Source organism: Xenopus laevis, chromosome 8S (genome assembly GCF_017654675.1).
Source record: "Xenopus laevis strain J_2021 chromosome 8S, Xenopus_laevis_v10.1, whole genome shotgun sequence".
Classification (NCBI taxonomy): Eukaryota; Metazoa; Chordata; class Amphibia; order Anura; family Pipidae; genus Xenopus; species Xenopus laevis.
In genome coordinates, this window is record NC_054386.1 from 7,709,636 (window position 1) to 7,781,724 (window position 72,089).

A 72,089-nucleotide genomic window follows, 5' to 3' on the forward strand; every position below is an offset into this window, starting at 1 on the left:
GATCTGTTATCCGGAAACCCGTTATCCAGAAAGCTCTGAATTACGGAAAGGCTGTCTCCCATAGACTCCATTATAATCAAATAATCCAGATGTTCAAAAATGATTTCCTTTTTCTCTGTAATAATAAAACAGTAACTTATACTTGATCCAAACTAATTTACAATTAATCCTTATTAGAGGCAAAACCAGCCTATTGGGTTTATTTAATGCTTTTCTAGTAGACATTGTGCAGAGTAAGATGGGAAATATATATATATCTAAAAACAACATTTTTTATTAATTTGTCAGCAAAATTCAGAAGCTGTACTGGCACAAAAATGCTGTATTTTCATGTTTTCAAAATGAATCGAAAACACTTCAATTATTTACTTATTTTTTGCTTTATGCAATATAAAAAACAGAGTAAAAAATGTTCCAAAAATGGTCTTAAATGTTATATTGTAGGAATATTAAATATATGCTACATTTTTTGACAAACACACAGGCAATCAATTTACAATATACGTATAACTTAAGTGTAAATGAAAAAAAATGCTACTGATAAATTCTGGTGATTTCACTTGTTCTCATTACAGTTTTTTTTGAAAAAAATCATATCAATTTCTAATCTACTATATAAAACAAGAAAAGTTCATTTAGGGGCAGATTTATCAAGGGTCGAAGTGAATTCGAGGGAATTTTCGAAGCAAAAAAATTTGAAGTTTGAAGTAATTTTTTGGATACCATCGAATAGGATACTATGACTTCGAATTTACTTAGACTTCGATTCGAAGTAAAATAGTTCAAATATTCGATCATCGAAGTACTGTCTCTTTAAAAAAATTTCGACTTCAATAATTTGCCAAATTAAACCTGCCGAAGTGCTATGTTAGCCTATGGGGACCTTAGTTTTTTGTAGTCTAAGTAATATTGTTTGATCGATCGATGAAATCGTTCAATTGAAATGATTTAATCGTTCGATCAAACGATTTTACTTCGACGGCAAACCACTCAAATTCGGTAAAAAACGTTGAAGTCGATATTTGAATTGAAAGTATTTAAATTCGATGGTCGAATTTCGAAGTATTTTTAACTTCGAAATTCGACCCTTGATAAATCTGCCCCTTAATGTTTACGACACAAAATTAACTGCATGGTAACTGCATTCAATTTTTAGAATAGAATAAATGTATAATTATAATATAGCTTTTAAAATATAAAATTAATATCGACTTTTTGAAAGCACTTAAAAAATGAATGTTGCATTGGGTTTTTTTGCTATGTAAAGGACTACATGGATTTGTCTGTTTTGTGAATGCAAAAATCACAAAAAAATCGTGATTTTTGTTTGATAAAATCGGAATAAAAAATCACGAATTTTTCGGAATTTATTAAACCGCGAGGATGGAAAAGCCCGAATCTGCAAATCTGGCAACTCCGACCTGTCGAGGTTGCATATATGTCAATGGGAGAATTCCAAATGATTTTTTGCACTGGGTTTTGGGCAATACCCCAAAGTTTTCGTACTTTTCGGGTGAAAATTACGAAAAAATCGGGAAAATCGGAGAAAAGGGTCCGAAAAATTTGTGAAAATCTGATTTTTTCCCGCAAAGCAAATTTTCAGGAAAGTGTAATAACAAATAAGCGTAGAAAAACAGAGCGGATTTGATCGGAGTTTGTTGCAGAAAATATTGAGATAAATTCTGACTTTGATAAATAACCCCCTTGAAATGGACTGAATGATTTGGATCTGTATGTGTTTCTGTAGCCTTTAAAGATGGCTGTTGTAAATTCTCTCTAAACAACTTTCTCTTCTATTGCCTTTTCTTGTTTAAGTTCTTGGTAGACACAGACATCTTGTTACAAAATGTGTGTTTTCAATGAAAATAAAAAGCACAGTTTTGAGGGGTTTTTTTTCAATATTTGCCCTTTTTCCCAGCAGGGATGTGCTTTGAGCGCCCAGGAGACAAAAAAGTGTGGCTTCAACAAGCAGAATTGAAAAAAAGAACATCATTTTCATTATGTAGTCAATCTCAATTACAAGCTAATGTTTTCTCTGTTGAGACTTTTCTCTTTTCAGAGCAATGCGCGAGGCTCTTTTGTGGGTTGAGAGAAAGGATCGGTGGTCAATAGGGAGCAGAGTGTTGTGTACGGGGAATTTTTGTATCCTTCAGGCAACTACATAATGCTTTTTGTCTGGAGAACAGTCCAACATCCTGAGCAGATTTGCTTCATTTAAAGAGCACTGCGGAAATAGGAAACTTGTTGCTAGGTGACTGACAACTGCTGCATGTCCGTGCCTCAATGCCGGAGGTTAATTTACCCTTTTCTCCCCTGTTCAATCTTGCCTTTTAATCTACATCTTTAATTAACTCTGTTAATACCATATATTCATTTATTCCTCCCCTCTAAGATTAAACTCAGTAGCAGGGCAATGTACTAACAAAAAGCTGATCCACTGAGGTTCAGACTAAACGTGTTTTAATTCTAGTGGTTTTAGGGCATTATTTAATCCGTGTAATCACTTTACTTATGAAGTGGTGGTCTATAGCCCATAGCTGAAACGTCTTATGCATTTCACAGTCCACACATAGAATACTTTGTAATTTTCTCAAAAGAGAAAACAGATTTTTTTTTTATATTTAATTTTGAAATCTGACATGGGGCTAGACATATTGTCAATTTCCCAGCTGCCCCAAGTCAATTCTGCACTGAAATGGATTTCAGTGCAGAATTCTGCTGGAGTAGCACTATTAACTCATGCGTTTTGAAAAAAACATGTTTTCCGATGACAGGATCCCTTTAAAGACTGTTACAGACGTTTTTTATCTGAATAAATATTGCTGATTGCAGTCCTGTTGGGAAATCAAATAGTCATGTCGTGTTAGAATTATGGTGAATCGTGATCCAGCAGTTTTGTAATAATGCTATTTTTAAAATAAAGGATTGTTTTCTAACCTAATGAATAGTGATGGGCGAATTTGTGCCGTTTCGCTTCGCCGGAAAATTCGCGAAACGGCGCCGGCGTCTTGTTTTTGACGCCGGCGAAATAATTTTTTTTGACGGCGGCGAATTGTTGCTGCAAATTTTCGCTTTTTTCCGTTTTTTCCGACGCTGGCGAAAATTTTTTTTTTTGACGCCGGCGAATTTTTGCCGCAAATTTTCGTGGGCGTTTCGCGAATTTATTCGCTGGTGGCGAATCGCGCAAATTCACCGCGAATTCACGCCTGGCGAATAAATTCGCCCATCACTACTAATGAAGTAGAATTCTGTTTTACATATTTAATACAGTGCATTATAGTAAACAGTTACTTATTCAGCCATTGAACTGCTGGTTTGTAAAAAAAAACAAGAAGTTTTCTGATCTAGTAAACTCTGCATTCTCTGCAGATTGAATATATAATTTACATAATTTGAGTTGTTCTGCTATAGTAGTTTTAACAAGAACATATTTTCTTTTCTTTTACCTTTTAACTCTCTTGTTTATCTACTGGCATTTGTCTAGTGTTTTTGACTGTAACTGGATAAGGCAAATCACAGAAAAAACACTTTTGATCGCATTTGGAATAGAATAATTAATCAACCAGTATCTGTACAAAAATATCTTATGTTTTTCCTTATCAAAATGATTATTTATTGGCTTAGGGAAAATCTGGTGACTGACCATATGGGGATCTCTCTTATCCAATTGGATTAGCTCTTGAATCCAACTATCCTTTATCTGGAGGACTTTAGAATCAATACTTTAACAAGGCGATGAGTGCCGAACCATAATTATTAACATTTGAGCAATTGGGTTGGTTTTTCTTGTCTGTTGCTGTGGGATAATGGATAAACTCTTGGCCGAATAAGTAGTTGGTAAAAACAAAATTGTAATATACAACAATATTATTAAATGGGGTTATACACTGTGTCCTCCAACAGATTTCTGTATACATGTGAAGTTTGTGTTTAAATGAGTGTATACATTAATCTATACATAAATATAAATGCATATATGCTGCAGGATCATTCAAATATATCTGAATCTATCTAGCTATAGAAATACATTTAAATAATCCTTAATAATCTATATCTATCAACTATCTATCTATCTATCTATCTATCTATCTATCTATCTATCTATCTATCTCTCTATCTCTTTATCTATCTATCTCTCTATCTATCTCTCTATCTATCTATCTATCAATCTATCTACTATCTATTATCTATCTATCATCTATCTATCTATCGACTATCTATCTATCTATCTATCTATCTATCTATCTATCAACTATCAACTATCTATCTATCTATCTATCTATCTACTATCAACTATCTATCTATCTATCTATCTATCTATCTATCTATCTACTATCTATCTATTATCTATCTATCATCTATCTATCTATCTATCATCTATCTATCTATCTATCTATCTATCTCTCTATCTATCGACTATCTATCTATCTATCTATCTATCTATCTATCTATCTATCTATCTATGTATCTATCTATCAACTATCTATCATCTATGTATCTATCTATCAACTATCTATCATCTATCTATCTATCTATCTATCTATAATCTATCTATCTATCTATTTATCGATCTATCTATCATCTATCTATCTATTATCTATCTATTATCTATCTATCTATCTATCTATCTATCTATCTATTAATCTATCTATCTATCATCTATCTATCTATCTATCTATCATCATCTATCTATCTATCTATATCTATCTATCAACTATCTATCATCTATCTATCTATCTATCTATCTATCTATCTATCTATCTATCTATCTATCTATCTATCTATCTATAATCTATCTATCCTATCTATCTATCTATCTATCTATCTAATCTATCTATCTATCTATCTATCTATTCTACTATCTATCCTATTATCTATCTAATCTATCTATCTATCTATCATCTATCTATCTATCTATCTATCTATCTATCTATCTATCAACTATCTATCATCTATGTATCTATCTATCAACTATCTATCATCTATCTATCTTTCTATCTATCTATCTATCATCTATCTATCTATCTATCTATCTATCTATCTATCTATCTATCTATCTATCTATCTATCTATCTATCTACTATCTATCATCTATGTATCTATCTATCATCTATCTATCTATCAATCTATCTATCTATCTATCTATCTATCTATCTATCTATCTATCTATCTATCTATCTATCTATCTATTAATCTATCTATCTATCTATCTATCTATCTATCTATCTATCATCTATCTATCTATCTATCTATCTATCTATCTATCTATCTATCTATCTATCTATCTATCTATCTATCTATTAATCTATCTATCTATCTATCTATCTATCTATCTATCTATCTATCTATCTATCTATCTATCAATCTATCTATCTATCTATCTATCTATCTATCCGCTTATTTTAGTAACTGCTCTGGCTATGCATGCTGTTGTTCTAACCTGTGGAATGTAATATGAAACCTTATAATTGTAATTGTTAATTAGTGTACTAAACACCACAACACATCAAGGGTTTTGAATGTTTTCATTATATTTTCTAATTGTACAAAAAGAGGCGTCTTACAATTCCAGAATAACAAGAAGTATTTTCAGATGTGAGAAAAACAGTTTGAGATTACTAATCCCTATTAGCAAGAGCAGATGTTGATTGTCCTATTAATCAAAGCAAATCATTAGACATTTAATTATACGTTCAAGCTGTCAGTCGCACTTTAATTGCTTAGTTTATCTCATCTGCTACAAAATATTGTTGCTGAGCAGAACACATTTTTACTATACAATATGTGAGGTAAGGGGAAAAGAGGCAAACTATACTCTAAAAAAATGGTTGTGCCTGTAATATGTACAAAACTACTATTATTGAGGCCATACAAAACATTAATTATTTTTTTCGTGTGTATGCCATAGGCTCTTTTCAGGCACTCCATCTCTCTTCTTTTCACCTGTCTGTAAGCAAAGTGTTGCCCAACTGGAGAAGTGCATCTGAGTCAAATGTTTGCCAGACAGAGGTGCAGGTCAGGTGGCTTGTAGGATATGGGAACACAAAATGAGGCAAATTATTATTAAAAAATGATTTCTCAAAGTGAGGTTTTTCAGGCTACTGTTGGCCTATCTACCCTATATGTCAATACATTGCACCTGGCTGCCTTTTTTCCAGAGAAAACAACCTCTTAGCTGTATCCTCCAGGATGACAAAAAATCTGAAATCTCGTTTCTAAAATTGAACCTAACAAATATGAGTGAATCATCTTTTCATCTAAACCTTGCCTTACTTCCCCCTTTACTATACTATTGCTGACATGCTCAGTGTGCTGACTGGGGGGTCTTCTCTCAACAACACAGTCAAAACCCAAATCATTTTACTAGACAATACTGCCCCTTTCTTACCAGGTACACACTTATTTGTTCTTTCATCTTACTCTGTCTGGACTACTGCAATCTGCTACCACCTGGCCTCCCTACCTCCCACCTCTTTCCCCTACATTTTCTTATGTCTCCATATATTCCTTGCCGAAACCTTCTTTTGTTTCAGAGCTACTGGCTGGTTACACAACCCACTTCAACTGCAGTGTTCTGACGTATACCTTCCTTTCTTGTTGCATATTACCTCTGGAATTCCATCCATTTATTCCTCAGTACAGAATCTTCTCTCGATCTTTTTAAAACTACACCCAAAGACTCTTCAAGCACTGTATAACATCTGACTTGGTAACTTGGTAATTGTTAGGCACTGTAAACTCAACCATTGTAAACACTCAGGAGTAGGCAGAAAAGGCATGTGCCTAGGCTGCAACTGTGAGATGGGCACAAACCACCTCTACCTGACTTTTCCTAGTCATTGGAGAGTCAGTGATTTAGTGCGTCAGATGTTGTCCATGGGGGAAGCTAGGTGTGCATGTGCACCCAGGAGATGAACACACAGGCAGGAGTCAGGGACACTTACCTTGGGTGTCCTGAACCTCAGGCCTGGCACTGGCAGCACTTATTACCTTCTCATTTGTTACTTCCCCACTTTGGCTGTAAAAGAGTTCTTTAACGCCGCTGTTTCTTACATCAGTTAAATTTTCCCCTCATGTTGGATTCTTTTCACAATAATGTTTTTTCAATTCATTAAAATCTTGCCACCTAAAACTTGGAAAGACTTTAAAACTTTTAAAACATGAAAATAAATACCGTATATACTCGCGTATAAGCCGAGTTTTTCAGCATCCAAAATGTGCTGAAAAAGTCTACCTCGGCTTATACTCGGGTCAGCGGGCAGTAGCTGAGATTGCAGTCACTTTTAATCATTCCTATACCAACAGTTCACTTGGGGAGAGACTGCAATATCCCACAATGCCCTCTGTTGGTTTTATGAAAGAATAACAGTGCGCCCTCTGTTGGTTGTATCAAAGAATAACAGTGACTGCAATATCACACAGCGCCATCTGTTGGTTGTATCAAAGAATAACAGTGACTGCAATATCACACAGCGCCATCTGTTGGTTATATCAAAGAATAACAGTAACTGCAATATCACACAGCGGAATCTGTTGGTTGTATCAAAGAATAACAGTGACTGCAATATCACACAGCGCCATCTGTTGGTTGTATCACAGAATAACAGTGACTGCAATATCACACAGCGCCATCTGTTGGTTATATGAAAGAATAACAGTGACTGCAATATCACACAGCGCCCTCTGTTGGTTATATGAAAGAATAACAGTGACTGCAATATCACACAGCGCCATCTGTTGGTTATATGAAAGAATAACAGTGACTGCAATATCACACAGCGCCCTCTGTTGGTTATATGAAAGAATAACAGTGACTGCAATATCACACAGCACCCTCTGTTGGTTATACGAAAGATTAACAGTGATGGCAATATCACACAGCACTCTCTGCACAATTCTCTGTCACCATCAACTTTGCAAAGAAGTCCGGTTGATCGCTGGGGGAGTCTCTTTGGCGGAAGGTGCGCTGCTGGGAGACAGGGCTGTAGTTGTGTCTAGGCTTATACTAGAGTCAATAAGTTTTCCCAGTTTTCGTAGGTAAAATTAGGTACCTCGGCTTATACTCGGATCGGCTACTCGAGTATATACGGGTATAAAAAGACAGTTTATACATACTGTATAACAGCTGGAAAAAGTCAATATAGACAAGATGACTAGTTGTAAGGCGCTAAAGGACCTACCAATCAGTTTGCAATCAGTGCAGCCAAACTTGAAAGTGTCCCTAATATTTTAAATTATCTGGTAACCATAAGAGCTTTACCCAATAAACAAATCTGAAAAGAGCTCAGCATTAGCTCCATCCTAATCACAATGCAGCATCTAGCTGTAGTCAGAAATGAGCAATTCCTTCCTAGAACTGACAAATTAAAACACTGGTCTTAATACCATGACTATTACTGGCCCACATGGGGACCAGGAACCCATTTTTAACTGCATTCCATTTCTAGACTCATATTGGGAAACAGACACAACTGTATATGTTGTCTTAATTTTAGTTTATACCTTAAAAAAAAGCTTGCCTGGCAACATTGAAACAGTAGTTGAATAAACTAAAATGTTTTAATATGAAGGAGACCCTTTAAATAAATTTGTTATAAAGGTATATCTTTATATTTCAAGAGATGAAATGGTGCATATATCGTAGCTGCAGGAGGCTCACACAACTCAAACAGGAAAGAAAGAAAGAAAGAAAGAAAGAAAGAAAGAAAGAAAGAAAGAAAGAAAGAAAGAAAGAAAGAAAGAAAGTGTAGTCTTATGAATACTTCTCCTAGTTTAAAATATTGTTCACCAGTGAAAGAAGCAATTTAATTATATGCCTTTACTTGCCTTTTACAGCATATAATATAATACAGATACAGTCTCATAACTGGGTTTTCAATAATGAATTATTAATCAAACATATCAGTGTAACATTTTGCTAGATGACATTTATTAATGTATCTTTCTACCGAATTTGGAAAAAAAGAAAAGTGTTAGTAACAATGCAGTATTTAACATATAAGGGTGAATTAGAGCATTAACCTTTTTCAATAAGAACCCTTAGAATACAAATGCCTGTTAACTATTTCTAAAGTTGAGCTTATAATGCAGTGGAATTGGCTGTTTACCCCATGCAGATGTTCTAACAAATACTTCCAATGGACTTTTTTATTCCTGTGACTAAATGTGTTGGCAGAAAAGTTGCAGCAACAAATCCTTAAAATTGGTGAATCCCTTTTTAGCAGTATCTTCTCATCAAAGAGATACGCCTTCCAAAAACAGTTATTTGTGTAATGATAGAAAAATGTAATTTGCAAATTGTAATTTGAGTTAGAAAGCACCGACGGGGCAAGGTGCAAAGTGCAGCAAAGCATTGTACTTACTAGTAGAAGGTATTACTGCATTATACTTACCTTTCAGGGAAAGGTACATATAATGCACAATTATAAAAGTATGTAATTTAAAAATGTAACTGCAATTGAATGTAGTATTTGTTAATCCCTTTCTGGTTCTGGCACTTTAAACCATGTATTAGAATTCAGTTCTCTTTCAGCTGGCTTCTGGTACATTGTTCCCTGAGAAAGAAGGCTTAGGGGGTTATTTATCAAAGTCTGAATTTATCTCAATATTTTCTGATACAAACTAAGATCAAATCCAATCGGGTTTTTTACACGTATTTTTTATTAAATTTTCCCGAAGATTTGCTTTTCGGTAAAAAAATCAATTTTTAATGTTTTTTTCAGATTTTTCACCCGAAAACTCCAAAAAGTTCGGGGTATTACACGAAACCCAGCACACATCAAAAAATCATTGGGACTTTTCCCATTGACCCATATGCAACCACGACAGGTCTGAGATGCCAAATTTTCAGATTCGGACTTTCCATCCTCAGGGTTTAATAAATTCCGAAAAATTCTTGATTTTTTAAAAGTCTAATTTTATAACAAAAAAAAATCACAAATTTTGAGTTTAGTAAATAACCCCCTTAATGTGTTATAGCCTTAGACACAAGTATGAGAGCACTAAGGGGATTATTTAATATACTCCGAATGCAAAAATCACGAAATTTTATAAAAATCTGACTTTTAAAAAAAAAAATCACAAATTTTTTGGAATTTAATAATCCCAGAGGATTGAAAAGTCCGAATCTGAAAATCCGGCATCTCAGACATATCAATATTGTTTAGTAAATATTGAGTTTAGTAAATAACCCCCTTAATGTGTTATAGCCTTAGACACAAGTATGAGAGCACTAAGGGGATTATTTAATATACTCCGAATGCAAAAATCACGAAATTTTATAAAAATCGGACTTTTAAAAAAAAAAATCACAAATTTTTTGGAATTTAATAAACCCAGAGGATTGAAAAGTCCGAATCTGAAAATCCGGCATCTCAGACATGTCAATATTGTTTAGTAAATATTGAGTTTAGTAAATAACCCCCTTAATGTGTTATAGCCTTAGACACAAGTATGAGAGCACTAAGGGGATTATTTAATATACTCCGAATGCAAAAATCATGAAATTTTATAAAAATCTGACTTTTAAAAAAAAAAATCACAAATTTTTTGGAATTTAATAAACCCAGAGGATTGAAAAGTCCGAATCTGAAAATCCGGCATCTCAGACATGTCAATATTGCATATAAGTCAATGGGAGAAATCCCAATGATTTTTTGAGGATGGAAAAGTCCGAATCTGAAAATCCGGCATCTCAGACCTGTCGATGTTGCATATAAGTCAATGGGAGAAGTCCCAATGATTTTTTGAGGATGGAAAAGTCCGAACCTGAAAATCCGGCATCTCAGACCTGTCGATGTTGCATAAAAGTCAATGATTTTTTGATATGCGCTGGGTTTCGTGCAATACAGTATTCGGGCAAAAAATATAAAAAAGCAAATTTTTGGGAAAATGTAGGGTAATAATAAATAAGCGTAAAAAAACCCCAAGCGGATTTGAGCGGAGATTGTAGCAGAAAATATTGAGATAAATTCGGACTTTGATAAATAATCCCCTATGTATTGAAAAAGAGCTATATTTGCAACACAGCAATAGCATCCAGGGCACACTGTGCACCCTAAGCCATACTGAATATTTGACATAAGGTGCAAAGCACAGCTATAGTGGGTACAAGGCAGCCCTGTACTTAGTTCTTGAATAATGGGTTGATGGTTATACTGTATGCATTCACTTTGGTTAGAACTGAACAATTTTAATTAATGTATATTGAACACATGCTTAGAATCATTGTCTTATTTTGCAAAAAAACAAAACAACAAAACGTGGAGATCCCATTTAATGTGACACTGCTCTTTAGAAACTAAACAATGTTGGTAATGACGAGTGTTAAACCTAATGGGCTTCTATGGGAATAGATTACACTGTTACTTATCAGTGTTTAAGTTATCAGCAATATAAAGTTAACTCACAACTTTAATCTGTTAAAAAAATGGCCACTAACTCACCCTGTGCTTTAAACTTAACGCATTCAAATTTTACAGAGTGCAAAGGAAAATATGTAACTAAAAGAATGTAAACTTCATTGTACTTGGAGGTGGTTCAAAGTCTGTGTTATCTTGTGATGATTTCAGGTCTTGTCCAAATGGAAATGTAAAGCCAAACTCCTCCCTTTCATCTTCAGAACTTTGCTTTGATGAAAATGGGAATGTAAACATATCATCTCCTTCCATTTTCCTTCCCATATCATCTCCTTCCATTTTTCCAAATATGCTGCCTATAAATGGTAAAAATACCTAATTTTAATAATTGTATTTAAAAAAAAACTATTTTGGTTCATTTTATGTATTGTTTTAGTTGCACTCTGTCTAACATATTAATTACACACATTTGTATTCTATACAAGTGAAAAGAGATGTGAAATTTTACTTTGACAACCTGTGGTGAGCTCACTTTCACTTACTGATAAATTATCTATCGCCCTAGAACCAACTGCAACAAAGCATAATAATGAACTCCTCACTATAAGGGCAGAGACACACGCTCAGATTTGGGGAGATTAGTCGCCCGGTGACAAATCTCCTCTTCTTCGGGGAGACTAATCTCTCCGAATTGCCATCCCCTGCCTTCCCGCCAGCTAGAATGTAAATCACCAATGGGATGGCACTTGGAGCTCTTTGTTTTCCGAAGTTGCCTCAAGAGGAAACTACGGGCGACTTTGGAAAACGAAGCATTCCGAGTGCCTTCACGCTGGTGATTTACATTCTAGCTGGTCAGGAAGGCAGGGGATGGCAGTTCGGGGAAATAACAGCAATAAAAGAACTTTAAAAATGTTGAGATACAATATTTTATTTTATTGTTAATTTAGATATCTATATATTTATCTATATTTATATTCGGTTCTCATGTGCAGGACCCTTCTATAGAGGTCCTGTTGGATGCTGAGGAAAGGCCCACCAGTGTTTTTATCTTTGCTCAAAATTAAAAAAAATCTCTGGTTCATAATTTACAAGTGGTTGTTTCCAAAACACATGAAAACATGCCTTGTGTAAAGGGGATTTTATGTTAAGGTGCAAAAAGTTTTATTTTATAGCTGGAACTGTGAAGTTATACCATTGTAGCAGTATATGGTCTCTTCTAGGAGACATTCAATGGATAGTTTCAAAAAGATCTGTATGTCTTTATAACAAGTAAGAAAAGACAAGGCTACTGGTTTGCATAAAAGGTTGAATAAATCACTGATCTGAAAGCTACATTTGAGTCAGGATGAAATGCTTTTTCCTTTCTGGGGGAGAAGAGTGAATGATGAGACTTTTTCCTTCCTATAGATTACCTAAAAGTTCGAAATTTACTGAGCAACAGGTTGACCCTGATAAATTTTTCATGTTCAATTACCATGTACATATGACCCTTACAGACTAGAAAGAAAGAGCAATAAATAGCAGAATATCAAAACCTACACTCTCAATACGATCAAGCGTAAAGGCAGATTCCTTCTATTTTAGAGTGTATAATGCAATGGCTGGAATTATTTCCCAAAACTAGTTTAATCGAACACTGAAGCAAAGTTAACACAGAAGTATAATTATGGTACTATTTTGAACTAGTCAGGTGCAAACATTGCAGTTATTATAGCATACTATACAAATACAATCATGCATATTTTTCAGTTTTAATTTTGCTGTGTTTAATGTGTATTCATTAATACTTACCAATACTTTTCAGAGGCGATGCTGAATTTGTATCCACAAGAGAAAAAATGTCATCCTAAAAAAAAGATATATTTTAAAGATTATGTCTTAACTCAATAGCATTTCGGCTCTACAAATTGATCCACATAAAGTAAAATTTTTAAAACTATTACTGGCTGCTGCTCGAAGAGTAGTATTAAGAAATTGGATTTTACCTCACCCCTTAAATGAAACTATAACTGAACTACAAGATCTATGGGGCTGATTCACTAAGGGTTGAATATCGAGGGTTAATTAACCCTCGATATTCGACTAGGAACTAAAATCCTTCGACTTCGAATATCGAAGTCGAAGGATTTAGCGCAGATAGTACGATCGGACGATCGAAGGATTATTCCTTCGATCGAACGATTAAATCCTTCGAATCGAACGATTCGAAGGATTTAAATCCAACGATCAAAGGAATATCCTTCGATCAAAAAAAGTTAGCCAAGCCTATGGGGACCAAGGCTAACATTGACTTCGGTAGCTTTTAGATGGCGAACTAGGGGGTCGAAGTTTTTTTTAAAGAGACAGTACTTTGACTATCGAATGGTCGAATGGTCGAATAGTCGAACGATTTTTAGTTCGAATCCTTCGATTCGAAGTCGTAGTCGAAGGTCGAAGTAGCCCAAAAAAAACTTCGAAATTCAAAGTTTTTTTACTTCGAATACTTCACTCGAAGTTAGTGAATCGGCCCCAATGTGTTCTGGAAGCAATTTCCTACAAACTTTATCATTCTAAAAAAATGTTCCAAATTCATGTCTAAATGGAAAACATTTCTATATAATCTAAATTGCACAGAAAGGACTAACATACAAGCCATTTTTAAAAGTTCCAATCCAACACATGACTCTACCTAATAAGGCCATAAGTCTTCTTCAAGCAAGTGAAACTCATTTATATTTTCTCTATTAAGCTTTTAAGTTTTTGTTTTGATTATACTTTTTGTTAATTAACTTTTGTTTACCTCCATCATCCTGATATGGATTTCTATGAATATTCATGTTTACTATACTGCATTTTCACTAAGAGTTGAAAAAGAGGAGAGCACTCATACGCAGATTAACCGCTTGTGATTATTTATTATTCATGCTGCTTTACACGACATGTTTCGGGCAGGTGTTGCCCTTTCTCACTTGAGAAAGGGCAACACCTGCCCGAAACATGTCGTGTAAAGCAGCATGAATAATAAATAATCACAAGCGGTTAATCTGCGTATGAGTGCTCTCCTCTTTTTCAACTTTTAGTGGATATCCTGGGATGATTGGTACATCTCTGTGAGAGGATTGATGCATACAACTGAGAAGGAAGTAAGACAGAGCGCAAATCTACACAGTTTCTATTTTATACTGCATTTTCATTAATAAAATAAAATTTAAAAAAAAAAGGAAAAAAAAAAACTCCATAGCAAATGTGCTTTTTATTGTGTTTTCTTTTAAACATTTTGATTCTAAATAATCATAAAAATACCACAGAATGTTATATATTTAGTGCAAGGTACAAGTGCTCAGTAGATGGGTCTTAAGGGCCTCAACTTAGCACTTGAGCCTGTGGGAATAACAAATGAGGCTTCTAGCATCTCAAAGCAAAAATTAACTCTTAAATCCATCAACTTTGACAAAAAAACAGACTATTTTATGATGTGCATATTATTTATAAATAAAACATGTGTCAAAGTAACCACCTGGTCTGAAACATTCTCGGAACCAAATGGAGATGAGTCAAATATTGTTCGTCTTGGAGCTTTGGGTGTAGATCTCATGAAAAAATCAAAAGGAAGGATTTTTTCTGTGTCTTGGCATCTATAAATACATACAAATATATGATAGGCATAGGATGATTTAAGCATAAAACATAATAAAAAATACCTATTTTTGCTGTCTGTAAGGCAAAATCATAGTTGGCTTTTCCTTAATATTTTATTTTATGCTTGAAAAGCAACGAAATAAAAAACATTTTTGCATGCTCTTTTATTGACTAATCTCTAGAAATTCAGCATAGTAAAAATTCATTCTGGTAGAGTCCGCTTTAAAATGTTCTGATTTTTGTTCATGCGGAATTTATTTTTAACTCACAGGGGTCAAAAATAAAGCTTGCAGCAAATGCATCAGACATATATTACATTATGTATGTAAACCAGGCAAACAGAACCTGACTAAGAATGACCAACAATTCTTACTCTAAGGGGCCGATTCACTAAGGGTCGAATATTGAGGGTTAATTAATCCTCGATATTCGACTAGGAACTAAAATCCTTCGACTTCGAATATCGAAGTCGAAGGATTTAGCGCAGATAGTTCGATCGAAGGATCGAAGGATAATTCCTTCGATCGAACGATTAAATCCTTCGAATCGAACGATTTGAAGGATTTAAATCCAACGATCGAAGGAATATCCTTCGATCAAAAAAAGTTAGCCAAGCCTATGGGGACCTTCCCCATAGGCTAACATTGACTTCGGTAGCTTTTAGATGGCGAACTAGGGGGTCGAAGTTTTTTTTAAAGAGACAATACTTCGACTATCGAATGGTCGAATAGTCGAACGATTTTTACTTCGAATCCTTCGATAGTCGTAGTCGAAGGTCGAAGTAGCCCATTCGATGGTCGAAGTAGCCCAAAAAAAAACTTCGAAATTCAACGTTTTTCAACTTCGAACCCTTCACTCGAAGTTAGTGAATCGGCCCCTAAAGATTTTACTTATGAACGTAGTGCTATCTCTGCTAGAAAAAATGGCTTTTACCCAAAAGCCTTCACTATTCTTGATGATTGGTCTGTTGTGTTAGATATCCTGACTGTTTTGTTTTATTTTTTTGCCAAGTCTCACTGTTGTCTTTTCAGCATGGCATTAATACTTGTAATTTATTGGTATTTAACAAGGCAATTTAATTATCTTGTTGTAGGAATATACAGCACTATGTAACGATTTCCCAGTGAAGATGCGATCACGGATTTACAGTAAACATCAATCAGTGATAAGTCAATATTAATGAATGTAAGAATAATGGGTAATTTCCTATACATTTTGGGAATATTAACCTGTTGGATGTTACATTAAAGGGGCTGTTCATCTTCAAATTAACCTTTAGTATTATATAGAGCAGTGATCCCCAACCAGTAGCTCGTAAGCAACATGTTGCTCTCCAACCCTTTGGATGTTGCTCTCAGTGGCCTCAAAGCAGATGCTTATTTTTCAATCCCTGATTTGAAGGAAAGCTTTAGTTGCATAAAAACCAGTGTACTGCCAATCAGAGCCTCCTGTAGGCCGCTAGTCCACATATGGGCTTCTACTAGCCAATTACAGCCCATATTTGGCACCTCCATTAACTTTATTTTTTGTGCTTATGTTGCTCTACACCTTTTTTTTTACATTTGAATATGGCTCGTGGGTAAAAAAGGGATGTAGAAAGTGATATTCTGAAACAATTTGCAATTGGTTTTTGTAAGGAAAATGAGTGATTCACAGAGCAGAAGATAGAGAGAATAGAACAACACCTTAAAGATGGCGTCTAGAGCTTTTGGCAATTCAAGGAATGTGACACTGGTTAATGCTTGATTTTCACCATATATAGTATGCTAAGTATTAGTTTTCACCATATATAGTATGCTAGCTGCTAAAATGTATATACTTCTTATATCCTGTGTGGGGGAAACATATATAAAGCTTCATTTGGGGGGAGGCTCTTTGACTTCTGCCTGGACTTCAGAGTGCCTGGTTATGTTGGAATTGCTGCTGAGCCATTTTATGGAGGGGTCCCTCAGCTAAGTATCAATAAATCTCTTATGTTTGTTTTACTTGTGTGTGTCAGTTTAATCACTCTACAGACTGAACAAGAGCCCTTCTCAATACAGTTTTCATTTGTTATTATTTGTGGTTTTTGAGTTATTATAGTTTTTTTAGTCAACAGCTCTCCAGTTTGCAATTTCAGAAATCTGGTTGCTAGGGTCCAATCTACCATTGCAACCCTGCATTGATATGAATAGGAGGCTGGAATTTGAATAGGAGAGGCCTGAATAGAAAGATGAGTAATAAAAAGTAGCAATAGCAATACATTTGTAACCTCACAGAGCACTTTTTTTAGATGGGGTCAGTGACTGTTCAAAAGAAAACACAATAAAAGCTGGAGTCAGAAAAGGCAAATAAATAAAAAGCTATTAAAAATAAATAAGAAAGACCAATTGACAAGTTGCTTAGAACTGTGCATCCTATTACATACTAAAAGTTAATTCTGCAACTCTGCAACTGGCTAGATAATCTATATCTGATATCTGTATATTTTATTAATTAGAATGTCTATATTTTTTGTGGATTTTTATTAGCACGAGTGTTGCTGAATCCAAAATAATAGATATTTATATTTATATATATATATATATATATATATACACACACACATACATAATACATACACACTGGGGTTTATTTGAAAGGGTGGACTTTTAACCCTAATAAATATATAAATTACACCGTGTTTTTACTAGGACTAACTTAACATCTCTGGCGCAAATCTTGCATATGCTATGGTTATTGTGACTGGTTACAGAGATTGGTACAATTATTGTTGGTTACTGAGATTATGCAATTTTGATGCATGGTCATAAAAAATCCCTGGGAGGTGGCCACACGGATGTATAATATTAAGGTATTGACTAATATTGAGCTTTTTAGGATGCTCTCAAAGCCATTGCTTTGACTAGCTCACAAGATAATGGTGTATTAAGCCCACTGGTGATATCCAATAGGCTAAGGACTTAAATATTTAAACTGAGGGTTGACATGATTCTAGCAGTCCATTTGAAAGTGTTCCCTGTAACCAAAGTTAATGTCGTGTTTAATATTTAGAAACCTAGAGCTAACGTGATAGATTAGTTACTGCTGCATTTTATAATTTTACTGTAATATTCAATAAATTATAAACACAATATATTTCTTTTTTAAAAGGCATACAGTTTGGTTGTAGATGTTTTGGAATCATGGAATTTCATCTTGTTGACAGGCTCAGTGTTGAATGTGCTCCCTGCAGTAGAAGGAAGCTGTGATAATGAAAAAGGAGGAGGCCTCAAAGGGACTGCAAAGTTTCCTTCTGAACGTGCCGCTTCTTCACCAGAATAATCCTCCATTGTTCCATAGCTGTAATTTATGTCCTTAAAATGAAATTAAAAATAACAATAATTTCCTTTAAAATTGTAAGGTCAGAGGCTTCTCCAGCTGCCTAACAGTTCACCTTTAAAATAAACAATATTATAATAATATTTATAATAATAATTGTGTGTGTGGGGGGGTGAATGGTGAAAAATGTTTTTTATGGTTGAAAAAATTTTCTCTTAGGTAAATGTGCCCCATTGACTGTCAGTTCCAGACACATGAACAGTGACTTAACAAGCCACGGCTGGGCCCAGGTGTAGGATGTGCACATGAGGCCCCCGCTGTCCCACCTTCAGAATTGTGGGCTGGAACCCTCCCAATCTTGGGGCAAATTCACTAAAGGATGAATGTAAATTCATTGCCACTACGCTTATTCACTAAAATGGGAAGTTGCGTCTCAGCAGCCGAAAGTTTCGCAAGCGTTAATTCATTCTTAGCGATCTTTCGCTAGCATTCAATTCTGCCTAGCGAAACTTTGTTAGTACTCTTATGCTTAGGCCAATTTGAATAGGGCGCGTACATATAGGTCGTATAGACGTCTTTATTAGTGATGTTGGTTAAAATGCTGAAGTGGCCACTTATTATTACACAGGAAGCAAAATAAAGAAAAAAAGAGATCCTCTAATGCCCTAGACAAGAGTCCACCCTAAAACAAATGTGGCATGCCCATGTGTAAAATTTTAACACAAAAATATTTTATAGTTAGGACTTTTGAAGGCAATCCTGCTTTAAAAAATGAAAAAACGCCAGCTGTTTTTTTATAACTTTTTTGAGTTTCCGGCATACAGGATATGATGTCACTGACATAAGATTGAGGAGGATGAAGCTTCAATTTATCAGTTCACCAGGTCTAAGGTGACAAAGGAAACTCTGGTAAAAGATGTAGGGACCCATTTACTTAGCTCGAGTGAAGGAATAGAGGAAAAAAACTTCGAATTTCAAATTGTTTTTTTGGCTACTTCGACCTTCGACTAAGACTTCGAATCGAATGATTCGAACTTAAAATCGTTTGACTATTCGACTATTCAATAGTCGAAGTACTGTCTCTTTAAAAAAAAAACTTTGACCACCTAAAAACTACCGAAGTCAATGTTAGGCTTAGCTATCTTTTTTTGGTCGAACAAAAATCGTTCAATCGATGGATTAAAATCCTTCGAATCGAACGATTTGATTTTTCGTTTGATCGTTCGATCGAACAAATATCGCTAAATCCTTTGACTTCGATATTCGAAGTCGAAGGATTTAACTTCGACAGTCGAATATCGAGGGGTTAATTAACCCTCGATATTCGAGCTTAAGTAAATTTGCCCCGTAATGTTTTGTAAAATTCACACTTTAGTGAATTAGCGGAGTAACGACCGCTCGCCTGATCGTAAAATTCCCCTAGTGAAAGGGCGCAAAACTGTGCTAGTGACGGTCTCTTTTGCTAGCGAATTGTCATCTACGCCTGTTAGTAAATTGCAGATGTCCCTGCGGATGAGATTTTTGCCGAATTTTAACGATTTAACACTTTGCCTTTTAGTAAATCTGCCCCATTTTCTCAGCTTCGTCAGGCCCCAAGGAGGTGGGGCATGAACCAAACACATCATCTGACTTTATCTGACCCCCCCATATGATATTTAGTTGTTGCTCAGATAAAGCCTGAACCACAAAATCCAATCCAAATCTCCCGTGTAAAGTAGCTGTGAGACTGATTGAGATTATGCTTTATTCTGCCTACTTCAGAAAAAGAGAAAACATGCTATATTTAATTGTAGTTGTAAAGTTAATGGTGTTTTTTACCCATGCTTTAATATGAAAAACAAGCTGTATAGCAACATTTGCTGATATATATTCTACTATACTATAAGGTGGTTTAAATGTAAATGATAAACACAATTAGTACCTCATAAGCATGGCCAGAATCCTCTGCTATGTTTGTGATTTCTTTTGGCCCAGTCTCTGTGCGCTCTGGTAAAATAATTTTATAATTTTTATAATTAGTAGCATAATTCACAGTCTCATGCCTAAAATGAAAATATTGTACGGTATACCTATTTCTGTAATGTTTGGCTTGACGGGTCTTTTCTTTTGAGGAAGAACAAGCCTAAAACAAAATATTTTTAATATTATACAAGAAAGAAAACAATTAAAAACATTGCTTTTATTGGTGTGCAATGAAAATTACCGTAATTGAATATGACTGTGTAAATTTGGTGCTGTTGGTGAATTCAAACAGTTTTCATTGCTGCCAAACTGGTTACGTTTCTAAAGACAAAAAAAAGCAATTCATATAAATGCACTGACATCTAATAAAGTTTTTAAGGAATCCATGACTATAGATTTCTATACAAGGCATTGAGATTACTTTATAAGCCATGTATGGCGGTTGATTTGGATACAGGTGACTTTTCATACAAACCAAATTAATTAATTAAAGAAAAGCAAGCTTTTCATATTTTCACATTTTACCAAATGATATCAAAACAGCAATTGAGTAGTATTAAGCAGGGTGCCTTTTGGTGTGTTGTTTCTTCTTTAATCAATACACACCTATCTTGAGCATAAAAGGTATCGCAACTCAAAAAAACATATTTTTTGTATTAGGAAAGAAAATGTTATTGCACTGGGAAACTGGTTCTGAAACAGTCTATCACAAGTTAATTCTCTGCCAGGTTCATGAAGTTACTGGTTTCTGCTAAATCTATTCCGGACCCATAACATATAAACAAATCAATTAACCCTTTGTCTGCTATAGATGTATCTCTTTGTGCTGGCGGACAAAGGCTCTAGTTGCCAAAAACATAGGAGATACACGCTTTGGCTGTTAGTGTTTCAATCTGCACGGCAGCTTTTGTCACCAGTGCAGATAATCAAGAGAGATACCAACCCCCTGAGCAATTAGCAAAGACCCACCAGATTGGGAATTTTAGTACAGCCCTGTGCACTGCTCAACACTCTGAAGATTAGGGACTCTCTATTACTGGGAAAGGAGTTTCCGCACACTGGAGTGCATTGAAATCTAAAATCTTTATTGGTCCATAAACATTGGCACACAGCACGTCTTGCTTGACGCATTTCGGGCACAGGGGCCTTAATCATAAGCTTATGATTATGCTTATGATTAAGGGTGCCTGTGCCCGAAACGCATCAAGCAAGACGTGCTGTTTGCCTATGTTTATGGACCAATAAATATGTTGGATTTTAATGCACTCCGGTGTGCGGAAACTCTGTTTTTTCCTTTCCTGATTCAGTGGGACGCCAAGGGATTCCAGCACCCGGCGACACAAGGGCTGCCTGTAATGCAAAGAAGCCTTGCGGTGAGTCTGAGCAGTATTTCCTATTTATACTCTCTATTACTGCCAATGCAACATCTTATGTGAGGAAGGGGCGTTGTACCCATTTGTTGGGGGAGGGGGGCAGTGCCATGCTTTGCCTCAGGCAGCAGAAATGCCAGAATCACCCCTGATGGGAATGCAAGGGTGCTCTGAAACTACTTTGAAGAGGTGTTACTTCCTGGATTCCCTTTTTTGTTTTGCTCTTACAAATACAACCAGGGCCGCCATCAGGGGGCACAAGGAGTACAGTTGTACTGGGCCCGGGCCTTAATGGGGGCTCAGCTGTGCTGCTCTTTCCGAATTAGCCGCCCCCTTTGATAGCGTGCAAGCTGAACCCGATGTGCCGAAGTCCGAAAAACCGAAGTCCTGAAAACCCGAAGCCCCGAAAGAAGCTGAAGGAAACCAAAGAAGTTACCATCGCCGAGGACAAGGAAGAAGAACCTGAGGTAAGTTCTACTGAACACCAATGTATGAAACCCCTGGCCACCAATGTATTGTTTTAATACTTTATAGGCCCTTGGCCACCAATGTTTACTTAAAATATTCTATGGGGCCCCCTGACCACCAATGTTTTTTTTTTTTTTAACTTGTAGATGGGGGGCTGGCCACCAAAGTTTTTTTTACATTGTGGGGGGGGGTGGACCCTAGCTACCAATGGGTTTTTAACTACTAGAGGGGGAATCTGGCCACTAGTGACATTTTTTAAAGGGTTTAAAGGGATACTGTCATGGGAAAATATGTTTTTTTCAAAATGCATCATGTAATATCAAAGACTTCTGCACTGAAATCAATTTTTCAAAAGAGTGAACAGTTTTTTTACATTTAATTTTTAAATCTGACATGGGGCTATTGGCAGTTTCCCAGGTGCTCCCAGTCTTGTGACTTGTGTTTTTTTTAGTGCCCATGTTTGTGTAGCTTTTGTACTATGTTGTGGGGGGGGGGGGTCTATGGTGGGGCCTGTGGAAGTAGGCAGGGCCCAGAATTTTTTGTCGTACAGGGCCCTGTGATTCCTGATGGCAGCCCTGAATACAACTCACATGTATCTATAGAATTATATGCTATGGTAACATATATACACCCTACTTGTGATTTACCAGTGCGACATAAATGAGTATCCACATCAAGCACAAGTAAACCCTCATATACGGTAACCCCACAATTATACCACAAAAAAAGTAAGGTTGATTGAGTGTAAATTTTGCACTTATTTTATAAAGAAGTCCTATCTTTCAAAAGTAGATAAAGGGGCCTAAATAGGGTCATGGTCACAGTGATTAAGGATTTTATATTGGGCTGGTGGTGGATATTTGGGCCTCTGCCTCTGTGTTTGAATCACAATTCAGACCTGGCAGTTAGGCAGGATTTATATAGACAAAAAAGGTTGAACATGTGTTTTTCAACCTAAAATACTATATAATGCCTCCGTGTGTCTCCTTTTAAAGGGATATTGTTCGTAAAAGCCCTTGAAAATTTTTTTATTGGAGGATTAAAGGTATTTTTCAGACTAAAGAGATGACAATGAGAAGAAGTCCATGGTTTCATATTTAAATTATATCAAAGTCTAAACGTCTGGGCAAAGAACATTGAAGAAAGCGTCCTGTGTGCTAGCCATCATTCAGCAAGGATGACACATAGAATTTTGGAAATCTCTTTATTTCAAGCCGCTAAAAAACAAGATTACTTGTTTAGAAACTTGGTTACCATCCCTAAATGTAAAATCTGTATATCTATACACAGTATGCTGATTGTATTAGAAAATCAATCACATTTTAAGATGGGCATACACAGGAAGATTTGCTTGTTTGGCAAAGTCATCTGACTCGGCCACTGAATTTACCCAGAGCCAACAATTAGATTATAATGGAGGTCTATGCAAGCCAATCATGAGAGGACCACAAATCCCATTGCCAATGTTATCCTCGTAGGATTTTTAAAGCCACCCAGTAGATATCTGGCCTATGTGTATTGGTCTGGGTGCAGTCCCTATGTGTGCAGCTACCCTACTGTAGGGTAGCCTGTTACTGGGTTTAAGGCAAATGCTTTTTATAAATAGTTGCAGAACCAGTGCAATGACTTAATAGGACTTTACAGCATGAAATGTTAAAATGCATACCGTTTCCTTTTTGAGATCCTCGCAAAGTAAAATGCTGCAATTTGTTCTTTGGCTAGTTCCAGATAATTTTTCTTCTTTATCTGCAAGACATTTTTCCATATAAAGGCAACTTTCAAAATGCTTAAAGAGATACTGACCATAGTTCATTAAGTTCTACTGGTAGATCCCCATCTACCTTTCGGACACCCCTGCTTTAGTGGCTACTGCAACTTTGATCCAGTAGAAGAGGCACAAGAGACCGACACAGAACTTGGGACATTGATTTTGTTGTTCCTGTAATTGTTCAGAAGTCAGTTGTGCCTGCTTGGGATAAGACTGTCTACAGGGCTGGATTTATACATAGGGCACCCCTAAGCCAGTCCCACTTGTCACCCCCCTTCCCCTATCCCGCCTTTCCTTCTATAAGCAAGTCTTATCTTGAGCATGGGGATTGGTGTGTGAGAGCTAGTAAATCTAGTGCATGTCCCTAGTGCTTCTGAACCCATTGCGATGTTGCAGTGGACCATGCTGCCCCTAAAATTCTGCCGCCCTAGACCTGGCCCTTTGTGGCCTTTCCACAAATCTGGTTCTGACTGTATATGAACCTGTATATTTTATTAGGATTGGGGTTGCTTATGAGAACATTTTAACCCCAAAAATATAATTCCTTTTGGGTCAATTACAAAATGTAAGACAGAATGCAAACTGCAAAAAAAAAGGGGTAAGCCTCCATTTTTATGCACTTTGTATCCTGTCTTCCCCTTCATTTGAAGGGAGAACTTATTACATACCTAGTATAGGTATGACAACATTGAAGAAACTTAGGGTAAGATGGGTGCACCCAGGCAGTCAGGAAGCAGAAAGTGGGATATTTTTGTTATGCTTATAACTTATCATTGGGGCTGGATGGTTATATTCAAAAATATTACAATGTAAAATTAGTCACTGTATGGTAATACCTTACCTGTTTTGTTCAACTTTAAATGGAACTTCTGAGGTAAGCATGGCATATGTAATAGCTGTGAAAATTGTTTTCCTTTTGATCTGTCTACATTTTTTTCTTCAGGGATTCTAGGTGTAAATGTAACACAATTATCACTAATACCTACTGTATGTTAAAGGCATACAATATTGTTCATTTATGAATTTAGAAAATTATATAGGCGTCATTTACAGTGAACCCCAATGCAGGTGCAGAGAACACTAACACTATAACATCAAAAATAAAAAATGGTCTCTCTCACAGAAGACACTGTAGGTTTCCTGACTACACCAGGGCCTCTACCATATTCTGGACCACCCAAAGCTAGTTCCTAGTTTTTCATCCAAGTCAGCTTCACTGCTGTACATTTCATAACATTACCTTTCTCTAGGCACAATCACAGGCCCCTTAGCACTTGCTTTCACTCAAACTCAGGCTCCTTGGTTGTCTACCCCTCTCTGTCTTAGACTTCACGAACCTTGGTTCTCTCTCTAAGGCTCATCTCATTCACTAGGAACAGCCAGAACATCTCTCCTCCAAACATACAAGAGATACCTGTCTCCTCCAGACATCCACGGAAGTAGCAGCTTTGCTCTCAGCTGCCACCTAAGTACCTGACTGGAAGGGAATATTAACCCTATCTGAACTAGGTACCACCTTTCAGGCCATACCCCTCATTTTAAATGCATACTTCCCTGTGCATTTTTAGGTAAGACAGATGTCTTTTCTAACCACTAGGGATGTAGCGAACCGCCGTTTTGGTGTTCGCGAACCGTTCGCGAGCTTCGAACACCCGCAAAATCGTTCGATTCGAACGTTCGAAGGATTTTTCGTTCGATTCGAACGTTCGAAGGATTTTTCGTTCGATTCGAACGTTCGAAGGATTTTTCGTTCGATTCGAACGTTTGAAGGATTTTCATCGTTCGATCGAAGGATTTTCATTCGAATCGAACGGTCGAGGGATTTTAATCGTTCGAACGAATGGAAATCGTTCGAACGAATGGAAATCGTTCGATTTTAGCGGTCGAATGGTCGCGAACTCAAATTGCGAACGTTCCCAAACGTTCGCGAACATTAGGCGGACGCGAACGGTCGAAGTTCGCGCGAACAAGTTCGCAGGCGAACTGTTCGCTACATCCCTACTAACCACACTGCCACAGGGCAAAAAGCTTCAATTGAATGTGCTATGTGTCACCAATTAATACTCAGGATATTTCCATTATACCTTTATTAAATATTTTGAATGGTTTTAAAGTTATATTTAAATGTAACTGGTTTTCAAAGCACTGTTCTTTTCTCTGGGTCTAAAGGTGGTCATACACTGGCCGATTAAAGTTGCTGATATTTGTCCTTTTAGACAAATGTATGAGGGCTTCCTACGGGTCTCCCCTATCGATATCTGGCCAAGATATCGATCGGGGAGGTTTGATTTTTTTTGGTGAGCGAGGACCGCATAGGCTAGTTGATGCAGTCCCATTTATTTTATTGTAATCTGTAATTGGCCCTAGGGCTGAATGTTCGGATCAACCCGATATCATCCTGCCGTTAAAGGGCATAACGAGCGGATATTATCGTGTATGGCATCCTTAACTTTAAAAGCAATGTAACAGAAGTCAGGTCATTTACTAAAACCCCAGATGCGAGCTGTGAAGATGTGGAATTCTCTCCCTGAATCAGTTGTACAGGCTGATACATTAGATAGGTATAAGAAGGGGTTGGATGGCTTTTTAGCAAGTAAAGGAATACAGGCTCATAGTCCAAGTTGATCCAGGGACTAGTCCGATTGCCATTTTGGAGTCAGGAAGGAATTTTTCCCCCTCTAAGGCAAATTGGAGAGGCTTCAGATGGGTTTTTTGCCTTCCTCTGGATCAACTGGCAGATAGGTAGTTAATAAAAAAAAAAAAGGTTGAACTCGATGGACATGTGTCTTTTTTCAACCTTACTTACTATGTTACTATGTTACTATGTTACTATGCAAATGGTAGAGCATCACTTTAATTATCTTCCTTTTTATATACTGTACATTTCCTTTTTGGGTCAACAATTTCCCTTTGGATTCCCCTAGGTGGAGGTACTTCACATTAAGTTAAACCAGGTACTCAGTTTCTAAACACACTATAGAGATTTTTTTCCATGCCAGCAGGTGAGCATCACATCATAGGCACGTAGAAGGAGTATTACTCCAGCATACATTTAATTTTTCTGGACTTCTTGTTCAACAGCACATGACTATTTATTTTATGTATATATTTATATGCATGTATATGTGTGCGTGTGTGCGTGTATATATATTTACCTTTCCTGAATATGCTCTATGCTTCTAGCATCTTCAGTGAAATTTTCAGTATGCTGAAAAAATTAAGAAAAAACAGTACATTTTTTTGGCACCATCCAATAATGTTTTAAAATGTAAACTGCATTTGTAAACTATCGAATAATGTTTTAAAATGTTATACATTATTTTAGAATAAGATAAAAAACAGTACATTTTTTTGGCACCATCCAATAATGTTTTAAAATGTAAACTGCATTTGTAAACTATCCAATAATGTTTTAAAATGTTATACATTATTCTAAGTTTTATTTAATAATCCTATTCAGCGTGAGCATAATATATTAAGGGCAAAAAAGGGGTTCACCCCCTTAGTGTTCATCCACAGAGCACATCTACCCAGGGAAGTGTGTACTGTGCACCTTGTGCCAGATAAAAAAAAATCTGGTGTAAAGGTGGCCATACATGGAGAGATCCGCTCGTTTGGCGATGTCGCCAAATGAGCGGATCTCCCTCCGATATGCCCACCTTGAGGTGGGCAATATCGGCTGATCCGATCATGGGCCCTAGGGCCCAACGATCGGATCCTAGCGAACACAAACGGGCGGTCGGATCGCGGGACCGCATCTACGAACAGATGCGGCCGCGATCCGACGGGATTTTTAATCCCATCCGATCGAGATCTGGCCGACTTTCGGCCAGATCTCGATCGGGGAAGCCCGTCGGGGGCCCCCATACACGACTCGGTCTGTCGGCAGCTTTTATCGGCCCGTGTATGGCCACCTTAAATTGATTAACACAGCATCAGAGGGCGCAGTCCAGCTCCTTCCTGCAATAGGCCAGGCGGAAGTACAGGGCCCAGTTGCAGCCTGTTTCCTCTTCCACCTCCAGATTTGCTTGTCTGAATGAAGTTTGCTATTTGCAAACATTTTTTTTTTTAAATGAATGCATATATTTTTGTTTAAATAGTTACCTGGCTCATATGTTTTAGCTTTAGTTCAAGATCCTTAGATTTAGCTGTCATGTCAAAGATCTTGCTAGAAAGCAGGGTGATGTTTGCAAGGGTTTCATTCGTAGTTTTCCTCAGTGATACACTTAGATGTTAAGGTAAATTGTAAAAGACCAATCAGTTTTTAAATACAAACAAATACAAGTAAAAAAGAAAACATTATTAAAGCATACCTCCCAACATTTTGGAAGTAAAAAGAGGGACAAAATTTTTTTTCCCGCACGTAGCGCAGCAATGTTTTTGACCACACCCCTTTCTGTTGCCACACCCCCTAATTACCATGTTTGTTTTACAAAATTTGGCAGGTTATGAAAGTTTGAAAATATTTCTCCTTATCTAAACTGTGTTTTTGTGTCTCAAAATTGTTACAAAGTATCTTATTTGCACCTGTTAGCTGTTCTGGGCTCTCTGCTAAAAGCCAATTAAGTGAGAAACTTTGTTTCTTTTTCTGGCTGTTCAGTGCAGAGAAAAGAGGGACTTTCCAGTACAAATGAGGGACTGCGGGTTGAGCTGTCAAAATAGGGACTGTCCCTCCGAAAAAGTGACAGTTAAAGAACATTAAAATAGCCAAGTTTTGTCCTGGTGTAGTTACATCTGTTTCTCACAGTCCCCCAAACCTGTAGCATTTAGTGTTTGTAACTTAAGAAGACCCTTTATTACAAAAGGTGTTTTTGAACATAACCCTAACATTAGTTTTCCTAGCTTCTTGCATCATTTATTATACACATAAGTCCAGGTGGACAAGTGTGGAGCCCAAGGGGATTAATTTGTGCCCCTTAAGTACCATCAATAGAGCATAGGTGACAAGGTAACTGTGCAGCCTTCTATGGTTGCAGACTGCACAGCTGGGACACTTGTACCTGCTGACACTCCCTAGCTTGTCTGACATTCAAGTTGGGAAAAGTTCAATAGGATGGCCATATACCTCCTTCAACCTGCTCCACTGAATGCTGGACACAAAGACCAGTAACTGTTTTCTAGTATCAGTGAGTTAAAGGAACAGTAACAACAACAAATTCTAAAATAATGAAAATATCATGTACTGATGCCCTGGACTGGTAACCCTGATCTGTTTGCATCAGAATCACTACAACAGTTCATATAAACAAGCTGCTTTATAGCAATGGTGGAAATTGAAAAAAGGCTATATGGCACAGGCATAGCTCCCAACATTTTGGAAATAAAAAGAGGGACAAAAAGTTGCTGTGCCCAGCACAGCGAATTTTTTTGGCCACACCCCCTAATTACCATGTTCATTTTACAAAATTTGGCAGGTTATCAAAGTTGGAACATATTTCTGTGTTGTTTTTTTTTCCAGTTATTACAGTTTTTCTAATGAAGATGAATTGCCCTTTAAGCTGGGAGTCTAACTTTTCCCAAGGGACCTGTTATCTTATATTGTTACAATTACTTATTTGCTTATCTCAAAATTGTTACAAAAGTATCTTATCAGCTGCTGTGGCTGTTCTGGGCTCTCTGCCAAAAGGCAAATAAGTTAGAAACGTTGTTTCTTTTTCTGGCTGTTCAGTGCAGAGAAAAACTGGACTTTCCAGTACAAACGAGGGACTGCGGGTTGAGCTTTCAAAAGAGGGACTGTCCCTCTAAAAACGGGACAGTTGGGAGGTATGCTCAGGTTAAATAGTGGATAACAGATAACACCATTATGTTCTACAGAGCTTATCTGCTTTGTAACCCGAGCCTTTCTCATTTGAATGTCTGCCCCCATTGCTACACAGCAGCTTATTTATATGAACTATAGTAGTGTTTCTGAAGCAAACACAGCAGTCTACCAGAGTAGGGCAACACTGCATTATATTTTTATTATTTTAAAACAATTTAATTTTTTGATGTTACTGTTTCTTTAAATACAATGCAGGAAAATTTCAACTGAAATATACTGCATGCATAACACATCCTAATAAACATAAATTCTGTATTTAAACTGTATTGTCCCTTTGTATGTATTTGGCTAATAAAACAGTTTTAAATAACAGTTGGGGATTTATAACAATATTTCTGTGTAAAAAAAGAATAAATATAGTGGATTACAGTCGAAGAGCCCATTCAGTAGTAGACAGAAAATCAGCAGGCTCTAAGGAAAGAAAAAAATAGGATACTGTTAGCGGTAAGCTGTTTTACAGATAAATAATTAGCAATAACCACAACATCCACTACCTAAAACATGTAAAATATTTTCTTCCTCCCTCTTCAGTTGTTCAGTATTCTTTAGTACTCGGTTCTGGATATCATCAAGTTCTTGTTTTTTCACACAATAATCTTTTGCCAGTCTGGATTCCATGTACTGTTCTTGATGTTGCCTTAGTGTTTCTTTATACTGATGCAGTGATTCCAGGTATATTTTTCTTTAAAAAAGAAATGAGATATGATAAGACCAAGCTTATGTTCATTCCATTAAAGTGATATTGACTGACTGTCTATTCGAGTGAAGTATTCGAAGTAAAAAAACTTCGAATTTCGAAGGTTTTTTTGGGCTACTTCGACAATCGAATGGGCTACTTCGACCTTCGACTACGACTTCGAATCGAAGGATTCAAACTAAAAATCGTTCGACTATTCGACCATTCGATAGTCGAAGTACTGTCTCTTTAAAAAAAGTTCGACCCCCTACTTCAGCAGCTAAAAGCTACCGAAGTCAATGTTAGCCTATGGGGAAGGTCATGGCTTGCCTAACTTTTTTTGATCGAAGGATATTCCTTCGATCGTTGGATTTAAATCCTTCGAATCGTTCGATTCAAAGGATTTAATCGTTCGATCGAAGGAATAATCCTTCGATCGTACGATCGTAGCATTTGCGTTAAATCCTTCGACTTCAATATTCGAAGTCGAAGCATTTCAATTCCTAGTCGAATATCGAGGGTTAATTAACCCTCGATATTCGACCCATAGTGAATCAGCCCCTTAGAGTTTCTAATCTTAGCGGACTAGTGCTGCACAAATATGGCAGCCCCCTCATACAGTAACATGGGGTAAGAAAGGTAATGTAAAAGCATCAAGCAAATACTTTTATGGCAAAATTATAAATAGCATTCAAAGGCAATGTTATTATACATATAAAAAAAAGAGTTTTAATACTTGGAATAGCTACTTTTGTATAACAATAGTAACGTTATCTTTTCCCAAATGTAAACACTGCATGGGAAAGCAGGGAGAAATGCAGCCCATTCTTCTGGATTGCTTTGTACTCACTGAAGAATATGAATGTACTGAAGACAGTTATAACACAACTTGATGCAGGCTGAAACACCCATGTAAAGAGCGCCATATAACCAGGAGCGTAACTAGAGGGGGGCGGGCCCTGGCGCAGGATGCGCAGCCGGGCCCCGCCCCCCTCCGTACACCCGGAAACTGGCCGGGAACAGAGGCACGCGGACTGCTGGGGGGCCCTGACGGGGTGCGGGCCCTGGCCCGCTCACACCCCCTGCTCCCCCGGTAGTTCCGCCACTGCATATAACAGAAATACGTATGGCTGTATCAGGGGTGCTGCTTTCTCAACTCGCCTCAGGCAGCAGCAGCTCGCCAGTTACCAGGGGAGGCAAAAATCAGCTCCTGTGTCTTTAAGGGACGAATTTCCGGTCATTACACCGGAACTTCGCCTCTTCTAGTGCAGAGAGTGCAATTGCTTTTTTTCTTTTGCTGAAAATAACTTCTTTATCCTATTGTTTATTTCTGTGAAATGAAGAAAATTGTTGAAGTTTAAATTAGTGAAGCTGGTAAAATCAAATAAATAGACCTACATATGTATTGTACTATGTATTGTAATGGCCAGGGACAGGAGCATCACAACAACAAGCATTTCTCTGTATAATGATTAATTTACTTATATGTTGCATTCATTGTGCTTTTACTGAGGAATATGTTATTTTTAAAGGGAATGATCAACACAAGTGTACTTTATTGTATGTTATCTGTGGTTTATTGCTTGGTGCTGTAGGGATTATGTTTTAAAGGAAAACTATACCCCCAAAATGAATACTTAAGCAACAGATAGTTTATATCAAACTGAATGACATATTAAAGAATCTCACCAAACTGGAATATATATTTACATAAATATTGCCCTTTTACATCTCTTGCCTTGAACCACCATTTCGTGACTCTATCTGTGCTGCCTCAGAGATCACTTGACCAGAAATACTACAACACTAAGGGGCACATTTACAAAGCTCAAGTGAAGGATTCGAATTAAAAAAACTTCGAATTACGAAGTGTTTTTTGGGCTACTTCGACCATCGAATGGGCTACTTCGACCTTCGACTACGACTACGACTACGAATCGAACGATTCGAAGTAAAAATCGTTCGACTATTCGACCATTCGATAATCGAAGTACTGTCTCTTTAAGAAAAACTTCGACCCCCTAGTTCGGCAGCTAAAAGCTACCGAACTCAATGTTAGCCTATGGGGAAGGTCCCCATAGGCTTGCCTGTGTTTTTTTTGATCGAAGGATATTCCTTCGATCGTTGTATTAAAATCCTTCGAATCGTTCGATTCGAAGGATTTAATCGTTCGATCGAACGAATAATCCTTCGATCGTTCGATCGTAGGATTAGCGCTAAATCGTTCGACTTCGATATTCGAAGTCGAACGATTTTAGTTCCTAGTCGAATATCGAGGGTTAATTAACCCTCGATATTCGACCCTTAGTAAATCTGCCCCTAACTGTAACAGGAAGAAGCGAGGAAGCAAAAGGCAGAACTCTGTCTGTTAATTGGCTCATGTGACCTTACATGTGGTTTGTTTGTGTGCACAGTGAATCGTACGATCTCAGGGGGCGGCCCTTATTTTTTAAAATGGCAATTTTCTATTTATGATTACCCAATGGCACATACTACTAAAAAAGTATATTATTATGATAATGGTTCATTTACATGAAGTAGGGTTTTACACATGAGCTGTTTTACTCAGTATCTTTTAATAGAGACCTACATTGTTTGGGGGGTATACTTTTCCTTTAAGAATAGACACACTATAAATACAATTTATATGATGTTTGCACCAGCAAGTACTTGTATTTTAACGATCTTGATACGTCCATATCAATTACTGTCATCGAGCTATTTATTCAATTTTACTATTTCCCTGGCTGGTATATTTTACTTGTCATAGTGGTACAACACTGGAAGTCATTTCAGTTATCAAGCATAGATGCTAATCTTTATCGCTGGTACACCAAAGACCATATAACTAATCAAAGCTTTTTTTGCAAAATGCTTGATACTCATCTAGTTTTGTAATGTTGATAAGTTTTTAGCAAGGTCCTTTAAAATACAATGTTTCCAAACCAATTCTATATACTCATCTTTGTAAATGCTTGTAGTAAAAGAATAGAGCTTTTATGCATTGTACAGTTATTATTTTTAGGATCAATCACTACTTTGCAAAAGTTGATTGCAAATGGTAAGAGTTCAATAATGTTGTAGACCACTCAAAAAAGAAAATTAGATTATCCATAATAAATTCTGTCTCTCTTAGGATTCAATTTCCCTTTCACTTGAAGCGGTTTGTACCATTCTGAAGAGGCTTTGGAGTGGCCCACTGCAATTCCTCTATTACAATCAACCTCCTGAGACTCGCAAGGTACATGCCAAAAAAGATTGGCTTAAATTGCTCTGTATTATACAGTTCCGTGGTGTATATCTGAACTTCACAAAAACATTGCTGTACAATTTAAAGGCACATCGACATTTTGGTTATACCACCCAATTTAAATGCACCATATACAATGTATCTTACAAAATACTTAAAAATTATTTTAAACATGATTGTCAACTATTTATAACTTATAATGACTACTTGTTTGGGTGGTGCCCAGATTTTTACAGATTACAACATCACTTGTTAGGGTCAGGGCACACGTTCTTCTTCGGGGCTACTAATCTCCACGAACTGCCTCCCGCCGGCTAGAATGTAAATCGCCGGCGAGATGGCACTTGGATTGCTTCGTTTTCCGAAGTTGCCCGAAGTATCCTCATGAGGCAACTTCGGGCGACTTCAGAAAACGAAGTGCTCCGAGTGCCATCCCACTGGTGATTTACATTCTAGCCGGCAGGAGGCAGTTCAGGGAGATTAGTCACCCCTAAAAAGATGAGATTTGTCACCGGGCAACTAATCTCCCCGAATCTGAGTGTGTGCCCTGACCCTTACAGTTTTTGGACTACCTTTTTGTTTTATACTGGTCTGATCTACTGTTTCATTAATGTTAATCAGCCATAAAGTATAGATATTGTACTAAACATAAAGGTTTAAAATTTGTTCAAATGATTGAGGGGATCATGTTCAAAGAGAAGCTAATGAGAAGGGTGGAACATTACACAAGTACATCATGAGGACATTGTGAGGCGTATGTAAACAAAAGAAGGGGTCATCATTTTGAGTAAATATAAGGTCTTGTCTACAGCAAGTGAGTAGAACAGGGCTGCCTTCTGCTCACCCGTGTTGTGCTCTGCACTTTATACTGCAAAACCAGGCCCATAAGCGTTCATTTAAGAAGTACTTACATTCAGCACTTAACTGGCAGGTGAATGCAGATGTAGTTCAGAATGTTTTTGTGAATGAGCACTAAAGGGGTATAATTTTGCCCCCCCCCCTTAGTGCTCTTGCATATTGGGCATTACTAAATTTGTTTTGGAGAAGGAAGGTGGAAGTGGAAGAAAAGATGAAAATCATATTTATTAATTATTTTATTAAACGTATGCTCTCCAGTTCCACTTAATGTAGGGCTGCTGCAAGGGTCTGTACCAGATCTGCTGTTGTTCTCCCTGTACACTTTGTCTTTGGGGATCTCATCCGCTCATTTGGCTTTAATTATCATCTGCATGCTGATGATACCCAAATATTTTTATCTACCCCTTCATTAACAGCTGAAACTGAGACTCAGATCTCTAGCTGCCTCATAGAAATCTCCAGCTGGATGAACCAGCGCCACCTCAAACTCAACAAAAATGTAACTATTCGTCTTTTCACCCTAGCCTGGTTCTACTCCCCCACTTACTATCTTTATTGATGGCATGCTCATTAACCCCTTCAACTGAGCACACTATCTGGGGGTAATCCTTGACTCCTCTCTTTCTCTGATCATATTGACACCACTGTCAATCTTGTCACTTTTTATTATGCAATATTGCCAAAATCCATCTTTTTTCTTTCACTTGCTACAGCCAAGATTCTCATGCATACTCTCATCCTATCCCGACTAGATTACTGTAAGCTTCTACTAACTGGCCTCCGTAACTCCCATCTCTCCCCTCTACAGTTTGTATTTAACACTGCTGCCACATTTTTCCTCCTCTCATCCAAAAGGGTTCAGGCCCCTCCCCTGCTGAAGTCTTTATGATGGCTTCCCATAAAACAAAGAATAATTCACAAACTCCTCCTCATAATCTTTAGACCATCATTCCTCGGCACTTAACTACATATCATCTTATTCCTGCCCGGGTCCTCCGCTCCTCTCAGAGCAACTGCATGGTTGCAACACTACTAATGCTGTTTCCCGCATTAAACCTTTCTGGCTTTCTGCTCCTCATATTTTAATGCCATTCCTGAATTTCTCCAGAGAGAATCCTCTCCCGCCGTCTTTAGAACTAAACTCAAAGACTACCCCTTGGAGCACTTGCATAACACCTGAACTGGGAACTGGCACATTTATGGCAGTATCACACACTGTAACCTGCAGCACTTAATATCCCCCCATGATTTGTGTTTGTAAAATTACCCTTCCATTAAGACTGTAAGCTCTATGGGCAGGGACCTCCATCATTTTGTCTCCTTGACACTAAGCACTTAATCTGTATTGTAACTGTACTTTATATTTATCTGCATTTTTCATTTATTTATATCTACTATTCCAATGACACCGTTTGTTCTACTCATTTATTGTTCTGCTGTATAGTGCTGTGCCCTCAAGAAATACAAATACAAGATATGCATACATACAGGGTCGGACTGGGGCGCCCAGCCACCGGGACTGCTGTCCAGTGTCCCCCGCCTGCCATCCAGGGCCCCTCCGGCCCCCCTGCCTCCCCTGCTCACCAGCTCCTATTGCAGTGCCGCCGGGAACACACACGCTGACATCGCTACCCAGCGCGCCGCACACCACTGTGCATGCGTGCCCGGCGCCATGCATCAGGAACTTTTTATTTTAAAATTGATTGGGATTGGGGGGTCTGGACCGGCGGGGGCCATGAGGGTCGGGGCCCACTGAGTTTTTTCCCGATGTTTTTTCCAGTCCGACCCTGCATACATATATACATACATTTATTGAATAGAGGAAATAAAGTAGTCTACGAGGAGCTGACAATATCGCAAAGAGAGGGAACAGCATTTGGAAAGGTGTTGATAGTGAAAAGAGAGTGATGTGAAACTCTCTTCTACAGAAATAATGTGAAAGCAGGAAAAGTGCTGACACAGTTTCAGAGATGGGAGGTGACAGTGGGATGAGGAGACATTCTTTCATTGAGAGGAGGTAACAAAGACACAGATGCTTAATTTTACAAAAGTGGGGAAATAAGAAGAGGGGCTATTAGAAGACAGAGTTAGAACTAACATTCTACATGGTACAGGGGAGAAATCAAAAGTGTTTTAGAAATGGGCGATGACTGTGGAAGTATAATAGAGTATAACAGAATAGCGCAATGGATAGATTAAGGTGGCAATCCCACAGAAAGCTACACATTTGCTACAATATTTTCACAACACAATCAAGGGGGCTTGGAATGATATTGACCATTTTCATGTTGTGTTTTTAAGTTGCTGAAAAACACTTGGGGGCCCATTTACTTAGTTCGAGTGAAGGAATAGAATAAAAAAAACTTCGGATTGCAAATGTTTTTTTTTGGCTACTTCGACCATCGAATTGGCTACTTTGACCTTCGACTACGACTTTGAATCAAACGATTCGAACTAAAAATAGTTCGACCATTCGATAATTGAAGTACTGTCTCTTTAAAAAAAACTTTGACCCCCCTACTTCACCACCTAAAACCTACCGAGGTGCAATGTTAGCCTATGGGGAAGGTCCCCATAGGCTTTGGAACAATTTTTAGGTTGAAGAAAAATCATTCGATCGATGGATTTTTCATTTGATCGCTCGATAGAACTATTTGCAGGAAAATCCTTCGACTTCGATATTCGAAGTCGAAGGATTTACATTCGACAGTCGAATATCGAGGGTTAATTAACCCTCGATATTCGACCCTAGGAAAATCTGCCCCTTGGACAGCCAACAAATAGAAACAATTGCATATAAAGGCTGAAGAAAGTTGTTTTGAAAATAGTTTCCAGCTTAATACAAAAATCTGTGAAATTTCACAATACAAAACAAATGCTACAGAGTATCCATACTTATCATTTTCAAATCCTTTAATGTTAATGTGAAGTTGACTTTGTAAGAATTCTTCTTGCTTGTTGAAAATTAAATATGTTGGCTTCCAACTAAAGAAAAGAGAAAGCTTAAATAAGTTTTAACACTTGTCCATTTATACTTGCTAGTTATAATTATACCGTTTTAAGGATTAAAGAAAAACTTTGAGAAGCTAAGCTTAGTGGTTGTCACAAATGACCAAGCAGAGAAATAAGGTTCATTTGTAATAGAAGCAGATCATACATGGCTGATTATTCATTTCTAATGCTAACTGCACTGGTTTCAGAGCTGTCATGTACTTTTACTTATGTACATCTACATAAAGAAAGTACATTAGTAAAAGTATGTGACAGTTTGGCCCCTTAGGGTAAGGCCAGACGTGGCGTTTTTGCGGCGTTTTTATGTATGTATTTTTAAAAAAGAACAGCCAGGCCTAAATACGCTACTGAAACCACAAGCGACCGTCAACATGCGTTTTTCAGCACGTACGATTATTTTCCCAACATGCACTTCTCATTGTTCTCATTGTTCTCATTGAATTTGGACGCCATATTTAAAATACGCCGCGTTTTTACGTAAAGTGTGGTTTCAAACGTGCAGATCCCATAGAGTCTATTAATTTTGAGGTATTGGCGTTTCTGCTAAAAAACGGCGTCCTGTGGCGGATTTCAGCTTGCAAGCACCCTGTGTGAATTGCCATAGTTCGTTTTCCATTAGTTTCACTGGTAGTGCAGTTTATGCGATCTACGCCTGGCTGTTTCTTTTTTAAAAACGCAACGTAAAAACGCCACATCTGGCCTTGCCCTAAGTGTATGCAACTGAAAGCAGCATAAATCAGAGTGAATTAGAAGAAAAGAAGATGGGGAGCTACTGAGGGCACCTTTGGAGGTGCAGATCTTCACTGCTAAAGGATTATGTTCCCTGGTCTTTATTGTGTACTGTAAATAATATTTATAATATTGTTACTAAACAGAGTTTCCTAACCATTCTCAGACTGCACACAATTTTAGGCGGTTAGTGACTAATCCCCAAAATTTTCACATTACTTTTGTAAAACAACTTCAACCAAACGCCCATCCACAATTTTACCTTTTACCTTATTTATCAATAAAATTATTTTAAAAATTCAGTGCGGGAAAAGACTCTGATAAAATCATGAAAAAAATTGAATCATGCAATTTTCTTTTTTTTGATGCCCGAAAACGCTGACTTTTTCTGATTATCGCCCAAAAACCACAAATGTTTTGGATTATCATACGAAACCCAGCGCAGATCATGGTATGTTCCAATTGTAAAAGGAACATCTGCCATTGACTTCTACATGACTTCGGCAGGTTTGAGTATTTTTTTATTTGGACTTTTCGCAGCCTCAAGGTATAATAAATCTCGAAAAATTCCAGTTATGGGGGTTATTTATCAAGCTTTGAAAATTTCTCACTATTTTGTTAAAACCACTCTGACCAAATTCCTGCTGACTTTATTTTACAATATTTATCAATAAACTTTTACAAAAAAAAATCTGGTGCAGGAAAAGACTTGATAAAATCGTGAAAAAAATCGAAATTGTACAATTTTTCGTATTTGACACCCTACTTTTTTGGATTATCGCCGAAAACCACTAAATCTTTGGATTATTGTACAAAACCCGTCGCGGGTCAGGATATCGCACAACTGCAAACGGGACATCTGCCGTTGACTTCAACATGATCTCGGCAGGTTTGAGATGGAGTACTTTTTATTCAGACTTTTAAAACCATTGGAGTTTAATAAATCATGAAAAATGCGAGTTTTTTTTTCTCTAAAAAAAATAGTTTTCCCCTTTAAAAGTCCAATCAGAAAAATCAGACTTTAGTAAATATCCCCTTTGTTTCCACAGAAAAAATAGTTTTCCTCTTTAAAACTCAGGGCCAGAAAAAGATCGGACTTTAGTAAAAAACCCCCTTAATGTTTTCTTGCTTTCTTAGTAAATAGTTGTTCATCTTCCAACACTTTTTTCTCAGTTGTTTTCAGATAGTTTACCACAAATAAAGACTTTTTTCAATCACTTTCTATTTGTGAATGGTTTCCTCGTGAGGCAACTTCGGAGGACTTCGGAAAACAAAGCGCTCCGAATGCCATCCCGCCGGCGATTTAGATTCCAGAGAGCGGGAAGGCTTTTTGGGGAGATTAGTCGCCCGAGTTAGAGGCCATTAGTTAGTGGGCGACTAAATCTCCCTGAATCTTCGCGCGTGCCTGTGCCCTGTTCTAAATTTATACAGGTATAGGATCCCTTATCTGGAAACCCAATATCCAGAAAGCTCCGAATTACGGAATGGCTGTCTCCCATAGACTAGATTTTATCCAAATAATCCAAATTTTTTAAAATTATTTCCTTTTTCTCTGTAATAATAAAACAGTAGCTTGTACTTGATCCCAACTAAGATATAATTAATCCTTATTGGAAGCAAAACCAGCCTATTGGGTTTATTTAAATGAATTTCTAGTAGATTTAAGGCATGAAGACCCAAATTACGGAAAGATCCATTATCCGGAAAACCCCAGGTCCCGAGCATTCTGGATAACAGGTCCCATACCTGTACTTTAGTTGATACATTTCTTTTGTCCCTGCTAAACAAAATCCCTGAGTGTCATTAAAGGCAGCTGTTAGAATTGATACAATAGTTGCTAATATTCTACAGATACTGCGGAGAAATGTATCAACGAATGTAGAAAATTTTAGATCAAAATCTGCACCTGAATAACTGAGCTGCCAGACTGAAACACCAGAGACAGAAACATTCAACATTAAAGCTCAATTCTGAAAAAACGGTAAGGAAATGAAAAACAGAAAGCAACTGGAAATTTTTTTTCATAAATAACACCTAAATCAGAGAACCTTATACACAGCAATTGACTTTGGTGGTCCGGGTGCACATACTATGGACCCATAGCTAAAATCAGATCTTGACACTGCAATTTCCAACTCTTAATTAAGGCTTAAACTCACCAAGCAGCCCTGAGCCTGTAGTAAGGAGAGAATCACTGGCCTACCACTAACTAACGAAACAATCATACCACTAACATTAATATTTCTCCAACACAAACCACCCCATGAAGCTACACATTTTATAACTTGTGTCTCACTTATCTTACCCCTACAGAGTGTAAGCCCATGTGCGCGGGCCCTCATTACCTACTGCATCTGTTTGTCTGCACAAAGCTCGAGTGAAGGAATAGAGAAAAATAGAGGAAAAATAGTTCGAATTTCGAATGTTTTTTTGGCTACTTCGACCATCGAATTGGCTACTTCGACCTTCGACTACGACCTTTGACTTTGAATCGAACAATTCGAACTACAAATCGTTCGACTATTTGACCATTCGATAATCGAAGTACTGTCTCTTTAAAAAAAACTTCGACCCCCTAGTTCGCCACCTAAAACCTACCGAGGCAAATATTAGCCTATGGGGAAGGTCCCATAGGCTTTCCAAGGTTTTTCCGGATTGAAGGATAATCCTTTGATCGATTGATTAAAATCCTTCGAATCATTCGTTTCGAAGGATTTAATCGTTCAATCGAACGATTATTCCTTCGATCGTTCGATCGCACTATTTGCGCTAAATCCTTCGACTTCGATATTCGAAGTCGAAGGATTTCAATTCGGCAGTCAAATATCGAGGGTTATTTAAGCATCAATATTCGACCCTAAGTAAATGTGCCCCTTATGTACAGCACTGGGGAATATGTTGTATAATTTTTATAAATAAAAGCAATAATAATACTTCCTCTCCAACGACCTCCCATCTGCAGTTGTGTTTAGTAAGGCTTGTTTGATAAATTGCTTTCTTGTTTCAATAGCCAATGCCTTAGTATATTACTGACTATGTCTACTCTTCTCCTTAGTAACCTTTGTTAGATAGATTGCTTTTTTCTCGTGAACGCTATTACTTTATGAATTCCTACTGACTGCTGCAGAATGGAAATCTGTATCGATGATCCCTTCCAGACCCAGCAAAAAGCTAAGGAGAAAGACTTTTATCAGCAGAGATACACTGTACACAGTTTATACAGTCTGTAGCTTCAAAACTAACCGTTTAAAATAATAAAGATTAATTACAAAAATGTTTCTTCTCATTTGGGCTATTCAAATTTAGATTATGTTCTGAAGGTTAACCTCCCATTTAATCAAAAAAAAATGTGTAGGAAGGTATTTTCCCACCATTAATCTGGATCACAGAAGCAATGTGTTTTACTTGCGGCGATCTGAAACTTTCATAAGGGGAAGGCATACCTCCCAACATTTTGGAAGTAAAAAGAGGGACAAAAAATTTTTTTCGGAGAATTTTTGACCACACCCCTTTCTGTGGCCACACCCCCTAATTACCATGTTCGTTTTACAAAATTTGGCAGGTTATGAAAGTTTGAAAATATTTCTCCTTATCTAAACTGTGTTTTTGTGTCTCAAAATTGTTACAAAGTATCTTATTTGCACCTGTAAGCTGTTCTGGGCTCTCTGCTAAAAGTCAATTGAGTGAGAAACTTTGTTTCTTTTTCTGGCTGTTCAGTGCAAAGAAAAGAGGGACTTTCCAGTACAAATGAGGGACTGCGGGTTGAGCTGTCAAAAAGGGACAGTTGGGAGGTATGGGAAGGTGTTTTTTAGGAGATTTGTTGCCTATGGTATCACTGATCTACTGAAACTCTCCTTGTGTGCCAGCGCCCAAAGGGACATTACAGAGTGTAGGTAAGATTCTAAGGGGTTTATTTATCAAAAATTTAAGTTAGAGATGGCCACAGTCCTCTAGAGTGAAATTCTGCCACTCTCCATTCATTTCTATGGGATTTTGAAAGGTGTATTAATCAAAGGATGAACTTTCCCTTTCACCCAATAATAAATACTCTTTATTACAAAATCCCATAGAAATGAATGGATAGAGGCGGAATTTCACTCTAGAGGACTGTGGCCATCTCTAACTTCACTTTTTTTTTTTATAAATATACCCCTAAGAATGCTAAGAAAGATACAGCTACTGTAAAACTTGTACAAAATGGATTCTGTTAGGGGAAATGTTTTTTAGCATCAGTTTTTGCATCGTGCATCAGTTCATAGCACTTCTCAAGCAGAATCCTGCATTGAAATACATTTTTCACAAATTTGTTTTTTATATTTAATTTTTAAATTTGACATGGTGCTAGATGTGTTCTTAGTTTCCCCGGTGCCCTTAGCTATGTGATTTGTGCTCTGGTAAACTTCAGTCACTCTTTCCTGCTGCTGCAAGTTGGAGTAATATCATCCCTCACTTTCCCCCTAGCAGCCTTTCAACAGATCAAAGGGATGGTAACATGATAACAGCTCCTTGAGGGTCAGGGCACACAGTCACATTCGGGGAGATTAGTCGCCCGGCAACAAATCTCATCTATCTGCCCCAAACTAAGGGGCATATTTATCGAAATGTAGGATTAGAGCTCACAATAGAAAAATTCGCTACTTTCTATTAATTCCTTTGGGATTTTTAGAAGCATATTTATACACCATTCTTTGGAAAGACTTTTGCCTTCCTCTATATCAACTAGCAGTTAGGCAGGTTATATGTAGACTTAAAAGGACGAACTTAATGGCTATGTGTCTTTTTTCAACCTAACTTACTGGGGCTCATTTATCAACACTGGGCAAATTTGCCCATGGGCAGTTACCTATAGCAACCAATCAGTTATTAGCTTTTTGAAACCAACTGCAAGTAGAACAATGAATGCAGCAATCTGATTGGTTGCCATGAGTTACTGCCCATGGGAAAATTTGTCCAGTGTTGATAAATGAGCCCCACTATGTTACTTTATCTGCCCCTAAAAGTTAATTTCATTTAATATTAACTGTGAACACTGCAATAATCACAAAAAGAATGTCTTCATTTATAATGAATGCTCTGCAACTGGTTAGCTTTATCAGATATGTTTGATATCCAATTTTTTTATACTTACGCCACGCAGTTTTCAGTTTGACTATAGTTTTTCAAATTCACAATGCTTTTCTGGCTGTTCTCTATATCTTTTTGTAGCTCGTGTATATGATGTTTCTCCTCCAAAACTTTAAATGTAAGGGCTGTAAATTAGCATAATAAAATTAATATTGAGCTTTCCAAACCAGTGTTTCCTAAAGAACAATGCCAAGATATTGAAAGTAAACGTATGGAAATGATCATTCACATCCCATATACAAGTCCACTAGAGCAGGGAGTAAAACTAAATGATGTCTAAACTGAAGAAAGGAAATGGACACAGATATGAAACAGGAGCAGATATAAATGCAGCAATCATTGAAGTATCGGCATTGCAATGAGCTAGTATGCAAGAAGTTGTATACATGAGATATACAAAAGTTTTTAATAGACTTTTGATTCAAATATTTCATTTTTTTTTCTTACTGTTTTTGAGATATGCAATATTTTATATTGGGTTACTTAAATGATTTTTTTCCCTGCTGCTAACAAACCATTTATGCTATGAGACAATTAGCAGGGCTTTCGCTGCACAAAAAATAACAATGGTATATCAAATCACAAAGAAAACTCATGAAAGCAATAGAGGTACGGGACCTGTTATTCAGAATGCTCAAAACCTGGGGTTTTCCAAAATTTGGATCTTTATACCTTAAGTCTAATAGAAAACATTAAATAACCCCAATAGGCTGGTTTTACTTCAAATAAGGATTATTATATCTTAGTTTGGAACAAGTACAAGCTACTGTTTTATTATTACAGAGAAAAGGGGAATCATTTTTAAAAATGCAGTAAAAAAAAAATATTTAATATATTTAAAATATATTTTATTATAATGAAGTCTATGGGAGAGTCTATGGGAGACAGCCTTTCCATAATTCGGAGCTTTCTGGATAATTGGTTTCCAGATAATGGATCCCATACCTGTACTACACTTTAAAAAATTTTTAAAAAAAGCATATAATGCAAATGGAGACGACTGTAAAGAAATATTATGCTTGTAAATTTCATTTTTTGTAAGAGGTATTGGTTACTTACTTTGAATCTGTTCTTTTAAAATGTCCTTATCTTGTGTATCCTGCTCTAGCTGAAAAACTAATTATACAAATTGATGTACAAACTGCAAATGTAAGCACAAATAGACTAATCTTAACAGGTACCAACTTACCAAGTTCTATCAAAAGCTTATCCAAGTTGCTCATAAAGTTCCTGTCAGTCATTTTCAACTGAAATAAATAAATAAATTCATTAAAAGAATGTATTCTGAAAAGCATTTTGAGAGTGTTAAAGGGTTGATATTATATAGATAAAATGAGTACAGGAATCACATGTAACATTTGTTAATAGACAAATACACACAGCAGCATGTTCCTCAAGCCATTGAGTTAAACTCATTGCTTCACTTTTTCTCAACCAAACATTTTTTTTCCTGCAGCTAACAACTTTTTAAAGGGATACTGTCATGGGAAAACATGTTTTTTTCAAAACGCATCAGTAAATAGTGCTGCTCCAGCAGAATTCTGCACTGAAATCCATTTCTCAAAAGAGCAAACAGATTTTTTTATATTCAATTTTGAAATCTGACATGGGGCTAGACATTTTGTCAATTTCCCAGCTGCCCCTGGTCATGTGACTTGTGCCTGCACTTTAGGAGAGAAATGCTTTCTGGCAGGCTGCTGTTTTTCCTTCTCAATGTAACTGAATGTGTCTCAGTGGGACATGGGTTTTTATTATTGAGTGTTGTTCTTAGATCTACCAGGCAGCTGTTATTTTGTGTTAGGGAGCTGCTATCTGGTTACCTTCCCATTGTTCTTTTGTTTGGCTGCTGGAGGGAAAAAGGGAGGGGGATGATATGATTCTAACTTGCAGTACAGCAGTAAAGAGTGATTGAAGTTTATCAGAGCACAAGTCACATGACTTGGGGCAGCTGGGAAATTGACAATATGTCTAGCCCCATGTCAGATTTCAAAATTAAATATAAAAAAAATCTGTTTGCTCTTTTGAGAAATGGATTTCAGTGCAGAATTCTGCTGGAGCAGCACTATTAACTGATTCATTTTGAAAAAAAAATTTTTTCCCATGACAGTATCCCTTTAAGCTGTATAAAAAAAATATTTCCCTAGTCATTTTGCAATTCCCAGCTATAAAATAGGATAAACAACTGTAGGATAATGATTGAGTAGCTACACAAAGCTTTTAAACAGATTTATAAATCATGATGCTGGCATGTTTTTAAGTACGGTATAATAGTAGCTCTAAAGGGAACTATGTCTAATACCTCCAGTGCCAAAAACTGTGAAAGTTTGTCAAAATGTATCAATAAAAAATGTATAATAATAAAATTGGAGGTAGAAGCAATTCATTTTAGTATGTTTACATTTTCTTTCATTTGATATAGTTCAATATGTACAATTCACTTAAAGGGCAAGTCAACCCCAAAATACAAATTTGCCTAATAGAAGAATACACAATTCTAAGCAACTTTGCAATATACATTCAATACAAATTTTCTGTCATTAGAAGTTATTTGTATATGTATTGTTATTAAAAGGAGTGTTTGTCTGTCCCTGTCTATTCTCTGTCCTGATGGCTCAGACTGTTGATACAATGTAAGACAAGCCAGCTGATTAAAAGACCTGTCTTTGCTGGGGAACGAAGACTTTTGCAACATTGTTTAGAAAGTAAAAACCAGGAATTGAGCAAAGGCTGCTTTCAATAGCAATTGCATTTACAAAATCAAGTTAAAACCACTGAAAATGTTTACTGATGCACACAACGTGTAGGGAGGAAAATGGAGGAGAAATGTCTGAAATGCCTCAGACCTGATTCAATGAAATGTCTAATCACTAGAGTGTGTCCTAAAATGTATTTGTGTGGCTGCTTGTCCATAAAGAAGGCCAAGCTGCTTACAAACTGTTCTTTCTGCTGACATTCCTTCTTGAGGCAGTAAATGGTCCAAATGTTGGTCATGTAGCATGTCTGAATGCTATTGCCTATACAATGTAAATTTGGCATCACCTTTATTACACAGAATACAGTCAGCAGAGGCAGAAAAGTGCTTTGTTTCTTGTGTATGAGGCTAAAGTTGATAAAAAGCGGTTGTGCTATTGATGCAAAGTCATAATTTTATCTTATATACACAATTTCAAAAGGCATCTGTTAATTAATAATGGAAAAAAACATGAATATTGTAGGTCTAAATATACAAAGATAAATTAATGAGAATAAACCTTGCTGGTAAATGATATAGATGATGTTGACCCACAAATATTACAGGTGACATGAGTGCAGGGCTACTCCTGCCATGAGTCAAGATGAGAACTTTGCCTCAGGCAGTGATCGGCCAGTTACAAGAGGAGGCAAAAAAACCACCTCTTGTAACTTTAACTAATTTTACATTTTCCTGGGTTGTACACTATTTTTAGTGGTCCTCTAAAAAATGTATAATGGAGGTTCTACTCTACATAACGTAGAGTAACAACAGCAGGAAGAAGTTGTGCATAGCAAAACGTTACTAATATATACTCTACGGGGCAGATTTACTTAGGGTCGAATATCGAGGGTTAATTAACCCTCGATATTCGGCTGTCGCAGTTAAATCCTTCGACTTCGAATATCGAAATACCGCAATTCATTCAATCGAACGATTGAAGGAAAAATCATTCGATAGAACGGTTAAATCCTTAGGATCGAACGATTCGAAGGCTTTTAATCCATCGATTGAATGATTTTTCTTCGACCCAAAAAAAGCTTAGAAAGGCTATGGGGACCTTCCCCATAGGCTAACATTGAGGTTCGGTAGGTTTTAGGTGGCGAAATAGGGGGTGGAAGTTTTTTTTTAAAGCGACAGTACTTCGACTATCAAATGATCGAACAGTCGAACGATTTTTAGTTCGAATCGTTCGATTTGAAGTCGTAGTCGAAGGTCGAAGTAGCCAAAAAAAACATTCGAAAATCGAAGTTTTTTTTATTCTATTCCTTCACTCGAGCTAAGTAAATGTGCCCCTACATTTATGCATTGTATTTGAATCTAAGGAAAAGATGGATTATTCCAGTGGCAGAAGGGTTAACAAAATAAAAAGAAAGAATTATAACACAGTGCTTACATTGTAGGGAGGAATAGGAAGGGGTAGCTAAAAGATGATGAAAAAAAAAATGATTTTTTGTTCATATGCCATTTTCTGCATCTTATTCTTTTGTGGAACTAAGACTGATACGTAGTACCCGAATTCATACTGTTCGTATCAATTGTAACATCATCTGTATGTATTCAACATTGTTGCAGAAAAGGACTGACTGAAAAGGTGTTTGTGTCATGACAGTCTTATGTTGAAATGTTAGTGTGGGGGTGGGAGTCGGTGACTTTATTTCTGGTTGTGTGTTATGGGGGAGTATAAAGTGTTGTTCTATACAAGATGTGGGATCTTGATAACGGTCCTAGACCAAGACCGAAATGTCGATCCATACGGTATGTTTTTAGATTTTTGATCATCAATCATTTTTTAAAAATTCCTGTGTGCGCTGCTTACAACGAAAGGACATGTGAACATTCGATATTGCAGCAGCACCGGTTAAGAACAGGTTAAAGGTGTGCGAGAGACCCTTTTGGTTCTGATATATATATATAGTATGTATATTATATATAGATGTTTATAGCTATACAGATATATAGGGGCAGATGTATCAAGGGTCGAATTTCGAGGGGTTAAATCCCTCGAAATTCGACTGGGGAATAGAATCGAATAGGGAATTCGGGCGAATTAAGCGCTGGCGAATAGTCGAATGGGCGAATATTCGCCCGGCGAATAGTCACACAATCAAATATTCGATCGAAGGATTTTCATTCGATCGAATGCCTTTTTATTTGATAAAAAACTTAGAAAACAAGCCTATGGGACTTTCCCATAGGCTTTTAAAGCAATTCGGTAGGTTTAATCTAGCGAAGTAGGCAGTCGAATGATTTTTAATAGAGACAGTACTTCGACTATCGAATGGGCGAATAGTCGCAGCGTTTTTTCGCTCGATCTATTCAAATCATTCTACTCAGGTCGAATTTACGCCAATTCGATAGTCGAGGAGCACAAAAAACTACTCGAAATTCAAGTTTTTTCCCCTCTATTCATTCACCCGAGCTTAGTGAATGTGCCCCAGAGTGAGGAGGCAGAGGGTTATTAGAGATGGAGAGGTGAGTGTGGGGGTAACTCAGCCGAATGAGAGGAAAGTACAAGACTAAGAGGACAGTGAATAGAGTGAGGCCATGGGGCAAATTCACTAACCTCCGAAAATTCGGCAGCGACGGGTTCGCTCACATCGTAACACTTCACCAGGTGTAGATTCGCCAGGACAATGCTAATTCACTAAAATCTGAAGTTGCGTCCAGGGCACCGAACGCTGCTGAAGTAGCGCTAGCGTTACCGGGCAAGCGAAGCGAAGTTGCGCTAGCGTTGGCTAATTTGCATATGGCGGGAAGTTAAAGTGGAATGGACGTATATGTTACAGCAAATACATTACATTACACAAGTCCAGGGAACCTTAATAAAATAAAATAAAGTTGTTATATTGCCCTACACATGAGCCCAGTGTATAGTTTAGGTGCCATATGTTAGGAAATGTAGGGGGGAAGCCGGGTACCCCAGAAAAAATTTATGCTCTTTTGCAGCCTATCACCCTAAAAAAAGAAAAGACGCCAGCGTTTTTTTAGGACTTGGCAAAATGTTCAACTATTTTTTGAGGAACTCTTATCTACTCTATTGCACTTCGTCTGGTCTGAGGTGGTGAAGGCAAGTCTGGCGCAAGAGCTAACGTTCAGTAAAATCCGCATCTTAGTGAATTTGCCAGAGCGCAACTTCGCCAGGTGTACGGGAGCGAAGTAACGCTGGATTCTATCTCTTTCACTAGCGAAGTTACGTCTGCGTCCCCTCGGTGAAGTAACGAAACGACGTCATGCTGGCTAGCGTTAGTCACTTCACCCTTTAGTAAATCTGCCCCATGGAGAGGTGGGGGATACAATGGAGCAGCAGGACAAGGAACTGTAGGGGTTAATATGCTTTGTGGCAAATGAGAGAATAGTTGTAGGCAAAACCCACAGCCAACCGGTACCTATAAGAATGAATAATGAATGTAGTTACACAGCTATACACAGGTTCATTTATAGTCTCTATAACTCACACACACACAGTCTGTCAGACCTTCTTATACACAGCTCTCACCTTATAAACACACATTAGCAATTCATTTTACACACAGACACACACACACTAAGCTCAACACACCTGACAGACTCACACACATCTGCCCTAGGAAAGAAACTGGCGTCTCGCTTTCCTCACACAGTTGAGGAACAGGAAGCTCCTTACAGAGGGAAGGGGCGGGGCTAAATCCAAACTGCAGCTCTAAGGCGTAAAATAGGCAGCGAACTTATACTCAGACTGAATAGCTCTGGGATGGTCCATTTTTTTCGAAGTGGTGCTAACCTCAAGATGTAAGCCTTGTTTAAACTGATTGTAGATTTTTAATGATAATTTTAAGAAATGTGTTTATTAAAAAAAAGCATTTGGGGTGGAGCAGTGGTGACATAAGGGGCAGATACATTGAAATAGGTGGAGTTATGACGCTAGGGTGGGGTTATTGCACCACTAAAGGCCCTCGGGTTGCCACCTTTTACTACATTTTTTACCGGCGGGTGGGGGCGGAAACATAAAGGGGCAGGTGTGACGTCAAAGGGTGCGGACTCTGACGTAAGAGGGGGCTGGGCCACGGCGCAAAGATTTCCGAACGGAGGACAAAAGCTAAGTTTACAGGGGATTGGAGGCGGGCCGAGCGGTCTTTTTAAGGGTATTACAAATTTACCGGCAGCTACATTGCCGGTAAATTTGTAATACCGGCCCCAGTCTTGCCAGGTGTTTTACCGGCTAGGCCGGTAAAATACCGGCTGGATGGCAACCCTAAAAGGCCTTCATACATGGGCCAATAAAAGCTTATTGGCCTGTGCGTGGGGCCATCCGAGGGGCGTCCCCGATCGAAAGTCGGCCACAAGTTGATGGTGCAGGGTAAAAAATCCTGTCGGATCGCGGCCACATCTGTTCGTTGGTGCAGTCCCGCGACCCGCGAATTAATCACACATTTTCCCAATTCATAAGAAATATGTAACAGAATGAATTTTGAGAAGGTAATTTTTCGCTATCTTTTTCCTCTTTGCCTTTCCAGAGGGAATATAAAAGTGGGCCATCATCTCAGTGTGGTGTTAGTAATACTACAAACAATCCACAAATGTAACTCTGATCTATACAAACATGTATTCGATTCAAACAGGGACAATATTATTTGTGTACGGCTGACTGGCTGTCCATCCACTGTTTATGATCACTTAGTAGAATAACACATGTTTTGTGACAGCAGCATGCAGTGTAAAAAGGAGACAGAACAAGAATTATTATTTAAAAACGATGTCCCTGGACAACGAAAGAATTACGTGGCTATTTCACACCTTTAAGTGGTGCGAGCGGAGACTGAAGAATTTCTCATCTGCAGACTGTCATTTAAGTACTAGGCAGTACATATTATGTTTCTAAGATAGATAATACATACCGCCAAGGTGCTAAACTTCTTTTTCCAAACTGCAATGTCCTTAAGTAATAACAGAGTTTCAGGGCTGTTTTATTAGATTAGATGATGGACCCATAAATCTGCTATATTTCTTTATTTAAACATTTTTTTGTATAATGTAAGATCTGCAAGATCTCCCCTGCAGTTCTAGCTGAGGCAGGCATCTTGGATTTCACTGGCTCCTCCTACCTATATCTTCCCAGCCAACTGCAGCTCTGAAATCTTGCACATGCTCAGTTTCCTTGCTTGCTTATCAACCCTTCTAAGCTATTTTCAAATCAGCCAAACCTGTGTGTTAGCTGCTGTTCAATGGTGCTGCCACCTGCTGGAAGTTAGTGTGTGCCCTTCATTTGCATAATAACATCACCAGCAGGGGACAAGATAGGGAAATCTTGTGATACTTCTAGTGGAGTAGTTTACTAAAGCTAGGCATTCTGGGTAGAATACTAAAGGCAGTGCTACAATCTGAGCATGCTCCTGAAATTTGCATATTATAGTCTCTGTTATAGTCTCAGTATGGACTCCCTCAGTGAAAGAACCCATTTGACAAAGCAAGGGATTTTTTTAAACTTTTTTTCAAAAAACTATATATTTGATTAAACGTGTTTAGGTTGTACTGGTCAGATTGTTAACAGGTGTTTGATTTTGGCTGTGATAGGTGCCCTTTAAATGAGAAGGATCTTGGGGTTTTTGTAGATAACACGTTGTCTAATTCTGGGCAGTGTCATTCTGTGACTACTAAAGCAAATAAAGTTCTGTCTTGCATAAAAAATGGCATTAACTCAAGGGATGAAAACATAATTTTGCCTTTATAGGTCCCTAGTGGAGTTTTGGACTCCAGTCCTTAAGAGGGATATAAATAAGTGCAACTAAACTGGTTAGAGGGAGGGTAGACTGTCAAGGTTGGGGTTGTTTTCTCTGGAAAAAAAAAGGCACTTGCGAGGGGACATGATTAAAATTTACAAGTACATTAGAGGACATTATAGACAAATAGCAGGGGACCTTTTTATCCATGAAGAGAATCACTGTACCAGAGGCCCCCTTCAGACTAGAAGAAAAGAACTTTCATTTGTGAGTGCGCTGCTCTGTATACAGTATATACATATATATTACAAAAATGCTGTTGCACTCTAGGGGCTTTTGCAAATAGAAAAAAACTTTATTTGAATCAACGTTTCGCCCCTCACTGGGGTCTTTATCAAGTCGATTCAAATAAAGCTTTTTTCTATTGAAAAAGAGTGTGCTCATCCTTTATTCTTATATATACACACACACACACACACACACTTCACAGTGCTACTGCTTTCCCCTAGCTACTTTTACTTTTTGGTTACAGATTCTCAAAGCCAGGGGGACAAGCCAGCAGATATAAACAAGTAACTGATGGGTTAAAGGGTTTTGCACTAAATACACTTTGGTGCACTGAACAGCACAAGTTATCACTATGGGATCCTATGGCCGGCTTGTCTAATTGTATAAAAATGATCAGTACTGAAAGTATCTTTATACAGCGAGTACTGAGCCTCCCATAAATGATGCAAATGGCTCGGAGGGATTTTTTTTTCAAGTGAACTGAACGGATCTGTGAATATAATATCAGGGTTTTCCATCAGAATGATTTTAGCTCTGTATTGATGCGTCTCCTAATCCGACCCGACACCTCCAGCCATCTGCGGCATCTATCTGCCTTCTTTTCACCAAATCTTCAGCAGCCAAAGACAAATTGTTCTTGATACTAAATAAAAGATGCCTACGATTCCTGCTTCTTTAGGGTCAGGCCATACTGAGTGTATTGGGGAGATTTGGTCACCTGGCGACTAATCGCCTCGTTTTTGCAGGCGACCAATCTCCCCAAATGCCTTCCCTGACCCTGCGCCGGCTAAAATGAAAAAACGCCGGCGCTAATCACACGCGGTGCTTCATTTTCTGAAGTCGCCTCACTTCTTTATTCTTTATTTTAGCTCAAGACCTTGTGTATCATGTCTGGTAGAGGCATTTATTTCCCTTTATTATAGAAAGTCTGAATATAAAAGAGAGGCTTCATGAGCCTGAGTAGCGCCTTCATTATGCAGGACACAAAATTAACAAAAATTACAAAAAATAAAAAAAAACATGTAAATAGATTCCAAAATAACAAACAAATGTAACGTTTAATGTACATTGTGTATAAATATATGGGATGATCAAAACTGCCAAAACGATATCCCTTGTGATGTGATTGCAGAAAAACAGAAAAGGATTTACGTATAATTTGTATGTTCATATAATGGAATTTACATTCAGGGGGAATGCGTTTCTCCGCGTTTCCGATGCGATTGTCCTTGAATGGGTTATTGGTTGGGATATGGTCGTCGTCTCCCAGTTCTTTCCTTTCTTTCTGCTTGGTGACCTACAAATGACTTCTCACTCTCTCTACGGCTATTCTCGGTTTTAACTCTGTCTTGCTTATTGAGCAGAAAAGAAAAAACGCGTAAAAAGAAGACAGATTCATTTTTCATGACCTTAGAAAAGAGGGGTGTGTGTGTGTTAGACTGGGGTACTGGAAGTCAGATTGATTTTTAAGGGTGTATAGTCATATAGGGTCACATATACACCTAGGGGCAAATTCGTCAAGGGTCGAATATCGAGGGTTAATTAACCTTCGATATTCGACTGGGAATTAAAATCCTTCGACTTCGAATATCGAAGTCGAAGGATTTTTGCGCAAATAGCTTGATCGAACGATCAAAGAAATAAACGTTCGATCGATTGATCGAAGAAATAAACTATTGATTCCTTTGAATCGAACGATTCGAAGGATTTTAATCCAACGATCGAAGGATTATCCTTCGACCACAAAAACTTAGCCAAGCCTATGGGGACCTTCCCCATAGGCTAGCATTGGGTTCGGTAGCTTTTAGGTGGCGAACTAGGGGGTTGAGGTTTTTTCTTAAAGAGAAAGTACTTCGACTATCGAATAGTCAAACGATTTTTAGTTCGAATCCTTCGATTCGAAGTCGAAGGTCGAAGTAGCCCATTCGATGGTCGAAGTAGCCCAAGAAACACTTCGAAATTCAAAGTTTTTTTACTTCAAATCCTTCACTCGAGCTTGGTGAATGGGCCCCCTAATGTATTATCAATGATGCAAACATTTCGGTAATGGATAAGGGGGAGCTGAATGGCGGAATGCAACAGGGCATGAAGCTTCAGAGCGATTTTATTCTTTTTTTCTCCCTGTTGGGAGCTAATCTGACAGCAGTGCATGTGACTGTCCATAAAGCAGCATTTTGCTCAATGTGATTTACAGGAGGGAACTAGGAGTGAGCCCATTGTGCCTGGGAACTAGGAAAGTCGCACGGAGATGTAGGCGCTGTCTAACGCTAGAAGGTGCTGAAATATCTCCTTAAAGGACCAGTAACATCAAAAAATTTGTTGCCCATGCACTGGTAAAACTGGTGTGTTTGCTTCAGAAACTCTACTATAGTTTATATAAACAAGTTGCTGTGTAGCAATGGGGGCAGCCATTCAATGGAGAAAAGGCTCAGGTTACACAGCAGATAAGCTCTGTAGAACATAATGGTGTTATCTGTTATCCACTATTTAACCTGTGCCATATAGTCTTTTTTTCAATTTCCCCCATTGCTACACAGCAGCTTGTTTATATGAACTATAGTAGAGTTTCTGAAGAAAACACATCAGTTTTACCAGGGCAGGACAACACTACATGATATTTTCATGATGTTAAAACACTTTTTTGGTGTTACTGTTCCTTTAAAGGAGTTGTTCATCTTCCAAACACTTTTTTGAAATCAGTTGTTTTCAGATTGTTCCCCAGAAATAAAGACTTTTTTTTCAATTACAATTATAAATCTATGGGGAAAAAATGAAGACCAATTGAAAAGTTGCTTAGAACTGGCCGCTCTTTAACATAAAGTTAAGTCAACTTTTAGTATTATAGAGAATGGCCAATTCCAAGCAACTTTTATTTATTTTTGACATATTTTTTTTTTGTAGTTTTTATTTATTTATTTGCTTTGATCTTCTGACTCTTTCCTGCTTAAATATAGGGGGGGGGGGTCACTGACCCCATCTAAAAACAAATGGCCTTGAAAGGCTACAACTGTATTGTTAGCTACTTTGTTTTATTACTGCTCTTTCTATTCAGGCCCTCTCCTATTCATATTCCAGTTCCTTATACAAATCAATGCATGGTTGCTAGGTTAACTAGGAACTTAGCAACCAGCTTGCTGAAACTGCAGACTGCTGAATAAAAAGCTAAATAACCCCAAAAAATTAAAACCAATTTCAAATGGTCCCTCTCTACATCACACTAAAAATCAACTAGAGGTGAACTACCCCTTTAAAGGTGAACCAACCCTTTTAATCCTCGGCTTTGATTGGCAAGGGCTGACATTGATTGACAGGTATCCATGACAACCCAGCAGCCAATCTGCCAAGTCCAATAGGAAATCGCTGGCTGGCTCAGGGCTGCTTCTACAACACAATCAGCAGCTCTTGGAGTTACAGCGAGTGCGGCCAGATATTTTCATCTTCAAATAAGTCGCGCTCACAGCGTCTAATGCGAAATCGACGTTGAAAAAGCTGATTTGGCGTCAAAATCCGAGTCAATGTTTCAGCTGCCTATTCTGAACTTCAGCCCCCAGCAAGTAGCTGGCGTGTGCGAGACGCTAGAAGAGAGCGGCGACATTGAGCGTCTTGGTCGCTTCCTGTGGTCGTTGCCAGTCGCTCCTGCAGCCTGCGAGGCGCTAAATAAAAATGAGTCGGTCATCCGAGCCAGGGCGATCGTTGCCTTTCACACGGGCAATTTCAGGGATCTCTATCACATTGTGGAACATCACAAATTTACTAAGGAGTCGCACATGAAGCTGCAGGCGCTGTGGTTGGAGGCGCATTACCAAGAAGCAGAGAAGCTCAGGGGGAGACCTTTGGGGCCAGTAGACAAGTACAGGGTGAGGAAGAAGTTCCCTCTGCCCAGGACTATTTGGGACGGGGAACAGAAGACTCACTGCTTTAAAGAACGAACCAGACATTTGCTTAGGGAATGGTACTTACAAGATCCCTATCCGAATCCCGGCAAAAAAAGAGAACTCGCCCAGGCGACTGGACTTAGCGCAACACAAGTTGGAAACTGGTTCAAAAACCGCAGACAAAGAGACAGAGCGGCGGCAGCAAAGAACAGGTCTGTAACAATGTAGCTGCGACTTCTTTTATCCCACACAGACGAGTAATAAGAGTGCGGCAACTATATAAGCAACACACACTGAGAGAGAGAGAGAGAGAGTCCCTCCTTGTTGTTATATCTCTTAAACCCCATTTCATACAGAATAAAGCGCATTCAATTCTTCTCTTACAATTTACAGCTAAGGGGCTCCTGTATATTAAATATGTGAGGCCTCTTAGTGTTGTTTATGCAGTAACATGTCAGAACCTCTTTACTCTCTCTCTCTCTCTCTCTCTCTCTCTCATCTCTTGAAAAAGTCCAAGTAGGAGACCGAAACGTTGGCCTGTTTTCTTTTAATGATTGAATAAATAAAGGTGAAGATTTTTATGGATAAATCCCAGTGTGCATCTATATCTTCTCTATATCTCTATATCTCTATATTTCTATATATTTATCTCTATCTCTATATCTTTCTCTATATCTCTATCTCTATATCTCTATATCTTTATATCTATATCTATATATCTATATCTCTATATCTATATATTTATCTCTATCGCTATATCTTTCTCTATCTCTATATCTCTATATATATATATATATATATATATATATATATATATATATATATATATATATTGACATAGATATGCAGATATCAGATAGATATTTCATTTATACACTGTAACTGTAACTGATATCTCCCGAATAAAGCATGTAGTAAACTAAAAAAAAAAAAAATAGAAATGTGCCTAACAGAAGAAAATAGAATTTTAAGCAATATTAAAATGTACATTCGTTTACAAAAATCCAGTGGTTTTAAAGTTACTTATAACTTGCTGCATAGCAATGGTTTCCCCTTGCTATTCCAGGGTTCACTATTTAAACAATGTAGCAGAAGCCAATTGATTAACAGACCCATATTGGCTGGAAGGGAGCTGAACCAGGAGAGTAGAAAGGGAAATACAATATTGCTGTCCATCAGAATTATTTTTACAAATAACTCTGAGTGTATTTATTTCATGCATACTGGAAATGTAATTAGAATATGAAAGGGGAACTATCGCGAAAATGAAAATTTAAAATAAGCTTCAGCATACTGAAATAAGAAACTTTCTAAATACAAACAATGAAAAATTCTGTACTGTTTCTGAAATAATAAAATTTTTTTTGTTTAGAACCCCTTTAATGTGCACAGTTTATTGCTGTGAGTGTGTTCAGTTGGTATTAAAGAGCAAGTTAATCTGTGCTCCTTTCATAACTTAATCAGATTTAGGCAGATTTAAAAGACGATTTCTGGTATCTATATCTGCCTAAATTGCCATTATTTTGCCAAAAGAGGACAACAATTGTTTCCAATAGAGATTCCTTTGAGATGTGAGCAATAAACCATTTTTATTGCAATTTGCTATGTAAAATATATATATTTATAAAATTATAGCTACTTATGACATAAGGATGATTCTCTGCATTATTTGGGCAGAATTCTGAGCAACCAAGTGTATAATGTGCTCATCTAAGCAGAAATATTCCAGTGCTCAGTTAGGGGATTTTATTTAGCTCAGTAAGGTTTATATACTTTACAATACTATTGAGGTTGTTGCATAAAGACACACAGATTCAAACGATAGAGCATTCAAATGTAGTAAGAGATCATCCAGTAGTAAAGTAGTAGCCAAAGGAGTTTTTATAAAAGTAAAAAAATCTTTATTAGGATATATTTAAAGGGGTTGTTCATCTTTGAGATACCTTTTAGTATGATGTAGAGAGTGATATTCTGAGACAATTTTAAATTTGTTTTCATATTGTATTATTTGTGGTTTGTGAGTTATTTAGCTTTTTATCCAGCAGCTCCTTATTTTGCATTTTAAGCAATCTGGTAACTAGGGTCCAAATTACCCTAGCAACAATACATTGATTTGAATAAGAGACTGGAATATAAATAGGAAAGGGTCTGAATAAAAGGATCAGTAATAAAAAGTAACAATAACAATGCATGTGTAGAAGGGGTCAGCGACGCCCATTTGAAAGCTGCAAAGAGCCAGAAGAAAAAGGCAAATAACTATAAAACTATAAAAAATAAATAATGAAAGAAAATTGAAAAGTTGTTAAGATTCGCCCATTCTATCATATAATAAAAGTTATCTTAAAGGTGAACCACCCCTTTAAGCTAAGGCTTACATATGTCCTAATAAAGATTTTTTTTTACTTTTATAAAAACACATTTGGCTACTGCTTTACTGCTGGTCGGACTCTTACCACATTTGAATGCTCTGTATTTTCCAACATTTGGCAAACCCTTAGACTGGGGGTTACCGTGGTGAGAGACCATCTATCAATAAATAGTTAATTTATAATTTTGATTTTGTACTTTTCCCTATTCATTTTCTTAATTCTCTATTTTTGACTTTTGTCAAAAAAAATGGAGCTACTCACCGGTACTTCTATGACTTTAATAGATCCAAACGATGTCACAATGGATATGGGCGCTTTGTATTAATAATCATGTTGCACAAAAAAAACAAGCATTATGGTTTAAATTTAAAAAATGCTTTGAAAGAAAGAAAAAAAAAGCGACAGTCTTGGGCAGGGAGGGCGAATAACTGGTTCCGGTGTATGTAGAATAAAAAACGACTTGGCCCCTAGCGAGGTGCATTTCCTAAATGGAACAATAGAAGGGTGACTAAATCCCACATTGTTCTCATTCTCATCATAAATAACTACAGGATTGTCCAGTTATATGTCTGTATATTATCCTGCTATTTATATTGGTTAAATAAAAGGCTCCTCTTATTTGTTGTCTTTGTTGTATCAGTGTGTGTTTGTGGTGGGTGCATTTATGTGGTGCGTAATGTTTGTATGATCCATCCTGTGTGCTAATTGCGTATTTCAGTTATCACTATCAGTCGGTGACCCTCTCCTGTTGTATTCTGCCAGGCTGCAACAGCAGGTCTTGTCCCAGGGAAGTGGCCATTCATTGGGTCCAGATGATAGAGGAGAAACGCTGGGCTCAGCCTCCAGTCCTGCGGCAAGTCTGTCCAGCAAAGCGGCTACCTCTGCCATCTCCATCACATCCAGCGACAGTGAATGTGACATCTGAGCCTTGGACACACCACAAACTCACAACCCAGTGCTACAAACCGGCCAGGGACATCATCACACTGGCATTTCTGACTATTAATCTGCCTCCAATTCCCACTAGAAGACTGTAAAAGGTTTGTGTCACATCATTTAATCTGGGGACCTTTAAATCCGATGCCTCAATTGCCTACTAATCGCCAAGTGTCTGAGCGACCGCTCTCCAACTCTCTGAGCGCATGCCCCGTTCATGGTGGAAAATAAGGACTTTTTTTTTTACTTTATCTTTTTTTTTTTAATATATTATATAATGACTTATTTAAGGGTTTGCAAACTGTAGACTTCTTTTGCTTGTCTGTATGTGCGCAGGTGACTATGTAGACGCATGTGCGCCAAATCTATGAATCTAATCCAGAAGTTAAATAAAATATGTAATGGACAGCTTATTATTATTATTATTATTATTATTATTATTATTACTAATGTTATCTTCTGTGTGGGTATTTGTGCAATGGGTAGGTGCCTTAAAACATTTCAGCACTATGATATATATACACAAATTATTTTATTACACCTTTTCCTTTTATGCCAACTCCCTCCATTCACTGATAAGATTGTCACATACTGATACATGGACAGTAGAAACCCCTTTTTACGTTTTTCAGGGGACCAGAAAAAGATGGTGTAAAATCCAGGAAAATGTAAAAATCAGGGAAATGTATTATGCATAATATTTACAGGTAGGTGGGACCACAAAACGACAATGTAAAATGAGGGAAAACTTAAAATCAGGGGATGTAAAATTGAGGTTCCACTGTATAATAATAGTGGCGTTTGTTAGCTAGTGATGGGCGAATTTGTCCCGTTCGACGGTAATAATAAAAAAAAACTAAAATTTTGACGCCCATGTCAATTTTGACGCCGGTGTTAAAGTCAATGGGCGTCCGAATAATGTTGAAGTGCGGCAGTCTTGATGCAAGCGACTTTTCCGATGCGCCTCCAAAAATTTTCGCCAGCGAATGTTTGTGTCAGTTTGGGGAATTTATTCAACAGCAGCATAATGCAAATTTTGACATCGGTGTCAATTTTGACACCGACTTTCAAGTCAATGGGCGTCCGAATAATGTTGACGTGCGACAATTTTGATGCGTTTCGACTTTTCTGACGAGCGTCTACATTTTTTTGGCGCCACAGTATTTTCGCCGGCAGTTTCACAAATTTATTTGAAACACTGAAATTCGCAGGGAATTCTTGCCTGGCTAATTTATTCGCTCATCACTAATTAGAACCATTGATACATATGTACATACATATGTATTTAGGACATATTTCATATAGTTGAACTCTGCAAGTATTCTAATATTTGATCCTGTGAGTGGTTTGAGGGTATTTTGGTGTATTATTTATATTGAATTCAATAACAAATATTGGCAGATTAACCAACACCAAACTGAACAATATATTTCTGTTTTTTACCCTGTCACACACTCATTTTTTTAAGTTGTTGTTAGTGTGAGGTTGTGTTGGTTTTTGCATTATGGGTTTTAGCAACACACATAAAGGTGAGGCCACAATACGAAAATACACAAACGAATAGATATCTATATATTTTACCCAATGGAACATTACAATTGCATAGGAGCATGTATTTTAAAATCATGTATTTTAAGTCCATAATTATTCTGTGACATTATAAATAATGCCCTTTCCCTTACATTACATAAATATTTACATTTTTGCTCATTATAAAAAAAGAATACTGTTACCCTAAACATTTTAATCAGGGCCTACCAGCAAGGCAATGACGCTTTATATTAGGCTAATTTAATGTTTTAAAGTAAAGCTTGAAATCATTTATGTTTATGGTTTGAAAGAACATTGGGAATATCCTTTACAATCGTATATTTATTTATATAGTATTTTATGTATATAAAGAGATGATGGATGGATAAATAAATGTATGCAGAAATGGACAGCGAAAATCAGGTATATTGTAACAAATGTTAAGGACAGAGGAATATGATGAGGCATGATCTGTGCTTTGCCAGGGGGGCTAGCAATTTAAATACTAGGAGATTTCTACGCAAGGCTGGTTTACAGCTTCTGGCACTATTTACTGGGATTAACTCAATTAACTTCTTGCTTGCCAGACTAAAAAACAATGAACACTATAAAATGCTGATTGATACTTTAGCTCCCCAAAAAAAGTACAGTACATTTTTATTTTTTAAGCAATGAAAGTAATATTTGCATCATCATTTTGTTGCATTTATTATATAATATATTTCTCATATAAAGTGCATTTTGTCATATATGTATAGATATACAATGGCTAGCTTGAAAATAATAGTATAAGTGCTTAACACATTTATATTTGAGCACCTCTCGCCCTTAAGCCCTTTACTTGTTTGTGTTTAAATAGCCACATTAGTGTTTACAGCCAACAAAATCAGCAGATAGTTCAATTAGCTTTTGTGTACATGGGTCTTCAACAAAGAGAAAAATATTGTGTCAAAACTAAAGTGAATGGGAGAGAGAGGAGAACTATTTTTTCCCTATTCAGCTCCAAAAAAAATGGTGGAATATTTCCGCTCCTTTTGAAAGCTGGGGCAAATCTGGGCACACATGAATAGAGAGGTCTTGTAAGCAGTCTATAATGCTGTCAAACAGCTCAGAGTAATAAGCGGTAATGATTGGGTTTGGAGTCCTCTTTTGGACAAAAGGGGGCTCAGAGTGTTTTGTGAGGCTGAATGGCTAATAAGTTTTCAAGGGAAAATGAGTTAGCTGTCAACAGATTGGTTTTGCTAGAGGGAAGAAAAGAAAGCCTTGCAGGTTAGGACCAGCCTAGTCCCTGTGCAGCTGGGTACAGTGGCCTCTCTTACAAAAAGTGAGCCTGAAATTCAAAAGTGTATTCAGTGAGTGGCCACAGCAGTTGTTGGGTCCCTGTAAAAACAGCTAGGGCTGAATAATGCTCACAGAAACAATTAGAGGTTTGTGTTGCCTTCCTGCCAAACACTTCAGCTAAGGGCATCACTAATTACCCGTAAATGTATGAAACTCTATAGGAAAAGGCTTCAGGGAGGGAGGTTAATAGCTCATTCAGTAACATTCATAACAAAGTGGCTGTTTCAATTCTTCCAGTTGCTTTCTTCTCGCCAATATTTGGATTCTTTTTTTTTATGGTTTGATTGGATCATTTTGTTTTTGAAAGATTTCCGTATGAATCTAGGTTCTGAACAAAAACAAGCTTTCTTTCCCATATTTAAGGATCGATATTCATGAACTTCATGTTGAAATGGCAAGCTGGTAAATTCTACCTGACCGTACAAATGTCCCGATCATATTAAGACTGAAAATGGAAAGGTTTTTAATTTTGGCTCCTTCAGGCTCCCAATTAACTGCATGGAAGGATCAGCATCCCTTAGCTTTCAGCTTTCATGTAAACACATTAGCTACACTTTGCGGATTCTACTGTGTTAATGGATTAGGCATCACCTGTTTGTAATTTTAAATGGAAGAAAATATATGCCATGACCTGCACTAATAGGAAGATAAACCCCTTTTATGCACACAGTGCCCTCAAATGATTAGTTCAGGTCTTATTAAGACAAAATGAAACACCTGATGTTTAAAATACCCCCCCATCACAAAGGCTTCTGGCAGGGGCCTGGAAATATAGCAATGGCAGGTGTATAAAATGAGCAATAAGAGGATTTACAAATACCTAATGTAAAATAAATGTAGCCACAGACATATATATTGTGAACTGGGCTGTCAGAGCCCTATTGGCATGAAACAGATCAGAACAGTAACAGCACATCAAAAATGCTGCGAATAAAATGGGCGAATAAATGGGCGAATAAATTCAGCAGGTGCGAATTCGCTGCGAATTTCCACGTTTCGCATGGGGGAATAAATTCGCAAAACTGTCGCGAAAAGTCGCCAGCGACAAAATTTTTTGGAAGCGCATCAAAAAAGCAGCTTGCGTCAAAACCGTAGAGCATCAACATTATTCAGACACTCATTGACTTTAATGCCGGTGTCAGAATTGACGCGGGTGTCAAAATTCGTGTTTCACAAATTTTTGATTGTTTTGTGAATTTTGTGGGAAATTTGCGAATTTTTCGGTGAAGCGCCCATCACTATTTAGAATCAGTTTTCTTTTAGTCACAAGCTGAATTCTAATCAGGGCACTCATCAGGGTGGGTACAGGGGGTACAGGTGGTACAGTGGAAGGCATTAATCATTATTTTTTGTGGTTCAGTATTTTATAGGCTCCCATGTTATACTTGTGCCGGACCTAAACAAAAACTGGGTTTCTGATCCTTTCTGCTCATTTCTCAAACAATCACATGTTTAATCTATCCCTCTCCTTAGTTATATGTTTGTTTCCCATGCAACCGCAATGTCAAAAACTTCCAGATGTTTAACCTGCAACTTCCAGCAAGATATTGAATTATAATTTAAAACACTGGACTTTCACACAGGGGCATTTCTGGCTATTTTGCCACTGCAGCTCCCTCCTTCCACTGATTATGGACTTTGCAGTGGTCAGATAGGAGTGCAGGTCTGGTTAAATAATATCGCTCCTGAAGTTACCAGGGCAGCGTTTTGCACTTTTTTTTGTAAAGTGCTGCCCAAGGCAAGGTTCTCATCTGACTCCATGACAGTAATTCACTTGCATCCACTATTTATATCTGCTCTATGATATAAGATGCCAAACACAGTAAGAAAAGATTGTGCAATCCATGGCTTTCCATCTACATTCATTGACTCATAAATTGTTACATTCTGGGCGGCCATTACTACTCCGTCTTGGAGTTTACCCACACTTCTCCCAAAGATTATATTACCACTCAATTATCAAGCATGAAAAACCCAGTTTTTATGCCATAATAACACCAGAAATTAACACTGGGTCAGACAGGGAAATAATTTTAATAAAGGTGACAAATCTGTAATTACACACACTTGCATATCTATACTATATATATGTATGAGAATTTGAGTAATGCTAAATGACTTCATTTTCAGGATTTCATTTGGGCATCCAAATTGCATGGTTTTCACATACAATGCTTTGTAGGTACCTGTCCTTTTACATTCCAGTTGTAATAATTTTAATATGTAGCTTATTATCACCTTTTTTCCTTTTATCACATTTTAAGGGTCAGGCCCGGATTTGTGGAAAGGCCACCAAGGCCCGGGCCTAAGGCGGCAGGAATTTAGGGGGCGGCATGAAGCCCAACCACACCCACAATAGTTTGGAAGCTCTGGGGCTTATCATGAGATACAATCATTTTTTAAAAGCTACATTTTTAACAATTGCCAATCCGCAGTGCTCCTGACCTGATGACGAAAATTTGTGCCTGTGCCCAAATGAAGTGAGTGGGGACATGGGTGATGAACGGCAGTGGGCCTAGGGGCGCCCGCTATGTAAATCTGGCCCTGTTAAAGGGGACCTGTCATCCAAAAAAATTATTCAAAATCCTATTTTATCACATTAGTCAAGCAAAATGAACTTTAATTACACTGTATAAATTATTTGAATCTTGTTTCCATCAGTCTGGGAATTCATAATTATAACAAGCAGACAGGAGCCATTTTGTGGACACTGTTATTAAGACAAGTCTTGTATCATCTCAGAATCTTGTTTGTGCACCAGAATGGGGGACCTGATGTCCATCCCCATGTCCTGGCTACACAATTAAATGGTAAAAAGTGGGGGAATGTGAGGAGAGCAGTGACATGTAGGAAGTGCTGAATGGAAAGTGAAAGTAATTGTCTGCCCCGCCTCTATGCCACTGGCATAGAGGAGTGGCAGACAATATTTGATTGACAGTGGAGATTTTTAAATAAGCTTACAACAGCTATGAATGCTTTAATAAAAAATAGAAATTGGATTTCATGTTTAATTTGAAAAGGACTTTTATTATACAGATTTTTGTGTCTGGGTGACAGGTCCACTTTAAGGGTAATTTCACAATTTATTAAAAACAATGACTGATGCATGTATTTTACCATCATACAGTTGCACTTACAGCAACACACACACAGCATACATAAACACACATACACACAACACACACATGCAAAAATAGCTTGCCTCCTTTTTAATAAACTCCATCTTCCTTGTACAATGGCAGTTTACAATTCTAAGTGCTAGACAAGTGGTATTTGTCATAAACCATCTGAACGTACACTGTATTTCCTTCATGAATCCATATATATTTCCTCATGAGGAAATAGTTACTTCTTGCGAATGGGGCTCTAAAGCATGCAAAAAGTTTCAAAAGGATCTCACACACCTAGCTGTCATAATATATTAACATAAAAAAGATATTGGTATAATTATAGGGAATTTGTAAAATTAAAAAGGAGATCAACATTTTGTAAATTCTGTTGTACAGGTTCTTATTACAAGGAAGGCGGCAAATGAAAAAATAATTGTAAATGTGGAATAGTTAAAGGTTCTCTCTAATAGTTAATTAAACTTTTTGTCATTGCTCTTAATTATCAGTAGGTTTGCTGCTAGCCCCATCTATTTTATATGCATCTTAAGGTGGCCATACAGGGGCAGATTAAAGGGATACTGTCATGGGAAAAATTTTTTTTTTCAAAATGAATCAGTTAATAGTGCTGCTCCAGCAGAATTCTGTACTGAAATCCATTTCTCAAAAGAGCAAACAGATTTTTCTATATTCAATTTTGAAATCTGACATGGGGCTAGACATTTTGTCAATTTCCCAGCTGCCCCAAGTCATGTGACTTGTGCTCTGATAAACTTCAATCACTCTTTACTGCTGTACTGCAAGTTGGAGTGATATCACCCCCTCCCTTTTTCCTCCCAGCAGCCAAACAAAAGAACAATGGGAAGGTAACCAGATAACAGCTCCCTAACACAAGATAACAGCTGCTTGGTAGATCTAAGAACAACACTCAATAGTAAAAACCCATGTCCCACTGAGACACATTCAGTTACATTGAGAAGGAAAAACAGCAGCCTGCCAGAAAGCATTTCTCTCCTAAAGTGCAGGCACAAGTCACATAACTGGGGGTAGCTGGGAAATTGACAAAATGTCTAGCCCCATGTCAGATTTCAAAATTGAATACAAAAAAATGGATTTCAGTGCAGAATTCTGCTGGAACAGCACTATTAACTGATGCGTTTTGAAAAAAACATGTTTTCCGATGACAGGATCCCTTTAAAGCTGCAGATATCTGTCCTTTAGACAGATTCGGCAGTTTATCTGCCAGTGTATGGGGGCTTCCAATGGATCTCCCCGATTGATATCTGGGCAAGATATTGATCGGGGAGGTTTGATTTTTCTGACGATCGAGGACCACATGAACTAGCTGATGCAGTCCTCAATCACCAGAAAAATCAAACCTCCCCAATCAATATCTTGGCCAGATATTCTGTCGGCGCCCAGTCTCTTCCTTGTAATCCGCCCTGACGTTGGTGGGCATATCGGGGAAAGATCCGCTCATTTGGCGACCTCGCCAAACCAGCAGATCTTATCGTGTATGGCCACCTTTAGATGTGCATGTTAATCTGGCCAGACATATAGAGATCCTCTTGTTTGGTGAGGTTGCCAAATGAGCAAATCTCTCCCTGATATGCCCATTTTAAGGTGGGTGATATCAAGCTGATCCCATCGTAGGCACCAGGACCCAATGATCAGATCACAAACCAATGTGGTCCTCGATCCGAAGGGACTTTTAAACCTGCCTGATCAACATCTGGCCAAATTTGGCCAGATATCAATCAGGAAGCCCTTTGAATCGCCCCATACACTGCCCAATAAGATGCCAACATAATCTGTGAGCAGTTTATATGGGCCTGTGTATGGCACCCAGTTCTCCCTACGGTAACCATTGTGAAGTATAATTTCAAAAAACACCACTTGAACTTTTACAAACATTATGCATCATTCAGTCCCTGCTGCAGTTGAGCTTACAATCAAATGTCCTTATCACATTCAGATACACACTATGAAAAATTTTTAACTGGAGCCAATTTCCCATCTTGTATGTTTTGGGTTTGAGAATAAGCCCTAGTACCCAGAGAAATCCCATGCATGCATGGCCAGAAGTATTATAATATTATTGCTGGCCACATGCTTTAGGGTTGGATTTGCAAAGAAAACCTTTTTCCAGTTTCAGACTGAGTTGAATCCAAATCAAGTTCTGAAGATGGTGTCCAGGCAGCAATGAATCACTGAATGTATTTTTCATTTGTCATCATTAGTAGTGCAGTAGTATTGACTGTACATTGTAGTTTTCAGCCTACTATGTAATTTTGTTGTTGATGAAGGTCAGCCAATGAAGAGGAACATGAATCATTGTTCTCCATGTGAAATCCTTTCCAGCAACATGAACAGACTTTGCAGCAATGCCGTAGAATGACAGGCTGTAACACCATAAATATCAACTTCACACTCTATTTCTTGATACATTTGGTAGAGTGTGTTGAGCCAGTCATTTATTTTTAACAATGAAGCAGAGCTTTAGTTTTATTTATTAATTGGGGTTTCTGGCAGGGAGAATTTCTAAACACATGTTTTGTCAGGGAACAATAAAGCAACTTGTGTATTGGGAAAGGTTATCAGATCTACTTTCCCTTTTACATATACATTCAATACATTTTAAATTTCTTTAAATGGTCAGAGAATTGATTGAGTGCAAAAACCTTTAGTTGTTAAAGACGCTGCACTAATTTGTTGCATTGACCTTGTGCAGCTCTCTGGATCATTAGCAGGGCTTGTACGTGGGGGGCGTATAATTCTATTGTGCCAAGTGATTATTCAAATGTTTCCGTAATGGAAGAAAACCACTAAAAAGAGAAAGGAAATGTGTGTTTAATCCATGGGTACCAAAGTAGTTTTTGGGAAATTTGGAATTGTTCAAACATAATTTAATGTATTAAATGCAACATTCTATGTAATTAAAGACTGAATGGTCTGTTTATTAAAGAGAAACATTTCCTGGTTTTGCTGTTCTGTTTGACCTCACCTTTTTTCAAAATTTGCCTTTTATTCAAAGGCCAATTAAAAACTAAAAATGTAAAAGAAAAAATGTAATCCCTAAGGAAACAAATATAACTCCAAAATACAAGCCTTAAATAACTGCAAATAACTGTTGTAGTTCAGAAAAGAGATCTGTAAATCGTCACCCGTAGGGCAGGGGCACACAAAGCTACTGGGGGAGATTTAGTTGCCCGGCGATAAATCGCTTCTTCTGGGCGACTAATCTCCCAAACTGCCTCCCGCCGGCTAGAATCTTAAACAAGCAGGATGCTGGCACTCGGAACACTTGGTTTTCTGAAGTCGTCCGAAGTTTCCTCTTGAGGCGACTTCAGAAAATGAAATACACAGATTGCCATCCCACCGGCGATTTACATTCTAGCCAGCGGGAGGCAGTTCGTTGGGCGACTAATCTCCCCAAATCTGAGCGTGTGTCTCTGCCCTTACTGCTAGGAAAGAAAGAACAAGGCTCTTAAGTGGTATCAATGCAAAAAAAAAATAATATCTGCAGGGTTGCAGAAATTGGCACTTATTATAGTTGCATGGAGGAATCCATATCACAGTACTAGATGCAGTCTAGGTATAGATGTATAATCATGACTGCATTCTCAGAGAGATCTGGGCACTCTCATTGTTGCATATTATTATAGTGAAACCCGTCTGGTTTTATGTTAGTGTATCGTTGTGGGATCCTTACTCAAATGGGGCCAATGTAGCGCACTGAGAACAGAGCCGATATCTTTCCCAGCTGAGAGCCCTTTCCACCTCATTTAATTTGCTCAGTCTGAATTTGGTTATCCAGTCAGCCTTTGTCAGAGGCTCCGTCACCCAAACCATTAACACAACAACCTTTCCTCCCTCCAAATGTTTTCCTAACAATGCCAGATTTCAGTGATGGCCACAAAAGACCAGGACTCCTCTTGAGTTAATGGAAACATTTTGTCACAGGTGACGAAACATATTTTCCTGCCTTAATACAGGCTAAACAGGCTCATTTTTGCCCAAATGATAGGGCATTCTCTGATCTAATTGAATCAGAAATACTAGTTCTTTAGCAACCCATGTTAAGATTATATTAAAAGTAAGTTTAACCAGTTGTGATGATATATAGAGCACTGGTAAGGCCCCATCTAGAATATGCCGTACAGTTTTGGTCTTCATCACTCAAACAGGACATTATTGTATTAGAGAGGGTACAGAGAAGGGCAACTAAGCTGGTAAAGGGAAAATCTTAGCTATGAGGAAAGACTGGCCAAATTGGGGATGTTCACGCTGGAGAAGAGGCGCTTAAGGGGTGATATGATAACTATGTATAAATATTAGGGAGGCACCAAATCTCCGATTTACTAACGGGCGCTGGCATAAATTCGCTAGCGAAGTAGACATACTCTAGCGCCAGACGAAGTTGCGCTCTGGCGAAGGGATGTAACAACGCTAATTCACTAACTTGCGTATTTTACTGAACGTTACCTCTTGCGCCACACTTGACTTTGCCAGCTCAGACCAGGCGAAGTGCAATAGAGTAGATAGAAGGATCTTCAAAAATAGTTGAAATTTTCCCAAAAAAATGCTGGCGTATTTTACACTTTTCAGGGTGATAGGCTGAAAAAGATCGAAATTTTTTTTTGGGGTACCCTCTTTTATTTTAGTGTAATTCGACTAGGGAATAGTACAAATTCGATTTGAATTTAAAAGAATTTTGAAATTTATCATGTACTGTCCCTTTAAAAATTAGAATTTGACTATTCTCCATCTAAAATCTGCCAATTGGTGTTTTAGCCTTCAATCAATTTGGAGTCATTTGGTGGACTTTTTTTTACATTTTTTTTGGGGGGGGGAAAGCCTATTCACCCGTATTTAAAAAATTAGATTTTTTAAATACATTTTGGGTTTTTCCGAATTTCAAGTTTATGGGAGTTGATGAGAGTTTATAGAAACTCCCATAAATTTGAAATTCGATCCTTGATAAATCTGGCCCTTAGGGTAGAACTCCACAGGCGATTTCACCTGCGATACCCAGGGCCAAATTCCTGTCTTCGGTGCCCCAAGGCCTCTTCGCGCCCGTCAATTTCACGCACAAGCCCTTACAGAAGCGTGCGTGCTTGTGCCGAAACGCTGGCGATTAGCGCCTCTTCAAATGCGGAATGCCACCCCTATTGTCTTGCCGCCCTAGGCCCAGGCCTAGGTACCGCCACAAAACCGGGCCTGGCGGTACCTTCAGTTCCGACGTGATGAGACTAATCGCAGGCGTCAGTTCGGATGTGCCGAATCTAATGTAAGTAATACAAATGTTGCATGTAGAAGCGATTGCATCCGACACGACTGTCGGATGCGAACGCTGCATATCGCGTCTTCATCCGAAAGTCGTGTTGGATGCAATCAGCTTGTACGTGTGACTTTTGTATTACTTACAGTAGATTCGTATGACTCGTATGAGCAATTATCTACACCTTTAACCAAGTTTTTTGCCAAAACATGCCTTTGATTTGACACCCTTGTCTCTTGTCCTTCACAAGCAATAGACTAAAAGAGCATTATGCATTAATATAAACCTGTTTTATATTTTATTAGCTTCTACGCTCAGTGTGTGGGGGAATCATTCATCATGGCAGTGCTGCGCGGAATCAATGGTAAGGACACAAGTGCCGTGCTTTAAACCTAAAATGATGGGAGTTCCACCAAAAACTGAAGGTGAAGAACCAACTGAATGGAGCAATCATTGAGGCAATTACAGGATTTTCAATGGGGCGTTTCCACATATGCTCCATGCATATATACTGTAATTCTCTGTATTAGGAAAGGCTATATATATATATTTTCTTTACCAGGCTTCATTTCTGGTTGTGCAAGAGAAATAAATAAAATTCCAATTTTGCAGCCAAAATGAATTACAGAACGTAACAAATACATCTGAACCACTTGAATACAGATGGTTTAAATCTGCTTGTTTCTGAGATGTGATTTGTACAGATGAAAGGTTTTGATTGCAAAATAATTGGGAGATTTGCTGTTACTTCAAGGACCCCAAAGATTATTCTTGGATTCTCTCTGCCGGGTAAGAATGCCCTCTTGTGTTAGTGTTGCTTTACTGCACTCTTGGCATCTTAAAAAGAAGCAAAAACATTTCATAAAATATATTTCCTTCTAAATCGTACAGTGATGTTATGAATAATTAATGGTACCTTTGAGCTCCCTTTTCCCGAGGTGAGAGAACCACTTGGACCATACCAGGTCACTAACATAAACAATCTTTAGTTAGTAGGCAACACACAATGTTGTGCTATGCTGGAAGGTGGCCAGAGCTATAATCTTAAAGGACAAGGAAAGGCAAAAAAATTAAATCAAATTTCTACTTTCTTTAATGAAAATGAAACCTATCTCCAATATACTTTAATTAAAAAATGTGTACTGTTTTTATAAGAAACCTGACTGTATGCAGTGAAATTCTCCCTTCATTTACTGGATAGGAATTGTCAGATGGTCCCTAACTGCTCTGCAGGGAAACAATCATACTTATGAACAGCAGGGGGAGCCCCCACCTTACTTACCAGCCATCCAGAACTCAAGCAGCTTTGTTTATGACGATCCTTAAGCAGCCCAGACCACACTGAGCATGTGCACAGTCTTAGTCTTGCAAAGATGTTTAACAAAGTTACAAGATGGTGACCCCCTGTGGCCAAATTTGAAAGCATAAATCATTTGTTTGATTAGGCTTGTGGTGCAGTAAGTTCATGTTTATGTTTAGTATACAAAATACAGCATTTCTAGCCTTATTCTATTTTAGACTTTCCTTGCCCTTTAAGGGTGCCCACACAGCAATTCTGCTTTAAAGCTGCTAAACTAAAGGCATAATATTGGCAGCATTAAAGTGCTAATATCTTTGAA

The 72,089-nt window shown here is 37.7% G+C and overlaps 2 protein-coding genes across 2 annotated transcripts; one reads left to right on the forward strand and one right to left on the reverse strand.

Moving 5' to 3' along the window:
• Window positions 1-11,273: 11,273 nt before the first annotated feature.
• LOC108699751 (protein SIX6OS1-like) lies at window positions 11,274-49,807 on the reverse strand. Its single transcript, XM_041574989.1, has 18 exons — window positions 49,607-49,807; window positions 44,503-44,560; window positions 44,373-44,429; window positions 43,318-43,438; window positions 37,344-37,433; window positions 30,159-30,346; window positions 30,033-30,075; window positions 27,948-28,068; window positions 26,999-27,051; window positions 24,685-24,791; window positions 23,742-23,821; window positions 20,479-20,558; window positions 20,345-20,397; window positions 20,197-20,261; window positions 18,114-18,310; window positions 14,854-14,971; window positions 13,149-13,203; window positions 11,274-11,713 (listed from the first exon to the last, which is right to left on the reverse strand). Exons 2-18 carry the CDS (start codon window positions 44,552-44,554, stop codon window positions 11,502-11,504), a joined length of 1,692 nt encoding a protein of 563 aa, XP_041430923.1. The 5' UTR covers window positions 44,555-44,560; window positions 49,607-49,807; the 3' UTR covers window positions 11,274-11,501.
• A 5,683-nt stretch (window positions 49,808-55,490) lies between these two features.
• six6.S (SIX homeobox 6 S homeolog) lies at window positions 55,491-59,624 on the forward strand. The gene is made up of 2 exons (NM_001085717.1): window positions 55,491-56,118; window positions 59,038-59,624. The coding sequence occupies exons 1-2, from the start codon at window positions 55,547-55,549 to the stop codon at window positions 59,198-59,200; spliced, it is 735 nt and encodes a 244-aa protein (NP_001079186.1). The 5' UTR covers window positions 55,491-55,546; the 3' UTR covers window positions 59,201-59,624.
• The last annotated feature ends 12,465 nt before the right edge of the window (window positions 59,625-72,089 follow it).

Coding starts and splice junctions, on each gene's coding strand:
- six6.S (NM_001085717.1), top strand. CDS start 55,547: ATGTTTCAGCTGCCTATTCTGAACTTCAGCCCCCAGCAAGTAGCTGGC. Junction 56,119..59,037: donor GCGGCGGCAGCAAAGAACAG/GTCTGTAACAAT, acceptor GTATTCTGCCAG/GCTGCAACAGCAGGTCTTGT.
- LOC108699751 (XM_041574989.1), bottom strand. CDS start 44,554: ATGACTGACAGGAACTTTATGAGCAACTTGGATAAGCTTTTGATAGAA. Junction 24,792..26,998: donor ATAGAGCATATTCAGGAAAG/GTAAATATATAT, acceptor ATTTACACCTAG/AATCCCTGAAGAAAAAAATG. Junction 20,398..20,478: donor CACAGTCATATTCAATTACG/GTAATTTTCATT, acceptor ATTTTGTTTTAG/GCTTGTTCTTCCTCAAAAGA.